At 36.0% G+C, this 69,192-nt stretch overlaps 9 protein-coding genes, 1 long non-coding RNA gene and 1 pseudogene across 18 annotated transcripts; 8 read left to right on the top strand and 3 right to left on the bottom strand.

Moving 5' to 3' along the window:
* Positions 1 to 3,216: 3,216 nt before the first annotated feature.
* On the top strand, positions 3,217 to 5,089 carry LOC110796648 (uncharacterized). The gene is made up of 3 exons (XM_022001727.2): positions 3,217 to 4,190; positions 4,474 to 4,560; positions 4,674 to 5,089. Exons 1-3 carry the CDS (start codon positions 3,399 to 3,401, stop codon positions 4,824 to 4,826), a joined length of 1,032 nt encoding a protein of 343 aa, XP_021857419.1. The 5' UTR covers positions 3,217 to 3,398; the 3' UTR covers positions 4,827 to 5,089.
* Positions 5,090 to 8,936: 3,847 nt separating this feature from the next.
* LOC110797022 (general transcription and DNA repair factor IIH helicase subunit XPB1) lies at positions 8,937 to 23,508 on the top strand. Its single transcript, XM_022002113.2, has 13 exons — positions 8,937 to 8,979; positions 9,066 to 9,269; positions 21,098 to 21,234; positions 21,329 to 21,404; positions 21,507 to 21,700; positions 21,785 to 21,948; positions 22,053 to 22,125; positions 22,279 to 22,392; positions 22,520 to 22,600; positions 22,702 to 22,761; positions 22,872 to 22,952; positions 23,061 to 23,131; positions 23,262 to 23,508. Exons 1-13 carry the CDS (start codon positions 8,952 to 8,954, stop codon positions 23,350 to 23,352), a joined length of 1,374 nt encoding a protein of 457 aa, XP_021857805.2. The 5' UTR covers positions 8,937 to 8,951; the 3' UTR covers positions 23,353 to 23,508.
* LOC130469341 (uncharacterized) lies at positions 10,260 to 14,098 on the top strand. Of its 2 annotated transcripts, XM_056838521.1 has the most exons (4): positions 10,260 to 10,827; positions 11,014 to 12,040; positions 12,160 to 13,172; positions 13,256 to 14,098. In XM_056838521.1, exons 1-4 carry the CDS (start codon positions 10,648 to 10,650, stop codon positions 13,859 to 13,861), a joined length of 2,826 nt encoding a protein of 941 aa, XP_056694499.1. In that variant the 5' UTR covers positions 10,260 to 10,647; the 3' UTR covers positions 13,862 to 14,098. The 2 variants fall into 2 exon arrangements, with proteins under 2 accessions (XP_056694499.1, XP_056694498.1); XM_056838520.1 differs by having other exon boundaries at positions 10,260 to 12,040.
* Positions 23,509 to 26,642: 3,134 nt separating the features above from the next.
* On the bottom strand, positions 26,643 to 27,732 carry LOC110797030 (auxin-responsive protein SAUR32-like). The gene has a single exon (XM_022002121.2). It carries the CDS (start codon positions 27,374 to 27,376, stop codon positions 26,984 to 26,986), a length of 393 nt encoding a protein of 130 aa, XP_021857813.1. The 5' UTR covers positions 27,377 to 27,732; the 3' UTR covers positions 26,643 to 26,983.
* Positions 27,733 to 27,901: 169 nt separating this feature from the next.
* Positions 27,902 to 30,856, top strand: LOC110797041 (uncharacterized). 3 transcript variants are annotated; one of them, XR_008929831.1, is made up of 3 exons: positions 27,902 to 28,836; positions 29,530 to 29,849; positions 29,982 to 30,856. XR_008929831.1 is itself a non-coding variant. In XM_056838522.1 (2 exons), the coding sequence occupies exons 1-2, from the start codon at positions 28,128 to 28,130 to the stop codon at positions 29,577 to 29,579; spliced, it is 759 nt and encodes a 252-aa protein (XP_056694500.1). In that variant the 5' UTR covers positions 27,902 to 28,127; the 3' UTR covers positions 29,580 to 30,856. The 3 variants fall into 3 exon arrangements, 2 of the variants coding, with proteins under 2 accessions (XP_056694500.1, XP_021857827.2); XM_056838522.1 differs by having other exon boundaries at positions 29,530 to 30,856; XM_022002135.2 differs by having other exon boundaries at positions 27,903 to 28,836; positions 29,681 to 30,856.
* Positions 30,857 to 31,637: 781 nt separating this feature from the next.
* LOC110797046 (protein CHROMATIN REMODELING 35-like) lies at positions 31,638 to 32,871 on the bottom strand (annotated as a pseudogene).
* Positions 32,872 to 34,849: 1,978 nt separating this feature from the next.
* LOC110797056 (RPM1 interacting protein 13-like) lies at positions 34,850 to 38,206 on the top strand. The gene is made up of 4 exons (XM_022002155.2): positions 34,850 to 35,542; positions 36,778 to 37,023; positions 37,466 to 37,552; positions 37,735 to 38,206. The coding sequence occupies exons 2-4, from the start codon at positions 36,778 to 36,780 to the stop codon at positions 37,963 to 37,965; spliced, it is 564 nt and encodes a 187-aa protein (XP_021857847.2). The 5' UTR covers positions 34,850 to 35,542; the 3' UTR covers positions 37,966 to 38,206.
* An 897-nt stretch (positions 38,207 to 39,103) lies between these two features.
* LOC110797065 (auxin-responsive protein SAUR32-like) lies at positions 39,104 to 40,050 on the bottom strand. Its single transcript, XM_022002163.2, has one exon. It carries the CDS (start codon positions 39,899 to 39,901, stop codon positions 39,509 to 39,511), a length of 393 nt encoding a protein of 130 aa, XP_021857855.1. The 5' UTR covers positions 39,902 to 40,050; the 3' UTR covers positions 39,104 to 39,508.
* A 6,001-nt stretch (positions 40,051 to 46,051) lies between these two features.
* LOC130470647 (uncharacterized) lies at positions 46,052 to 49,753 on the top strand. 6 transcript variants are annotated; one of them, XR_008931363.1, is made up of 8 exons: positions 46,052 to 46,129; positions 46,242 to 46,406; positions 47,241 to 47,335; positions 47,746 to 47,841; positions 48,032 to 48,098; positions 48,681 to 48,833; positions 48,931 to 49,154; positions 49,404 to 49,753. It is a non-coding gene; the product is annotated as an uncharacterized lncRNA (long non-coding RNA). The 6 variants fall into 6 exon arrangements; XR_008931358.1 differs by having other exon boundaries at positions 47,736 to 47,841; positions 48,681 to 49,154; XR_008931357.1 differs by having other exon boundaries at positions 48,681 to 49,154.
* Positions 49,754 to 51,024: 1,271 nt separating this feature from the next.
* LOC130470751 (RPM1 interacting protein 13-like) lies at positions 51,025 to 53,923 on the top strand. Its single transcript, XM_056841268.1, has 3 exons — positions 51,025 to 51,360; positions 51,522 to 51,608; positions 53,511 to 53,923. The coding sequence occupies exons 1-3, from the start codon at positions 51,118 to 51,120 to the stop codon at positions 53,673 to 53,675; spliced, it is 495 nt and encodes a 164-aa protein (XP_056697246.1). The 5' UTR covers positions 51,025 to 51,117; the 3' UTR covers positions 53,676 to 53,923.
* An 8,533-nt stretch (positions 53,924 to 62,456) lies between these two features.
* Positions 62,457 to 65,391, top strand: LOC130470648 (RPM1 interacting protein 13-like). The gene is made up of 3 exons (XM_056841154.1): positions 62,457 to 62,631; positions 62,729 to 62,815; positions 64,905 to 65,391. Exons 1-3 carry the CDS (start codon positions 62,488 to 62,490, stop codon positions 65,070 to 65,072), a joined length of 399 nt encoding a protein of 132 aa, XP_056697132.1. The 5' UTR covers positions 62,457 to 62,487; the 3' UTR covers positions 65,073 to 65,391.
* Positions 65,392 to 69,192: the final 3,801 nt, after the last annotated feature.

Below are 69,192 nucleotides of genomic sequence, written 5' to 3' on the forward strand. Positions count from 1 at the left end.
AGATATGTTATATCATAGAGTTCACATATAACATAACCTTATCATGAGTTCAGATTCTTTAGAGTTTTTATAAAACTCTACAAGGTACTAATGTGATATTTGTAGTAATTAATATACTTGTTGTTATGTGGTACACAAATTCTTATTTACAATGGGTGTACAATAAATATTGTATATATGTAAAAGTTATCTATTTTTAAGTGATAAATTTTTTCATTTTAGTAAAACTTATTTCTTCAAAATCACTAATAATGTATAAAATTAACAATTTAACCCTTTAAAATATTTATCTATCATTTTTTTTTACTAATATAAAAGTTAATCAAAACTAAGTTAAAGTTACAAAAAAAATAGTTAAAGTTATCTTGGTGTACAATAAATTTATTGTGCACCTTGTGCGCGCAAGACCTTTTGTATGTGGTATGTCCCATAAACTCAAGCTCAAAGACTTCGAATATAAGTCCAACAATTCACAAAAGCATGCATTACTATATCGATCAATTTCAGTAGTTATTCTAATAGAACTGGTCACCTAATAAATCGAATAAATATACTTCCAATGAAATTGTAATGTTTAGAATTTGAATAACATGAGTTTATGAATACGAATAAGATAACAATGAATACAAATTGAAGTAATTAAAAACATGTTAACGTATACGGTTAAGCTGCCACCAAAAGATTCACGAAGTGGACTAATTTCCTGACTAATTTCCTCCATGAGCCCTGATTGTCCAACACCAATTTGGAAATCTCGGTTATGAGATTATAACGAAATAATCCTTTCTTGGTCACCAAAAATATAACATCACAATCACACGGATGAAACTTAATCTTGCCGATCCAACAACGCCAAATTAAATTTGAATGGTGATCATCATTCAGAAACTTGAACAAATTCTTAACCAAGTGACTTGGACTTGTACTGTTGGAATATATAGGGGCCCAAGTGCCGGACTCATAATCTTTAAGCTCCCACAATTTCAGTTTGGTAAAACCATACTCACATGAGAACTCCGCCAACCTAAGTCTATCTTGACATACTCCTAGAGTACATGGATATCGTTTTCGGTCAACATTGCTGGCGGGAAGCTTGATTACGCGATAATGTGTCATGATGATGTCATCAGCTGGTAATTCGACTTTCAGGAGTTTTTTAGTAATTGGATTGCAAATAAGGTAAAAAGGTTGTTCTTTCCGCGAACTTAATTTACGACGATTAGAAATAAAAATCAATAGGTCAGAATAGGAACCGACCACACGGAAGTTGTAGTCGTGATGATAAGGGCAAAAATCTAAGCTGAATGGCAGATTTTGGGGTTGGAAAAATGGGTGCTCGGAAAATATAATGGAATCGCTTTCAAGGTAAAAACTCAACGGTGGACACCTTTGTTGGAAATCCTTGTGAGAAATACAAAAGAAAATGAGTGGGAAGTGGGAAAATGTGGGAATATGAAAAGTCCCACATGGGAAAAACATAAACCATATTCAATGTTTATATTTGGGGGTTTGAGGAAAACATTTGTTAAGAATGCTTGAGAGTGGCATGGGTGGTCACAACACGCGCGCTGGGCCGGGCTCGGGTGAGGGCCGTGGGCCGTGGGCCTTATTCACTTTGGAAACTGCTCCATTAATCACGTCATTAACCCCACTAGCCGTTTTAAATCTTGCAATTCACAAACCCTAGATGACGACTGGTATAAGTACTTCACTTCGTGGATTGAAATGAAATTACTGTAATACCCTCGTACATAACTTTTGCAAATTTCGAATAATTTTCGTTAGGTTTTTCTCGCATTGTATTTTGTACTCATGAAAGGGGTGGGCTTAATTGGCCGTATGCCCGTATCGCAATAAACTTCCAAGCTGTCTAAAGCCCATGTTTTTGAAACCGGAGGGAAAGAAGGAAATCATTATGTTTGACGAATGGAAATTAGTCATAGTAAATGTCGAAAAATATTAGAGTTCTGGGTGGTTAGATTCCAGTCCCTTCCCAATTATTGTTGGAGGGGATCGAACACGGGTTCTCCCTACCAAGTTCAGCCCAAATCACCACCGAACCAACAAACAATTGGTATGGTAGGAAATCAAATAAACTACTAAACTACTCCGTATTTATGATTACTATTTTAATTTATTTCCCCCAAAATTCCAAATTGTACTCTTCAATCAAGGATTAAAGTCTTAAATGTCAAAACCCTTAAAAGTATTGGGATTGGTTAGTTATTTTTATTTTTTAAAATAATGTTACGTTTATCAATATGATCGTTTAAATTCAACCATGCTCGTTTATAAAGGCTCGTTTTTACTTAAATGAGCCAAGCTCGAATAGGAAAAATGAAAGCTCGTTAAAGCTTGGCTCGAGCTTGGGTTTGAAAATTTCTTACCAAGTCTAACTCGAACAGCCAAATTCTCGGTTCGGCTCGACTCGTTGACATCCCTAGACAGATTTGAGTTTCGAGTTAATCAAGGGATCTTAAGAAAACCTTCTATAAGTATACCGGAGGGATTGATATTTTTTTATATAAATTTTAACAATGCAAATTAAACGATCGTGTGAGAGATTAAATACGGAGCAATTACTTTGGCACAAATTTTTGTTTATAGAATATTAGGGATACTTATATTATACTCCCTCCATATTTTAAAAAGAGATACACTTTAACCGACATATAGTTTTAGGATAGTGTGTTGAATTTATTAAAATAAGATGAGAGTGGGATTGTGGGTGAATTATTTATTATACTAAAATGATAATGTGAGTACGTGTAGGGACCACAAAAAACAGAAAAATTAATATAATTGAAAGTGGGGATCAAAACATGTCAAAAAAGAAAGTATATCTCTTTTAAAACTACAGCCGTTCAAAGAAATTGTAATTTTTTAAAAAAATACAGACTAAGTAATATAAAATGAAATATTTTAAAGGTAAAGATTAACATGAGATTACCCAAAATGAAAAACTTAAAGAATAAAAAGGGACGGAATGAGTAATTTCTAAAAATTATTATTATTTATTTTTTTATGTCAACCAAATCACACTTTAAATCTATGCACGTTTCTTTACTTTTTTTTCCGAAAAAGAAAAAGGTAACAAAATCTCACAAGTCAAATTTTGATACTTTGGTCAGCTCAACCTTAATACGGAGTAGGAAATGATTTTAGCCCACTTCAAAAATTGATTTTGACACTCCCGATTTAAGCACTCTGGTTGTTCAAATAAATAAATAATAAAAAAAAAAAGGGGCCCAAAACCAATTCTCACTGTTAAGGCGTTAAGTTAACCCATTTACCAAGTAGAAGTTGAGAAGTTGCCACACAACAAAGTACTCCGTATAGCAAAGCCCACCCTCATAATCTCCCCTCTTCCTTCATCCTAATTCACGCGTCAAAAAGCAATGGCGGGCAGTACAACAGTGAGCAAGACGAAAGCAACGCAGAAGCAAACTGGAACAATGAAGTGGCTCGATACACAGAGCATCGGTTACATACTCTCTGACAACCACCTTATTCCCGAAGTATATGTCACCCCTTTTTCTCTCTCCTCGAATTCTGTCAAAGAAGGAGATCGCGTAAAATTCAACATCAAAATCAACGTTTCCGACCTCCAACATTCTCCGGAAGCCATTGATATCTCCCCATTTGGGAAGAAGTGTAGTAGCTGCAAAAGATTCGGCCATTCTTCCTTGAAATGCCCAGTAAGTATGAATTCTAGGGTTAAGTGTTTTCGTTGCGGGTTAATTGGGCATTATGCTAAGAATTGTGACCAGAAATTTCAAGGTTGGTCCCTTAATCAGACCCACACAAGAAGTAGATCATACAGTAGGCGTTTCAATGGGTGGTCCTCTCTTTTCGATGGCGGTGATGAGTCCCGCATTGTCGGGGTGGGGATGGGGCCGGGTTTGAATTCAATGGTCTGTGTGAAGAAGAGGGGAGATGTGAAGAGGGTTGAGGAGGTTGAAGATTGTTTTATTTTGGAATTTGATGATGATGAAGATGATGATGATGTGAAGTGTATAATTTGTGTGAAGAAGGTTCAAGATGTGAAAAAGGTTGAGGAAGTTGAGGATTGCTTTATATTGGAATTTGATCCTACTGAATTAGATAACTTTTCTAATTTGTCTGTTTGTGAGAAATCTGAAGGTGTTGTTGCTGATGATGAAGTTTTAATTTTGGATGAAAAAGGAAAGGTATATTTGTGTTTCAATGTTAATTATGTTTTGTATTACTGAATATGAGTATGTTTTATTGCACCAAAAAAAAAGAGAGAATGTTTTATGTTTTGTATTACTGAATATGAGTATGTTTTGGCCGATTCTCTAGTGATTTTGTTACAAGGGTTGTTGATTACTTCGTATAATTAATCAAAAACTGATTTTTATGTCGATGTGTTGTTATTTTGGCACAATGGAATATTTTTCGTTGTAAAATGGTCGTGCTAATATTGATGGTGGATTTAATTATAATGGGCAGGTGGCTTGTAGGGATTATCCACACCCAAGACACCTCTGTGCCACCCATCCTTTTAAGAAGACTCCACACAACCTTCATTGCAAAATGGTAATTTTTTAATATCATGCTAGCTTAAGTATGGTACCTATTTGTTCAGTTTTCAGATTCTGATGAAGTGTTAATTGATAGCAAGTTGATAAATTGTTTTGGTTCAATTGCAGTGCTATTGCAATATTTGTGATATACCTGCGCCTTGCAAGAAATGGAATGAAAGCTCTAAATGTTCTGGCTTGAGTCATTGTGATGCTACTGAATCTGAATCTGTATTAGAGGATTTGGACAAAAGGCATATTCAGGAGGTCTTGGGTAGGTGAAATGAGGAAGATTAATCCTGGAAGGTAGTGGTATAATGAAAATTTTAAATCAGAATATGTTCATGTTGGATGATCAGATTTATTTGCTTAGTTCTAGTAAGTTCAGGGAATGATTAGTCAATTACTAGATATGTACTTTTTGCGGTGTTTGGGCGTTTAAGGGAAGTTCGGAAGTTTTGTATACTGGAAAGGATACGATGTTTGTGGACTCAGCGGTTTAGTTTGTTTGGCTATCTATGTTGAGTTTTCAAATGCATCAAATATATTATGTAGCTCAACTCTGCAAGATTTACTCTACTAATAATCACCCCAATTAGTATGAAGGAATTCCTGTCCCAGTTTCTTTTCATTTTGAAGAAAAGCTTGTTGTGTTCCACTATCTGAGGGAGCATGTAATTCATATGAATGGGGGAAAGCAACTTTACTTTTTAAAGAATGGGAGTTAGCTATTGTAACACGGGGTACTTGATTGCAGTAACTGTGTAAATCAGGGGATTCTGCTAGAAATTTCGCCTTACAAATTAAAGGGGTAATGGGGCTGTTTGCTGTTAGAGAACTGGTTGTTGTAGTGGTGAATATGCTAATTTCAAGGGATCTAATGGCATAGGTGGAATGTCTATTGTGGTACTGTGATGAGGATAGGTTTTACTTTGGATGTGTTTGTGCTGGTATTCAGAGAAACCACGGGAATGGTGCCAATTCAAAGGCGCTAGTATTGGGCTGCTTGGGCATGTGGCCACTATATGCTAATAGAATAAAAAGTTTAGTGAAGGAATAAATAGGCGTGCAATAGTTTTGGCAGACTGATGTTTCACCCTGGAATTGAACCCTCATCTGCAAAATTTGTAGTGCATTAATTTTTAAGATTGCCTCGTGACGGGCTGAGAATTTTCAGAGACAAAAAATAGACAGGTAATTTATCAATTGAATCCTTTTCTAGCACGAGGAATTCCTTTTCTTTTCTAATATTATGTTCTGTACGCCTGATTTTGACGGGTTCACTAGTGTTTTTGTTACAAGTGATTATTGGTAGTTGGTACTCCATATATATATATATATATATATATATATAGAGGTTTAGGCTCACGTGAGAAGGGGAGGTTACGTGAGAAGCGTGAGAAGTATTGTACGCCGTTGGATTAAGCGTGCATCAACAATTGCAAACCGGTAATTATAAGGTACTCCGTAATATTAAAGCAAACTGACGTGTGGTATTGAATTACACCTGACGCATGGTGTTGAATTACGTCAAATACTTTGAAACACTGAGATAATTAATGTGGTCATGTACTATCCACTACCCACCTAACCTCTCTTCACTCTCTCTCAGTCTCTCTCTCCTCTGCTCCTCCAAAACCAAACAATCATCTTCTAACTCAAATATAGTAGTCAATTGCCATTAATCCAAAATTAAGGTGAAAAGATAGATACAGTGAGTAATCATTAGAGATACATCAATATTGTATTACAGATACATCATTAGCGTATTAGAAATACATTAGTACATGATGTATTTCCAGTGTATTTTCATTGTACATGTGATACACATGTGATGTATCTCTAATTTTTATTTTCATGCCTGCGTATTTAAGTTGAGATGGAGGATGAAGAGTTGGAGGAGAGAGATCAGGGGTGAGACTTGGAAGTTGGAACAGATCAGAGAGAATTGCTTTGATAAAAAAAAATGGAGGGGAGAGAATTGCTTGGGTACAAATTAAAGTTGAGCGAAGATTAAGCGGAAAGCCACGTGCATTTGATTGTTCTCTTTCCCAGTTAACATAAACTTCGGCAAAATTACTATTTCGCCATTAATGACGCGGCTTAGATTAGAACCATCCGATTTAGTAGATCTAACGGTTGATAAGACTTCTCACGCTTCTCACCATAATATATATATATATATATATATATATATATATATTACATTATGGGTATTGTAATCCCACTAGGACTAGGAACTAGAATTACTAATCTATCTAATGAGTTACTTAAATCCCACGCAAACGCTAATACGGTTGTAGCCTGTAGGCTTAGGAGTTCGCTGTGTACGATAAATATATGGTAAGCTCTCATTAATCCGTATAAGCAAAACGCAATCGCAATCGCAATCGCCTACTCCTACAGTCCTACTCCTGCTGCCATTATACCGCCACCGCTGCTGCCATTGTACCGCCATCGCCGCTGCAACGCCAACGCCACCAGAAGTAAGTTTTTGTTCAATTGTTTTGTGCAATAGTTATGTAGAATTGAATAAACCCAGGGCCGGCCCTGGGGCAGGGCATAAGGGGCCGTCGCCCTAGGCCCCAGGGAAAAGGCCCAATATCACTTAAACTAATCAAAGTATGGTTCTATAAAATTTCATGCAAATTTGTTTATATTAGGCATTGTAGCCTAGTCGTTTGTATGTGTATGATTTTGATAAACTCACCTGAGTTCGACTCCTACTAGCCTTAATTTTGCTTGGTTTTTTTCTCTTCTTTTTTCTCTTTTTTTTTTTTTTCATTTTTGTTATTTCTCATTTGCTAACAATGAAATCATATTCTATTATCCAATTTGAGTCCAAATGAACACCATAAAGTAGAGCCATATACAATGTTTATAATCATAATATTTTTTTTTTCTTTTGTTAATCTAATCACACTCCTTGTTTTATTTTAGAGTTTAGAAAAAATAATTGATATTTAGCTTATTGTACTTCAAAAATTATTACCGACTTGCTAAATGGTTCGTTACTACATCATCGTCGTTTTCAATTTTAAGTTTCGTTATTTCTTTAATTATTCAAAACATTTCTTTCATCCATTTTGAGATTTGAAGAGGTCAAGTTGTTGTAAGATTTGTCTTATGTTTCCTTGAATGTTTGAAATATTTGAATATAATTCATGTTTAATGGCACAATTTCGAAAATATTCAAGCCTTCATATTTTGTAATAGAGGTAATATTTCTTGGCTAGTTTAATTAGAATAGAGTAGTATTAAGTTTTAAGAAGGTAAATGCCAATTATTTACATACATTTTTTCAATCATAAAGTACATCACATTTATGATAAAAAAAAATTGTCCACGTGCCGTTAAAAGGGCCTCAATTTTTTTTCGCCCATAGGCCACCAAAAAGCCAGGACCGGCCCTGAATAAACCCTAAGTATTGTTGAATATTAAAGGTACAATCAATTATCAATCAACATGCAATCTTCAAAGGCTTTAAACGCCGTCACAAATAGCACGGAAACCCAACAACACCATAGGAGAATCAAGAAGCTGAAATCATCAAATTGCGACTTCGACTTCCCTAAATCATACCTCGCCAACAACAACATTATAGTCTACTGTATGATTTGATTTGATTTGTTTATGTTATAAACCCAATTCCCAGTTCCCAATTCCCAATTACAAGTCTCGAATCCAATTTTTAATCAGATTTGGTTTAATTTTTATAGCTGAGCCTGAGTCTAAGACTGACTTCACCAATATGACACTCAAGCCTGATTATGATAACCGTCCGCTCTGGACTTGTCCGAACGGCAGAATTGTCCTGGAAACTTGCTCGAAATATTATGAACAAGCTAGTGACTTCTTGATCACGGTTGCTGAACCAGTTTGCAGGTACGATTCGACGACTCTTCCGATTAAATCTCCTGTATGTATGTGTAACTTATGTTTTTACTAATGTTTTGCAGGCAAGAATACATGCACGAATACAAATTAACCGTGCAGTCATTAAACACTGCTGTTTCTGTTGTTGGTATTGGGATAGAAAAGATCCTAAACATCCTCACTATCTTGTCAAAGAACATTCTTCCTAAAGAATTAATTGATAGGGTTAGTGTTTTCAACATTCACCTACACATTTTCTTTCATTGTTTGAAGTTGTTATAATTATAACTTACTATTTTCTTGTTTACGTACAACATACAGGTTGAAAATATGAAGCTGTCAGATCCAAAAATGTTGGAGGAATATGATTTTCTTAATGACACAGTGGGTGATTCTCTCATATATTTATAAGCATCATTATCTCATCTCATCAACTTTGTCTGTGGGTGTTTAACATCTAATGTTTTGCAGAGTTGTCCTGATATCAACATGCTGTTGAAGCCTAATGTAGAACTGCGACCATAACAGAAAATGAGTCTCTGTAGAATGTTTGGGAATGGTAAAATCTATACTTGTTATGCTTATGATGTACAGATGGATTATGATACAAGTATATGAATTGTTTTTGATAAGATTTATTTACAGGTAAAGCTAGATCTGGCATTATTGTGTTACCTTGTGGGGCTGGAAAGTCTCTTGTTGGTGTATCTGCAGCATGCCATATAAAGAAGAACTGCCTTTGTCTGGCCACAAATGCTGTGTCAGTGGATCAATGGGCATCTCAGTTCAAACTTTGGTCCACTATTAGAGACGATGACATATCTTGTTTCACTTCTGATAGCAAAGAGAGTGTTCCGGTATGATTTGGGAACGGTTGGAGATGTCTTGCTGGTTGAGTGCTACTGTTATCCTGTTGATATCCTGCGCAGATAACAAAGATGAACTAGCCTCGAGGGTGATTCGAGGATCCCCCTCCGATGCTAAAGTCAGATATGATGAGTGATAAGTATTTTGGTTTTAGTGGAAATGATTGTGTTTGCGTACCTTTTGTCATAAATGAAGCCCATATATATAGGCGCGGGTCGGGCGTACGGACAAATGGGTCCTACCCGATTGATAGCGACCCGTTGACCTCTTGGTTTGGTCACGTGCCTCCCCCCTACCGGCTTGTAAGAGATGCTGGTAGGGAATAATAACTGTTGATAAGGATTAATAATAACTGGTCACGTGCCTCCTTAACAGTTTGGCGATGCTACCAGCCAGCTGGTAGCATACCCGTACAACTAGCCCCCTCGGAGTGAGCATATCTGTCTTGACTGATGTGCTTGCTCTGAAAATAGTGCTCTCCCTACAACTAGCCCCTCAGACTGCGCGCTTTCCGCGAAATGCTGGTGTGTTTATGTGTTAAGTGCTGATTAGCTTTCTCGTAGTGAATACCACCTGTAATTTCGCTGAAACTAAGCAGATAGGGTGTCCTGCTCCCTCTTACCGATATGCTCCTTTGGGGATGCTTGGACGCTGACTAGTCCCTTTGAGATTTTGGATGCTGACTAGCCCCCTTGAGATTTTGGATGCTGACTAGCCCCCTTGAGGTTTTGGATGCTGACTAGCCCCCTTGAGATTTTGGATGCTGACTAGCCCCCTTGAGGTTTTGGATGCTGACTAGCCCCCTTGAGGTTTTGGATGCTGACTAGCCCCCTTGAGATTTTGGATGCTGACTAGCCCCCTTGAGGTTTTGGATGCTGACTAGCCCCCTTGAGGTTTTGGATGCTGACTAGCCCCCTTGAGATTTTGGATTTTTTTTTTTTTTTTTTTTTTAGGAAGTATTTTGAATTTGTACCGCTTAAATTTATTCCACGTGTGATGCATCTGCGTGCTATGCGACGCGTGTCGCTTTATCATTTTATTTCAATGGCTGAGATTTGCTCTGTCCCTTCAACTGCCTTTAACTGTCAAATCGCCCGTTTTCCTCGATTTTTGACTATTTAACTTTCTTTTCTTAAAACATCAAAACACTTTCGCTCTTTTCTTCAAACTTTTCTCTCTCTTTCTCAAATCTTCTCCTTTGTTCCTGCGAGTTATTTTTTCGGCGTTGTTTCTGTTGCTGACTGCGGTGCTTGCGGAAGTGTTGTACCTCGGTTCTGGGCTGCTAAATTTCCGTTGTGCGAGAAGGTATAGTCTTTTTTGTTTTTGTTTCTTCCTTCGTATAGGTTTATATTTGGGTGCAATGTCGAGTGAGCGAGATAGTGATAATGTGTTGAGTGGGGCTGGGTATGACGATGTTGACCCTGCGTCTACCTCTGAGGATGTCAATTTTGAGGATGATGATAAGCCGTCTGCCTCTGACTATTTTGAGCCGTCTTACGAGGATGCTGCAAAGGAATTACAGGCTCACATGCGCAAACAGGTACGAGCCGACATTCGTCATGATTTGAATTTAGTAGATAATTGCGAAACAATCCCGGCAGTGGATGCTCCCTCTATTGCCCTTGAGTACGAACTTCGATCATGGACGCAATTTATGGACCCTGCCGGTAAAGGATATGGTGACTATGGCACTAATTTTGGCAATGTTGTTGTGTCTCTCAACCAGGATGCCGTCAGGGGTGCCCATCTAGAGGACGTGGCTGGTGGGAGCCGTCAGATGGATGAAGGGGAGGTTAGCAGTCGTGCTAACGATGTTGCGGGATCCGATAACTCCGCCGGTAGCGTTGGGGGAGATGATGAGGATGCAGGGGATTCAATTTTGGAGTCTGATGATGATATTGGCCGGTTGTGGGATGATGGTGAAGACGTGACCTCTCTGTGTGAGCAGGTTTTGAGAGAAGGGGATCTGGATGTGGAACCAGATTCCGATACGGAGGAGATGAGCTACAGGGTTGAGAGTCCTCCTCCTGCTGGTAGTGCCGTTTACAAAGCTAAAATAATCAAATCTTTCCGTGATAGGGCTATCAAAGACGACCATCCGCGCTGGGCCAAAGAGTATTTGAAACTGCCCAAAGGGTACCGTCTCGTGATTCCTGCTGAGGGGAGTGTGATTTTGGATTGTCCTCCTGATCATATCGGCGTGTATGCCCATCATCTAGATTTCGGCCTCCGATTTCCTCTTCATCCTTTTATAGAGAAGGTATTCCGGGCTTGGAATGTATGTTTGGCGCAGGTAACGCCTCAGGTAGTGAGGAATGTTGTGGCTTTTACCTGGCTGCTATCTTTTAAACAATGGCCCCAAACCATTAATCTGTTTAGGCGGCTGATTTGGTTGAAAAAGTACAAGAAGAAGTCTGGATGGTGGTCTTTTTACACCAAGGCAAGCAAAATGACAGTCAACCCCAAGCTGTCTAGCTGTAAAGATTGGGAAAAGAAGTTCTACTGGTTGAGAGTGCCTTCTGATTTCCCCATTCGGACTCGCTTTCATCTCCCCCGTCCTCATATGAACCATTACCCCATTCGGGAGTTGGGTTTCAGGGAGAAAAGGGCCCACCAGTTTGTGTCCTGTTTGCATGTTGACACCGGTTTGCAGAAGTCTGTGACCGTTCCTAAGTACTGGTTGCCTCCTGCTAAGTATATTTTGGGAAATGGGCCGCTGTCTGCAGTTGGCTTGTGCCACACCCATACTCTTGGTATGGTCGTGGGGCTGATAGCTATATCCCCCTCTTATGTTGTTTAAGTATGCTTTTCTTGTTTTGTACGCATTGTTGTTTGTCTGTGTTTAAATCTTTTGTTTGTTTCTTCTTACCAGGTCTGCATACTCTCAACTTTGCTATTCTCGGTTTGGGCAAAGACGGTCGTCCTACTACCAACAACCCTCCCAATCCGAAAGGTGTGTTTTCTACTCTGTCGACCTACGCAACCCAAGCCAACAAAAAGCGTGGTTCGACTCGGGAGGAGGTTGCGAGTGAGTCTCCTGCTAAGAAGACAAAAAGATTAAGCTCCATACCAGCTCCCAAACCACTTTCCATCCGTGCGCCTACTGGAGTTGTTTTCAAAACGACTCATACTGCTCCTGACAACCCTGCTCCAAGACCTGTCTTCAAGACCGTCCATACTGCTCCTGACATGGCTGGAGGTTTTAAAAGTTTGGATTGCGGTCGTGGTGCTGCCCTTACTGGCAGGCGTCCTCGCGATCGTAACCAACCCTTCACTCGGGTGAATCGGTCTCGAGTGGACGGTACTACGCAGCCTGCCCCTGATAAGTCTCAGCAGAAGTCTCCTGAGAAAGGTTTTGAATCAGCTGCCGATGTGAACATCGCAGGCCAAGGGGGTGATGCTGTTGCGGATGTTGAGCCGATAGCCCAACCAGACTTGATGGTTGTGGATCTTATGACTCCAACCCGTCAGAACCAAGAGCAAGAGGTAAATGATACTGATGTTGCTGGTATGGGCCAGAAGACTCCTCCTCTCATGCCTCCTACTCTTCATACTTCTTCTGGGTATGTTCGCCCTAGCCAGAGTGCTGGTACCAGCTCTGGTCTGAACATGGGTGTCTTTGTCCGTCCTGGGGAGTGGATTGAGAAGACTCCGATTTGCCTATCCCCCAGGAAGATGAAGTACTTTGAGGTTCCTCCTGGTGAGCCTGATGAACCCTGGAACCCTAAAATCGATCTTCTTCGTGGTGAGTCGATACTCACCGACGACTGCAAAGGGGGTGGTTGTATGGGTTGGAGGGCTTTGAAGGATCTGGCTACTCCTCGCGACAATCCTGCTGCTGAGATTGACGCGCCGGCTGCCCAACATATGAATGATATGCTCAAGGTATGCAATCGGTGTTGTTTTTATGGTATGCTTTTTGTATATACATGCAATCGGTGTTGTTTTTGACGAATTGTCTTTTGTAGGCCTGCAACTCTGATGTGGAGCTTGTGAAGCTGTACCTCTGCTACCAGGAGCAGAATGAAGACCTTCAGAAAAGGCAGGCTGATCTGGAGAAGCAGGTGAGTGACGCCAAGCAAGATCTGGACCAAAAAACTTCTGAGCTGAAAAGGGTGAAGCAACGCAACGAAGAGTTGGAGAATGTTGCGAACAAGCTGGAGGCAGAGGAGGCCAAGAACAAAGAGCTGTCTGAGAAGTTGCTGGAGGCGGATGAGAAGGCCAAAGCTGCTTACAAAACCGGTGCTCGGGATGGTGCCTTGCGATTTTCTCGGTCCCAGACCTATAGTAAGCGTATCACGGATAGTCATAACGGTGGCTGGTTTGCTGCCCACCGTTGTGGCGTTCATGGTATTGGCCTTACCAAGGAGGACTGTGAGGATATTGAGTATGCTTTCCTGGTGGAGGAAAAGCACAAGGTACCAACCGGTTTGGAGTCACAGATCATTCCGGAGGAGATCATTCAGAATGCTGATCCCTTGACTCTCCCTCCCATTGAGCTGAAGGAAGAAGACTACCTGGATCCTGCCCTGCTGTCTTCCAGTACCAACCAGACGGATTATCAACAAGTTTGAAGGTGCGGGCATTCATCACCGGTATCATCCTGTGGTTCATCTGGCGTTGCTGCTTTTAAAGATTAGTTTATTTTTTTAGACGCACTTTTGGTATCAGCTGTTTGTGGCACTTTTTGCCCTGGGATATTTTATGTTTTGTTTTTGTAAACTTTACCTTGTGCCATTTTTTATCAGCTAACAAATGTCAGTTTTGGTGTTGGCTGTCGAATTTGCTTTATTCAGATGGTGTTGCTCTTATGCTTATGATATTGTGTTGTTTGTTTTATTTTTCTATTTTATGCTTGCCCTTATTTATGCAATTGTGCTGTTTGAATCTGGTACTTTACCCCGAGTCAGCAAGCTGATAGTAGCCTTGCTGACTTACTTTAAGGGTTTTGAATCATGATGTTTGACTATACATTACCCCGAGTCAGCAAGCTGATAGTAGCCTTGCTGACCTACTTTAAGGGTTTGATTCGTATCACCCCGAGTCAGCAAGCTGATAGTAGCCTTGCTGACCTACTTTAAGGGTTTGAATCACGATTTTTGATTATACATTACCCCGAGTCAGCAAGCTGATAGTAGCCTTGCTGACCTACTTTAAGGGTTTGATTCGTATCACCCCGAGTCAGCAAGCTGATAGTAGCCTTGCTGACCTACTTTAAGGGTTTGAATCACGATTTTTGATTATACATTACCCCGAGTCAGCAAGCTGATAGTAGCCTTGCTGACCTACTTTAAGGGTTTGATTCGTATCACCCCGAGTCAGCAAGCTGATAGTAGCCTTGCTGACCTACTTTAAGGGTTTGAATCACGATTTTTTGATTATACATTACCCCGAGTCAGCAAGCTGATAGTAGCCTTGCTGACCTACTTTAAGGGTTTGATTCGTATCACCCCGAGTCAGCAAGCTGATAGTAGCCTTGCTGACCTACTTTAAGGGTTTGATTCTTCTGCTTTGAATTCCTCGACTTTCTTTCATTTCATGGACCATAACAGGCCTGGCTCAATCGGCCTTTTTGGGTTAGTGACTACACATAAAACTTTCTAAGGACGCTGGCGTTCCATGAATTTTTTAGTGCTGTTCCACCCATATCCATCAGCCTAAAAGCTCCTGGTACGATTTCTTCCCATATCTGATAAGGCCCCTCCCAGTTTGGGGTTAACTTCCCTTGGACCTTTGCCTTGCCTGTAGCTGCAGTTCTGCGGAGCACCAGGTCTCCTACCTCAAGTTGTCTGTGTTTTACTCTTTTGTTGTAGGCATTGCTTATGCGCTGCTTGTAAGCCGCCGATCTGATTTCTGCTCTGAGTCTGATCTCTGGTAGAAGATCCAGCTCCTGCTTTAACAGTTTACCGTTCTTGTTTTCTTCATAATGCTGGATCCTGAATGTAGGTAACCCTACTTCTGCTGGTATCACTGCTTCTGATCCGAAACATAGACGGAATGGGCTCTCTCCCGTTGCTTCCTTAACGGTGGTTCTATTTCCCCAAAGTATCTCTGGAACAATATCGGCCCAACCAGCCTTATAGTCGTCTAGCTTCTTTCTCATTGCTGCCAGTATCTGTTTGTTGGCAGCTTCTGCCTGTCCATTGCTTTGGGGATGACAAACAGAAGAGTAGGCAAACTTGACTTTGTACGTACTCAAAAAACTTTGAACTGGTGAGCAATCAAACTGTACCCCATGGTCCATCACGATTGCCATTGGTAATCCGAACCTGGTGATTATACCTTTCCATATGAACTTTTTGACCTGATTTGCAGTTATCTTTGCCAGCGGCTCTGCTTCTATCCACTTGGTGAAATAATCGACTGCCACTATCAGATATTTTCTTCCACCGGATGCCGTTGTGAATGGTCCCAGAATGTCCATTCCCCACTGGGCGAACGGTATTGGATTTAGGATTGGCATGAGATCGTTTGCAGGACGATTAATGACTGCTGAAAAAACTTGACATTTTTCACATTTCTTGACGTACTTTTGTGCGTCTGTTAGCATTGTCGGCCAGTAGTATCCTTGCCTTTGGCATTTCAGTGCAAGGGTTTTTCCTCCCTGATGATTTCCACACACTCCTTCATGTACTTCTTCTATCAGTCGTGCCGATTCGTATGCTGATATGCATCGTAACAGAGGCAAGCTAAAACCCCGTTTGTAGAGTTGGCCTCTGATGATTACGAACCAGCATGAGTTTCTAATCAACCTTCTTGCTTCCGTTTTTTCTGCAGGCAGGGTTCCATCTCTCTTGTATGCCCACAAGGTGTCATACCATTCAGGTTGGCTCGTGATTACCATGACCTGATTTGCCAATACTTCAGTGCTCCTTCGGTGCATGACCTCCATCATTACTGATTTTACCAGAGCACTTGAGCTGGCCAGTTTTGACAGGGAGTCTGCCAACATGTTCTCTGATCGGGGTACTAATTTTATTTCGAAGCTTTCCAACTGTGCCGCTGACTGTTTAAGCTTTTCGGCGTATCGTTTCATGGATTCTTCCTTCGTTTCATATTCTCCTGAGAACTGGTTTGCTACCAGCTGTGAGTCGGTTGTAAGCCTGAGCCTACGAGCACCAGCTGCCGTGCAGATCTGTATGCCAGCGATTGCGGCCTCGTATTCTGCCTCGTTGTTTGATGCCTGGAAAGAGAACTTAATAGCATACTCGAACTGGTCTCCTTCCGGTGAGGTAACTATTACCCCCGCTCCTGACCCTGATTTGGTGACCGAGCCGTCTACTGCTACTTCCCATATTCCTTCCTTTATTTCCTCCTCCTGGTATGATGCTTCGACTATGAAGTCAGACAGTGCTTGGGCCTTTATAGCCATTCTGGGCCGATATTCCATGTGAAACTCTGATAGTTCAATCGCCCATTTTAGGAGTCTACCTGATGTGTCCATTTTTTGCATTGCTTTTTCCAGTGGGTAGTTTGTGAGGACTTGGATCCCGTGTGCATCAAAGTAAGGTCTCAACTTTCTGGCTGCAATCAACACTGCCAACCCCAATTTTTCTATCAAGGAGTACCTCGTTTCTGCTTCTTGCAGGATGTGGCTGACAAAGTACACCGGTATCTGTGTTTTATCTTTCTCTATGATCAGAACTGCTGCTACTGTGTGTTGAGAAGCAGATATGTACAGCTGCAGCGTGTCCCCTTCCTCTGGTCGAGCTATTGTGGGTAGGACTTGCAGGTGCCGTTTTACTGCCTCAAAGGCTGCTCTTTCTGTTTCTCCCCACTTGAATTTCTTGTTTTGTTTTAACACGTTGAAAAAGGGCAACGCCCTATCTGCTGATTTGCTAATGAACCGAGTCAATGCAGCCATTCTTCCTGTTAACTTTTGCACGTCTTTTATGCAACCGGGTTCTGGTAGATTCATAATTGCATCTACCTTATCTGGATTGGCATCGATTCCCCTTTCGCTTACTAGGAAACCCAGGAACTTTCCTGATCGGACCCCGAATACACATTTCTTGGGGTTTAACTTCATCCTGAACCTCCTCAGAGTTTCGAAAGTTTCTCTCAAGTCGTCGATGTGGTCACTGGCCAATCGGCTTTTAACTATTGAGTCATCCACATACACCTCTATGTTCCTCCCTTTCTGGGAAGCAAATACCCTATCCACCAACTTCTGGTAGGTTGCTCCTGCATTCTTCAACCCAAATGGCATAGCCTTATAGCTGTATACCCCTGAATCTGTGATGAAGGCGGCCTTCTTTCTATCGGCTTTACACAAGCTGACTTGGTGATACCCTGAGAAGGCATCCAGGAAACTCAAAAGAGCGTGGCCACTTGTTGAATCTACCAGCCTATCGATTCGTGGCAATGGATAGCAGTCCTTGGGGCACGCCCCATTCAGATTGGTAAAATCTACGCACATTCGCCAACTGCCATTTGACTTTTTTACCATGACTACGTTGGCCAACCATTCGGGGTAATCACAAACTTCTATGAACCCTGCTTCCAGCAGCTTTTCCACTTCTTCTTTTATTGCAGCATTTTTTTCACTGGAGAAATTTCTCTTCTTTTGCTTTACCGGCCTGACTGACTTGTCTACATTCAGACGATGCACTATGATGTCTGGGCTGATACCGGGCATTTCATCTGCCGAGAAGGCAAAGACATCTGCATTTTCTCGTAACAGGCCGATGAGATTGACCTGCTGATCTGCCTCCATATCGGCACCTATTCGTACCGTTCTTTCTGGAACTCCTTCTACTAATTCAATTTCCCGAGTTTCTCCATCTGCAGCTGGCCTTGGGATGCAAACCGGCCTTTCATCAAAATTTTCCATGCTCAAGTCCCCTCTCTTTCTTTTGGTTGGCATGTTTGCTTCTCGGGCAAGGTTGGTTTTCGGCACCATCCTTCCTGGTGCCTTTATCGCTGTCAGATAACACGATCTGGCAGTCTCCTGACTGCCATGTACCCTTTCTGTTCTTTCCAGATTTGAGAGATATATCATGGTCAAATGATGTGGACACCACCGCCTGTGCGTCATGAATGAATGGTCGACCAATTATTACGTTATACGCTGCTGGTACTTTTATCACCAAAAAGTCGACCATTAAGTCTCTGGCTGATGATCCTCTACCTACTTGAACCGGTAGACGGATACTGCCTTCTGGATAGACGCTGGCTCCAGAGAATCCGATAACGGGATAGCTCACCCTTGTTAACTCTCCGTGATCTATGTTCAGCTGGGTGAAAGCTTCCCAGAATATGATGTTCGCAGAGCTGCCTCCATCAATCAGGCATCTCTTGACGGGGAAGTTTGCTATCTCGAGTTCCAATACCAGCGGGTCATCATGGGGATATATAATGCCGCGACAATCGTCCGAGGTGAACGTGATGACCGGTAGGGGGATTGGTTCCGGCCATTTCCTTGCGCTATGGTAACTCACCAAATGCCTGTGCTCCTCTAGATTTCTTATTGCCCCGCTGACTGTACCTCCATGCACGGGCCCTCCAGAGATCACCCAAACCGTGGGTCTTTTTCCCCTGTCGGCCCCATCTTTGCCTGTTTCCGGTAATGACCGGATTTCTTGCCGGGATGGTGGTGCCTGTTCAATCCTACCAGTGGGCTGTGCATACCCTGGCTGAGTAGGTGTATATGGGGCATGACTATGTGAACTGCCCTGCCTGTTATTTCCTCCCTGGCCTTCCTGTCGGACCCTGTACTGGGATAGGTATCCCCTTCTTACCAGCTCTTCGATGTTATCCTTGAGCTCTTTGCAATGCTCCGTGTAATGACCATGATCATTATGAAAAGCACAAAAGTTCTTATTGTTACCTGGGGCATCCATCGGTAACGGTTTCCTCCACGCTGCCGATTTATTTACTGCGTAGATAGTGGCCCTGGCGGTGTTCAGGGGAGTGTACACCTGGTAAGCCCCTACCGGCTGTTGTCTGTTCGGATATCCTCCTCTCTGCTGATGGCCCTCCTTTCTACCGTTATCTTTCCGGTAATTGTGCTGCTGTATGGGAACATGATCCTTCTTGGCCGATTGTACTGCCTGATTTCCCCCCATGGGTGATATTAGCATCAGCTCATCACTCCTGATATACTCGTTTGCTTTTCTCAAGGCCTCCCCCAACGAGGTAAATGACTTTCTTCCCAGGTACCTTTTGAACTCGCATTCCTGCATCCCTCTCAACAGAGCCAAGACGGCTATTTCTTGCTGTAAATCTGGTATTGTGATGGATTCGTTGTTAAAACGAGTAAGGTATTCTCTCAGCGGCTCCTTCGGCCTTTGTGAGATTGACATCAGCTCTCCAGATGTTTTCTTTCGTTCAACCTTGCTAATGAACCGCCTCACAAAGTCCTCTTGGATCTGCCGAAAACTGAATATCGATCCGGCCGGCAACTTCTTATACCAATCGGCTGCCACCCCTGATAATGTGGTTTGGAACACTTTGCACCACATGGCATCTGAGTCAGAATACAGCATCATGTGTTGTTCGAAAGCGGTGGAGTGATTTTCGGGGTCTGTGGTTCCGTTGTATTTGCACGTCGGCATCTTTACTTTCTCCATAGGTTGCTCCAGTATACCCCTGCAGAGTGGGGAGTCTTTGGGGTGTATGGTTCGCCTCATCGGCTCCTGGTGAGGTAGATATCCTTCATATCTATTCCAACCTGGTTGTGGAGACTGTACGATGTACTCTTCGTGATACGGTGTCGATTCCCTACCAGCAGGAAACGACCCTTCTTGCTCTGACACCGACTCCCGGCGTCTAGTGGACCTTTCTCTGCGCCGAGAGCTATGCCTTTTTCTTCTACCCGGATTTTCACTCTGTACAAGTATTGGTTCAGGTTGTGCTGGCAGTACCACTTCATGCTCTAGGGTTTCGTAGAGATTTCTAACCGGCATCACACCCGGGCGGTTGCCGGTAACCACGATCTGATTTCCCTCCGTCCTCCTTGAGGACAGTTCAGCCATTGCTTTCATGACGGCCGACGCCGTCAGCAGCTGTTGTGGTGTGAACCTTTGGGACAATGCCGAGAGGTTGCTCTGAATCTGTGGGGGTGATGGGGAATCTTGTGCCCTTTCTTCCATGGACGTTTCGTCCTCTATGATCACGTCGTTCGGGTCTTCAAAACCCGGGGGGGCAATGCTTATCTGTGACTTGAGTGTTTTTGGGGGAGGATCTGTAAGTGGTGTGACTTGGCTGGTTGAGACAGGTAAGAGAGAAGGTTTGACTGCGGGTTGTGCCACTGATGTTGGTGTGATCACTGCTGATTGTGGGAGATTGTTGTTTTTTCTAGGTTTTTTGTTGTTGGTATCCATGGTGGCTGATTTACTTGACAAGGTTGGGAGATCCCCTCCTTCTAGCGCCAATTGTTCCGGTATGATTTGGGAACGGTTGGAGATGTCTTGCTGGTTGAGTGCTACTGTTATCCTGTTGATATCCTGCGCAGATAACAAAGATGAACTAGCCTCGAGGGTGATTCGAGGATCCCCCCTCCGATGCTAAAGTCAGATATGATGAGTGATAAGTATTTTGGTTTTAGTGGAAATGATTGTGTTTGCGTACCTTTTGTCATAAATGAAGCCCATATATATAGGCGCGGGTCGGGCGTACGGACAAATGGGTCCTACCCGATTGATAGCGACCCGTTGACCTCTTGGTTTGGTCACGTGCCTCCCCCCTACCGGCTTGTAAGAGATGCTGGTAGGGAATAATAACTGCTGATAAGGATTAATAATAACTGGTCACGTGCCTCCTTAACAGTTTGGCGATGCTACCAGCCAGCTGGTAGCATACCCGTACAGAGAGATTACCTGATAATGTTGGAGTAGTTGTAACAACATACAACATGCTTGCTTTTAGTGGTAAACGTTCTGAACAATCTGAGATGATCATGGAACAAATAAGAAATACAGAATGGGGATTAGTTCTCATGGATGAGGTAACTACCTAGTTGAACAAATAAGAAACTTTGCTTCAAGTTGAAGGATACCTTACAATGTCTGACTTCTCTTAATTTTCTGATTTTATGTTAGGTACACGTTGTTCCTGCTGACATGTTTCGGAAAGTCATCAGCATTACAAAATCGCATTGCAAACTCGGTCTTACTGGTATTCTTTTTGGTTACAATTTGAATAATGAAATGTATGTGTTGATTTGATATGTTGAGCATATAAGTTGATAAGTGATATATAATTGTTTATAATCAACAGCTACCCTTGTGAGAGAGGATGATCGAATCTCTGATCTAAACTTCCTTATTGGCCCCAAACTGTACGAAGCCAACTGGTTGGATTTGGTAAAGGCTGGCTACATTGCAAATGTACAGTGTGCTGAAGTTAGGTGTCCGATGACTAAGGAGTTTTTTGCCGAATATTTGAAGCAAAAAGTTTCCCAGAAAAAGCAGGTATATATTTGATTGACAGATTGTAGTTAGTTACCCTGTTTCAATAACTTTGAATTAAATTACTTTTTGGAATAACTTCTGCAGGCATTATATGTGATGAATCCCAACAAGTTCAAAGCATGTGAATTCTTAATTCGGTATCATGAGCGGGAGCGTGGTGACAAAATAATAGTTTTTGCTGATAGCCTTTTTGCTCTCGAGGAGTATGCAAAGAAGCTCGGGAAGCCTATGATTCATGGTGGTACCAGGTATTTGCAGATGCAGCTTAATAACTGTCTACTTTTGCGATCCTCCTACCTATATATACACTTATATATGTTTCTTCTTTTTTTTTATTTTGTTTATGTGGAAGCCATTTTGAGAGGACAAAAGTTATAGAGGACTTCAAGAATTCTAAGAATGGAAACACAATATTTCTATCTAAGGTAAGATGTCTAAAATCAAATTATCTAATCTGGCTCATATATATGTTAATATCTAATAAAAAATGTTGTGTACACTTTATGATATTTCTATGCATCTAATTTTGAAAACATTGCATTAGAAGCTAATTAATATTTTGTTTCTATGATGCACAGGTTGGTGATAACTCGATAGATATACCTGAAGCAAATGTGATCATTCAAATTTCATCCCATGGTGGTTCAAGGCGTCAGGAAGCTCAACGTCTTGGTCGTATTCTTAGGGCAAAGGTGAGAAAAAATTGTAATTATTAGAAATTTCAATACAGGTACATTGCTTGATTTACTAAGCAAATAAAAAACTTGCCATTATCTCTCAAGTTGTTTCCTTAATGAATAAATCTTGTTTAATTTATAGGGTCGTCTTGAAGATAGGCTGGCTGGGGGAAAAGAAGAGTATAATGCCTTCTTTTATTCACTTGTATCCACTGATACACAGGTAATGTCAACGTTTGATTCTTTTTGGAAGTTACTATTTCTTGGACATTGTTGTATTATATTTGTACTTAATTATTCCGCTTCATTTCTTTTAAAATGCAGGAGATGTATTACTCCACTAAAAGGCAGCAGTTTTTGATTGACCAAGGATACAGCTTTAAGGTAACATCCTCCTTTAGTCTTTTGACGAGTTAATTGAAAAGGATTTGTCATCCTATCTATCAATTTGCACATGTAATTAATTTGACGAGTTCATTTTTGTTTTTTTTAAGGTAATAGAAAGCTTGCAATTGCCTCTTGATTACGGAGCAGAAGTCAACGACCATGAACTTGAGATGGATCTCCTGAATAAGGTATTCTACTTTTAACAATAACAGATAGAATATCACTAGCTTGTATAAGTGCCTTATTTCAGGTTGGATTGTAATTATCGATCTACTTTTGATATATTTTGGTAACAGGTACTAAGGGCAAAGGATGAGATGTTTGAAGATGTTGATGTGGTATCACATGATGGTTTACAACAATACAGGTAAGAATATCTGGTTCTTGAACAAGTCCACTGAGGTTAATTAACAACATGCATTTGTTTTGAGAGTTACTGAACTCTCAAAATGCTGGCTTACCTTGACTTAATTATATGATCACCGTCTAATGTGCAGCACTGGACATAAGAAGAGGCATACGCATGTGAAGACCAACCCCAAAGATCCATCCAAACGGCATCATCTTTTCAAGAAGAGAAAGTTTTGAATACCCGGTCTTGCGCTGGAGCTCTGTTCTTCTTTTTTATGCTAATGCTAATGCTAATCTGTAGATTATACATATTTAGTGGGTATATATGTTTATAGACTTGTAACTCAAAACGTTGTAATAGCTTCTCAATGTTAAATGAAAATTGATTAGTGTTTTGAATTGCATTGCTTCATCATGCATAATTAAAGCTTACTGATAGGAAAATTTTAGGTGTAGTTGAAATCTCAACTGCATTTTTGATGTTGGATTTTGATATTTGGTCATCTCAAAATTTTAGTGTGGCGTATGAGTGCTACAACTGCAGACGAATTGGTCAAAACAATTACTCTAGGAGTAAGATTACTAAGCATTTTCGGTATAGGAGATACAGATGCACGAACCTGAACTTGAACCTGAGACCTATCGTATACAAACATGTCAGTTGGAACCCTCCAACAAAACATTTCTTCAAGTTAAATTTCGATGGTTCTGTGAAACGTTCTTCTGCTGCTGCTGGTGTTATCATTCGAGATGGGAAGGGTATTCCGCGTGCTGTTAAAGCTTTCCATTTAGGTAAAGGTAATAATAAGTCTACATTAGTGGCAGAAGCAACAGCACTTCGGAATGGAGTTTGTTTGGCTCGAGATCTTAGGATTAAGAGACTTATTATTGAAGGAGATAATCTAACTGTTATCAATGTGCTTAGAGGGTTTTGTAAGTGTCCAAGGGAAATCAAGCTTTTGTACCGTGACATTTGCTTAATGCTTGGTGAGTTTGAAGATTTTAAGATTTGTCATGTTTTTAGGGAGGGAAATAGAGCTGCGGATTGGGTTGCTAAAAAGGGTATGTATTATGTTTGACAAAGTTCAATTCTTTTTTCGGGTTCAATTGCAGCGCGCACTATTGCTATTATTTGATATACCTGTGAGGCTGTGACTGCAGATGTTGGTACAAAGTTTTGTGACTTGAGATTATATCGTTTTGGTGTATATGAAGGCTCAAGGGCAGTAATGTTGAGATTCAATCCCTGATCTTGGGTAACATCTCTACAACTTTATGAACTACAACTACGGCCTACTATAAGCTAGCTCGCTTACAAGAACATAAGACAATTACATTTGCAAAAGAAATTGTACTTTTCTATCAGGTGCACAAGGTCTGCTGTCATTTTTATTTACTTGAGCTTCAATTATTACAGTTGATATATGTTCTATCTGTCTGCAAGTTTTTTTAAAGTGTTTGCAGCTTGTCCAATAGTATTCAAGTTCTGTCATGGCATGCATCGATCTAACATTCAGTACACTAGAACGCGCTCCAAGAGCTCAAATCAGGAATTGAAGGTGTCATGTAGTAGGTACGGAGGCATAAGGTATTTAAACTAGCAAGGCAGTACCTTGGATTTTGACTCTTCTGATCGTACTCTTGTATTCGCTTTTTAGTCTTTCTAAATTTCATGTTTCTTAGATTTGAAGAATACAATGTCATCAAAGTAATCTTGTGTGTTGCAGTCGTGGAGGTTTAATTACTGGTAGTAGCTTTGCAAGGAAAGTTCAGATCAAGATGTGTGATGTGTACACACTTAATCAACCAGTACTAATACTTTTCCGTGCAAAAGTATTTCAGGTAATTGGTTCAAACAGCATTGCTGATTTGATGACCATGATCGATATGGCCTAAACACTGTGTACATATCATTAAATAAATTTTAAAAAAAATCAGCAACGGAGGTTTTTTTGCTGAATTCTGAATTACTAGTCAAATATATTTCCATTCTGTTTGTTGGTTTAGTTGACAATCTTTCACAATGTTCTTGGAACATTGCGTGGACAATGCCTAGTAGAGGTTGCAAACTTGCAATCCGTGCAGATCTCCAGAGGAATATTTAGGCTAGCTCATTGCTAGCTATATTCATCGGTTCTTCTGTAAAGTAATCAAATCGAAATAGGATGGTCTACGATTTACTTGCTTTAGTTTCTTATTATGAACCTGCTGTAGGCCTGTACTATAAGTTGTTCTTATGAGTTGTGAATTAAACTTTTTGATTAATTCTCGAGTCTATTATGTACTTAGTTATATGCCTACTTTAGTTTCAGATGAACCAAACACGTGCATGATCGTTCCTTATCGAGTATTCGCCATGACGGAATCTGGTTTCTTCAGTCTCCATTAGACCTGGTTATCGGGCGGGGCGGGTCAGGGTCGGTGCGGGTCAAAAGAGGGTCGGGTATTGAAAGGGTCATTTTTAGCGGGTCGATAATGGGCGGGTCAAAACGGGTCGCGGGTCAATAGCGGGTCATTAGTGGGCGGGTCAATAAACGAGCAATGAAAAATGAAAAACAAAAGAGCCATGTGCAAGTACAAGTAAATACGAAACTATACACGTAATTTTTTGTATCATTACTATTTTAATTTTCAAAATAATTGTAGTATAAGTTTGACCCTATAATGACCCTGTTCAATAAAGGCCCTGTCCAATAGGAGCCCTGCCCAATAAAAGCCCTATTAACTTGACCCTAACCCTATATCCATTGGACTACCCTGTCCAATAATATTATCATTTTATTGTATCTTTTTGCTTATTTAGCCTCAATTTGCTTGGAATTTCCATATGCATTTCACTTTAGTAAGTTTAGTTAAATTACAATCAGTTTGGGTCCATATTGGTACGGGCTACTCTTAGTGTGAGGACCAATGGCTATACTAGATTGGAAGTTGGAACCTTCACAAGTCAAATCGGCTCATTTACACTTGCCAAATTATTCATTTACACAATACATAGACTCGAACTTGGGTGCTATAAAAAAAACACATGTATCTTACTATTCTAGTTTTACTTATTCAAAAAAGTCCCACGCCAACTGAGCTATGCCTATATTTTGGTTTACTACTAATTGACGCTAAAAGTTAAATTACTAAAACACTCTCGAACATTTTGACTCTCATTCTTAGGGAAAGTTCAAGATTGAAACATAACCTAGAGAAACTGGCTTTTCCTTAGGAAAATTCCTTTAGTATCAGACTCGTAATTATAATTATAACCTAGAGAAACTGGCTTTTCCTTAGGAAAATTCCTTTAGTATCAGATTATAAGCATTCTTTTTCATGCTAGTCAATTTGTCATAATCACAGGAAAAGACACAAATTGTTACCAAATAAAGAACACAAGGATTTGAAAATAGGCCCAAAACAGTTTCGGTTAAGTAATAATCTAACAGGGCCAAATTACTCTTCTCATAAACTGCACTTAATTTCTACATACAACTCATTAATAGTATCATACAATATCATCAAGTACCAAACTTTCATCATTATCGACTACAATTAATCACTTGAATTTCTTTATTTTTCTGATAGAAAGTAAACTTGTGAAGTATATTATAAGGGCAAATACATAAGTGGAAACTTAGTAGCAGGCAAAAACCCCTCTTTGAGGGGAAAAAGCCCTACTCGCCCTTGGAGGTGTCTCCCGAAGGAGAGCTTTTTATAGCTCCGAAAGGAACTATACCTTCCAAGTCAAGAGTCAAGTTCCACTTTCACTTGAATTTTATCTTGCCCAAAGATAAAAATTCCCACAAAAAAAAAAACAAATCAAGAAACTAAAATTTACATCTTGATAATCACCACCGCCTTCAATAAACCGGAAAATCGATCAAGCCTTCAAGCACAAGAAATTGTTGCGACGATGGTGATGATGATGATGGTGAGGGTTCATCACACGGTGGTGCTCACGATCAATCACGTCTTGAACGTTACGGAATTGCTCCACGTGGCATGGAATAGTGATAAGACCCTCTTGATCAAATCCATATTCTTCCTCGGCTTCTTTAAGGAGTTTGATGAATAAAGGGTGATTAATGTACATAATTGGAATCACAAACCTTTCAAGTTTCTCTTCTCCTTCATGCCCTACTAGAACCGCCATGCATCCTTTTGGTACACCCTTCTTCTTGTTGTTGTCGCCGTGATGATGACGGTGGTGGCGGTGGAAAAGATCGGAGAGGTGGAGGTGGAAGTTCATGTGTTGTCTTTCACAACTACCCATTGTAACAAATTTCCAACCTAAAACAAAAGCAAAAAGATTTGGTGTTCTAGGTTTTTGTGTTTGGTTTTTCTAGATTTTTGTGTTTTAAGAAGATGGGAAAAGGCAAAGAGAGGAATTGATTAAAGAAGTTGGGATATTGATTTTTGGATGAGATGAAGGTTTTGAAGACTTACGTGGTGTGTATTTATAGTGGGGTGGATAGTTTTTGGCCTTTTAGGAGTAGGAAAAGGACTTTTTTTTTTTGTCGTATTAAAATATTTTTAAATACGTTTAAAATTATTTGAAAAGGTTTCTTGAATTGCACACCAAGTTTTTAATATTTTTAATTAAAATTAAGGTATAATAGAATTTTACTTGATAGTGGAAATCTGTCTTGTTTCTGGATAGTAAATTAAAAGAGTCCAATCCGTTCCTTTCTTGTCAAGAAAAGCGGGAAAACGTGTAAGTATTGCAGTTGTAAATTTGTAATATTGTATTTGTAGTGAAGGTAACTCGCCTTAATTAGGAGTAGTTATCAGTTGATTTAGGAAACTTTCCTTTTTCTATGTTATTTCAAAATCTACTTGGTTTTGGAAAATAAAAACGCCTAATTTGTCTAGATTATTCTCCAACAAGATCGATGTTAGTACCCTATAAATAAATAACCAGGTTGGTTGATTTGTTAGAACCAAAACTCAGAAATCCCTCGAAAAAGAAAAGAAAAGAAAAACTCAAGATTTTAATCTGAAACACTTGAAGTTTACGAATTACAATGGGTGAAAGGAAAGTACTGAACAAGTACTATCCGGCGGATTTCGATCCGGCCAAACTCCCTAGACGCAGGCAACCCCAAAATCATCAAATCAAAGTGCGGATGATGCTCCCGATGAGTATTAGATGCTGTTCGTGTGGAAATTACATGTATCAAGGGACTAAATTCAATTCCAGAAAGGAAGACGTTATTCGAGAGATTTATTTAGGAATGATCAAAGTTTTTAGGTTTTATATAAAGTGTACGAATTGTTCTTCGGAGATTACGATGAAGACCGACCCGAAAAATAGCGATTACTTGATCGAGTCCGGCGCCACGAGGAATTTTGAACCGAGTAATCCAGATAAAGAAATTGATGATTTTGAAGAGGATAAGATGAAATCTATTGAGATTCGTGCCCGTGAATTGAAACGGCAAGCTGAATCCGTGGCCAGTATTGAGGAACTCAGGTCTATGAAGTCCAGGCATGAGGTTGTGAATCTGGAAGCAGGAATATTAGATTTCTTGCATCATCAGGAAAAGAAGATGGATGATAAATTGATGTTTTCGCCTGCACGCCCGACTACGAAGCAGTATCCGATTGTGCCAATTGTGAAGAAACGAAAGGTGAATGAAGATGCAGTCGTCAGTTTTGTTGTCAAGAAGAGGAAACCAGTTCAAAAACCCAAAGAAGACATTGACACCGCGCGTAGTGGACTCGGTTTACTTTGTGAGTATGATTTTGAAGATGATCAATAGTGTGACAGTCTATGATGGTCTTCCTGTCATTGTAATTGTAATTTGTTGTTGTGAATGATGTTAATTTGCCAATTTATGTGCTTTTGGTTGTAGGAGTTTTCAGAATTCTTTGTTGTTCTTCATTTGTCCTGTTCTTCATGTTAATGATAATTGACTAATTGAGCGCACTGTTTTATATTCTTTTCATTATTGCATATACTTCTTATATAATTGTGAAAGTTAGCCCCTTAATTTGCCTAAGTAGCAGATTTCCGATATAAGTCATGTAACTATGATATGACACAAATCTATTTGTTGCTGGTTGTTTTATGTATATTTGCTTTAAATTGTGTTTCCTCTTGTTGTACATATGTTTACTGAGTCAGGGTTTCACATGAGTTTCAACTGGTGGGTCACTTGGTTGTGATTTCTGACCTTGTATCGGCTTCCAGTTCTTGCATTGAAATGAAATTTAATTCCCTACGCCCCATTCGAAAACATTGCATAGTGAAATCTGAGTATCCAAGTTACATGTGATGTGGTGTAAACTTTTGTAACAAGGAAAACTAATGAAAGTCCTGATCTGTGCCTGAGCATTGATATTAATTTATTTGTGTTTACCTGTTAATTGTTGAAACACTTGAAAGGCATGATGCTGTTTGGTTTTGTGTGTTTGTGTCTGCAGCTCTCTGCTTGAAACGATGTTGTTCTCCAGTTCTCCTTGTGTTATTCTGATGCTATACGCCATTGTTAAGATGTACTTTTCTATCTGGTGCACAAGGCTATCTGTCTGTAAGTTTTTGTAAGTGCTTACAGATTGTCCAATGGTATTCCAGTTCTTTCATGACCTTGCATCTTACTCCGTACATTCAGTACACTAGAAGGCGATCCAAGAAGTCAATTTTGGAAAGTAGTTGAAGGGAGTTATGGAGAATGTAGCTATTGCTATCTGAGAAAGTAAACTAGGTATTTCTGCAGAGGAAGATACCTCAGAGGAGGCATAAGGTATTTAAACTAGCAAGGCACTATTGACTCTTCTGATCGTACTCTTGGTTTCATTCTTTAGTCTTTCAAAATTTCATGTTTCTTAGATTTAAAAAATACAATGTCACCAAAATATACTTGTGTGTGTTGCAGTGGTTTAATTACTGGTAGTAGCTTCGCAAGGAGCTTACTCTTTGGAATGTTGTGTCATGTGTACACACATAATACTTTTTTTGCAAGAAATATTTCAGGAAAATGGTACAAACAACAGTCCATGATCGATATGATGACCACGATATGGCCTATTGGACTAAAGACTGCGCTAATCATTAAAGAAAAAAAATCAGGAAGGGAGGTTTTTTCTGAACTCTGGAGTAGTGGAGTGTAAGTTCTTCTTGTGATAAAAAAAGTTTGGTAGTAACTGACAGTTAATTTTATTTTCTTCCTTGCATAGTTGCATCTTAAAGTATATTTTCCCCCTGTTTGTTGGTATAGTTGATGATCTTTAATCTTCTTGGAACACATTTTGGGCAGCATGCCAAATCTGATGTAATAATTGGTTCATTATGGACAATGCTGAGTAGAGGTTGCAGTCTGTGCAGATCTCTGTCATGGTAATTGTATGTCCGTGATCATCAAGGAATATATAGGCTTATTGGATAATCAACCGATATTGTGTTAAAAGCAATCAAATTGGAATATGATGTACTGTGGTTTACTAGGAAGGATTGTCAAATCAGGCTCCTGAGTCTTGCCTGCTGTATAAGTTCTTATGAGTTGTGACGACTCAACTTTTTGGTGGATTATCGAGTCTGTTATGACTTGTATATACCTATGTTAGTTTCATATATATGAACCAAATAAGTGCATGATCCTTCCTTATCGAGTATTCACCATGACGAAATCCGGTTTCTTAAGCCTCCATGTAGCTCGGAAAGTTTGATCGAATCTGAACTCGAATTAACGTACAGGTCCAAAGCTTTTGTGTTTTTAACATTTTATTATCTTTTAATTTTTTGCTGATTAAGGGTCAATTTGAACTTGCAGACATGGTATACTTATTGAAATTAGGGGTGTTGGTTAATGGTATAATTGTTGTTAGAGGCCTTATTGGAGATTTAGCTGTAAGCACTGCATTGTTGACTATGTACTACAAAGTACAAACTAGGCAGCCAGCTTAAAGAATGCGAGTTTGATAGATCTCATCCGAGATCAAATGATATACGAAGTATATTCCATTTTGCAGTATTTAGAGCTCGATATTGAGGATTTCATAAAGTATTGAATATACATGTTGAAGTTTCTTCTAAAGGCACCATATCTTGTAATAGCCAGAAAAATATCAGGGAAATATTTGTAACCCATTGTGTATCTTTATCTAGATATCACATATTCTTCTTTTCTTGCTATTCCAAAATTTCATCATTTTCCTCAAAACTGTATAATTGTGCATAATCTATTAATCCTATACAAGAGTTACATGTAAAAGTTGCATCGGAAATTGTTAGGGTGCATCGGGGAGTAGTAAAACTTGAAAAAAAGACACAAAATGTAGATTCGCTCTTCCCCTTTGAACTGTTGCAACATCATTTTGGAGCAAAAACTTTCGAGCGAATAACCAACCATACAGGTTCTTCTAGCAAGTAAGATCACTACTTGAGATTACCTGCGAAAGGAAGGGAGGAAATTCATTGCCATTATTTGGTTGTTTTTTTCCTTTTCAAATACGAACTGTAAAACTAAAACACAAACCTTATGTACAAAGCTTTTACATCTTTCCTTACCTGTGGATTCTGAAGGAAAATATCACAATTTCACAACAGTCTTCCAAATCCTCCTTTTTTGTAAATTCACATTTTCGCAATAAGATTCATTTTATTGATCATTTGATCCAGTTTCTCACCACTTAAAATCCTACTTTCATGTGTACTATCATTATTGTTCCCTGAGAGCTTCTTCAGCTGCGGATGCAAATATATAGCACTCCCTGAACAACTACTTCTGAACTTTCTTTCCTTCAATTTCTTCATCTCATCAACTTGAGTCTTTTGCTTAGGACTAAGATTGAGCAAGACCGTAAAATCCACCAGTCCTGGTAAGTGGTAACTCATCAAAAGAATCCCCTTTATAATACGGAGTAGTGAAGAACATCGCTTTTATGATCCCAACTTTCCTTTGTTCATTATCATCGTTAGTCAGTGTACTCTCCACCAGGTCATAAAATGCAGAATCCCCTGTTCCTGTCAACTGTTTTCTGACCCCAGAAATCTTAAGTTTGCTCATAATACACCTAACTATTGCACGACTACGCTCTAACTTCATAAACTTTGGCTGAACAAGGTTAAGAATGTTGAAGACTTCTATGACATGATTCTGATAAAGCGTGCCAGAAAGTACAACTTAATTTCCGAGGTGTCTGAACTTGGGTTAGTGACTGCAGCATGTCAGTATTTTTATTCCTCGGCCGCTCGGCGTGTGGCCCTCATCCATATCAGAACTGTTGGAGCTCTCACTAATATCTCTTTACAAGCAGCCTTTTCTTTGCTAGTAACATATCCCGTGACAACGGAAGAGAACTGCTGATACCCTAAAAAGAGAATGCTCTTCTATTGTGCCCATTGCTTCAAAACATTCAGCTGCTGTGAACGATTGGCTGCCTTCACCGAGTAGAAATCATGCAAGGGAATATCATCGAGTTTCCACCTATGAAATTCTCACATTGATGTACTTAACAAAAGCACAGGAATACCTTGCAAGATTCCATTGCAAATTCCATCTCCTTCCATATGGTGGCAGCATCATCTTCATCATCTATCTCAGATTCATCTTGAGTTGCAGTATCTTCTTCAACCCCTATGTAGGTTCCTTTGTTGACTTCAGGAGAAACATGTTTGACTTCCTCCATGCTGGATGTTATGGTTGCCAACCTTGAAGGTTGCATTTGCTTCATCTTCTTCCCACGAATTATTGTCGCTCTCAAAACTCTAACACTTCTGTGAAATCTTGACTTTAAGACTTCAGATTCAATATTCTCACCGCCCATCCTGTTATGACTGGTTTAATACTTACTGTGAACCTAGCAATCTAGCATCATATGAGAATTATATGATATCTACACAAAGATTACTTCAAAGTACTCCGTATAAACAAAGGGAACAACACAACTAAAGAGTGGAACTGATAATCTGATATCTGAATTTCTATCAGCCAAATTCAGAAGTGCTTCGTAAAATATCTTTATCGGTACATTGGTCAGCGTCTCACATGCTCAAACCAACCTAATCAGTTCTCCTATGTCAACTACTCCAACCTCCTTTTGAATATCTTAGTTACAAATTCTTTTCTTTAGGTGTTCCCGCAAATCCTTCTCAACATAAGTATCTCTGCTACACCCGTGTATCTGGTGAGAGCTTTCTAATGCCCAACTCTCCGACCCTAGAAACAACGCCGATTTAATAGATGTCCTACTATGCATTTAAACCCACCAGACTTTATCTTGTGAGTCACATCTTGGTCCTTAACTATATTCCTCTTTATAACAGACACAAGGGACTATGTACGAAACACTCTTAGGGCATTCTTGGATTGAGGGTAATGCATTAATGGGGTAATAAAAGTCAAAAACTTAAAGAAAAAAAAGGTAATCGAAGGTGAAGGTGAAGGTGAAGGTGAAGGTGAAGGTGAAGGCGAAGATGAGGGAAGGTGGCAAAGAGAATAAGCTAGTGTTAGGATGAAGAAAAGAAAAGGGGGAACAATTACCCTCATTATGGGGGGAATAGTTACTCATCATCCCACTAGGGTGATTATTATCCTGAGTAATAAACTTTCACCTTCCTCCCTTCTCCTCACAACACCACCACTTCTCATCATAATACCACCACACCACCCTCCTTGAACCACCTCAATTCACCTTCATTTTTCTTTTATTACGGTGGTTTGACTTTTATTACCCCATAATCTATTACACCAATCCAAGGCTCCAAGCACGTCCTTAAAGCAACTCTTTACCAATTAATTTATCATTGATTAATTAGAATATTTTTTTTGGCATGGTTCCACCATCTTTTTAATTACTTCTTACCTTTCTTTATTTGGGCTGATAATTGATATCCCCACTAACTTCACTTCTATCACATATTCACATTAAATTTTCAATTAAAATAACAATAAATAACCCAATAACTTGGTCTTTCTTTTACACTGGATAAAGGACTGACGTGAAGTGATTGAAATGAACTTATTAGACCTAAACTGAAATTTTAAAGAAAAAGACCAAAAGAACGCAGCCTTAAACAAATTCCCTCCCCCGCACCATTTGGAATTTTTCCTTTACTGATGAATAATTTTGACCATTCATATATTTAATTTAATGGTGAAAGAACAATGACCATAATGTGTAAATAATGTAAAACCCAAATGCTGCAATAAGTAATTGTTTGAACCAACATGGATGAAGTAACAAGTTAACAACAACAAAAACAATTAGAAAAGGACAACAATTTTTGTTTTTGATAAACCCAATGCAGGTCGAACTAGTCCTTGTATTTCTAGCACCCATCTCCGTCCATTTGCTTGCTAATTGTAAAATCAGCGCGTCTCCTGTGAGACCAGTCACACCATCAACTTGATGGCGTGACGAGCGCGAAACCAATAGCGTACCTCCTCTAAAACTATAAAAAAAAAAGTAACAGATCAAAACTATAGAAGTAACATACCTAAACTAAAAAAGTACCTCCTCTAAAATTATATATAAAAAAAAAGTAACATGTCTAAACTATAGATGTAACATACCTAAACTAAAAATGTATTTCCCCTAAAACTATTCCGTATAAAAAAAAAGTAACATGTCTAAACTATAGAAGTAACACACCTAAACTAAAAAAGTACCTCATCTAAAATTATAAAAAAAGCAACATGTCTAAACTATAGAAGTAACATACCTAAACTAAAAATAATACTTCCTCTAAAATTATTTTTTAAAAAAGCAACATGTCTAAACTATAGAAGTAACATACCTAAACTAAGAAGGTATCTCCCCTAAAACTACTCCATATATAAAAAGTAACATGTATAAACTATAGAAGTAACATACCTAAACTAAAAAAAAGTACTTCGTCTAAAATTATAAAAAAAAGTAACATGTCTAAACTATAGAATTAACATACTTAAACTAAGAAGGTATCTCCCCTAAAACTACTCCGTATAAAAAAAGTAACATGTATAAACTATAGAAGTAACATACCTAAACTAAAAAAAGTATCTTCTCTAACATTATAAAAAAAAGTAACATGTCTAAACTACAGAAGTAACATACCTAAATTCGCAAGTGTGAACTTCTGTACCTTTGGGCTCTAATCCTCTACTCAACTGCTCAACATGCCGAACAGGGCCGGAGTACAGTAAATCAGCAGTAAAAGTTGGGCCTAATACTCCGGATCAGTTATTTGTAGACCCTAGCACTCTAATTTCTGCCAATAAAATACCTTCCTTGAGCCCATTTATAGTAGAAAGTAAAAACCGCCAATAAGAAATTAAATTGAAGATAGATTTTTGGAGAGGCGGGAATTAATATTTCTACACCTTGCAAATCGACGCCACTGAAACAGTAAACCGCTTCTTCTTCTCTTTTCCTAAAAAATTGGATTAAACGACGCCATTGAAACAGTAAAACTGACGGCACAGAAACAGTAAAACCGACGGCGACGTTAGTCTTGGTGAGTTTTATTCCTACTTCCCTTTCAATTCCACAGAAAAGTCTGTTTTAGGGTTTTAATTTATTTCTTGGTTTTTTAAGTTTTCCGTTTTGTTCTTGGTTTATTTTGTTCGAAATCTTGTTAATTTAAGACTATTGTTTTCAATATGCTTGATTGTTATTCGAATGAGTTTAATTTAGTCTTCGACAAAGTAGGAACCGTTTGAATTAGTGAAATTTGATGGGGTTTGCTGTTCTGGCACTTTGTAGTTGTGCTAATTCATCGAAATTGATTTCATAATTAGGGTGTAGTTATCATCAACAAAGAATTAATTAAACATCATCACAGAATTAGTATTAATGGTCAAAAGTTGTACATCGGTAAACTAGTCAAATTAATCTGAGTAACTTATGTAGACTATACTCTATTTCTGTTAAAGAGTAGCTTATACTTTCTTTGTGATGAATAAAAGGCTACTATAACATAAATGATTGATTTAATTGAAATGTAAGTAAGATCAAAAGAGAGTATTCAAGAGCCTACAAAATAGTAATTTATTTCCCCCGAGTTCTTATTTTCTTAATAGAAAGACTATTATAAGGGGATTGAACTTATTGAAACTGATTAAATCTGATTGTCCCGATAGTACTAGAGAGTAAATTTGAAAGAGTAAACTTATAAAAATCGGATTATAACTTATAGCAAGTGATTGAAATTTATTGACATCATATAGGACCTGGTTGGAACTTATTATCATTATAAGACCTGATTATAACTTATTTACACTCATTAGACTTGAAACTTATGTCTTAAGGTGTATAAAACGAACTCTAAGTGGGTTTTTGTAGGGGTTTTTTTTAGCATTCTTTACTTTTTCAAATTTGAGCAACATGTAAAAAAATTAAGTTTTCTTGAACTAAATAACTTTACAAGAGATATGTTAAAGGATTTTGTAAATGTTTCCATAATTTAAGTGCAAGTGTTATTCCCCGAACTTCCCTATATTATTATACAATCGTTAATAACACGATTTTAGGCATTTAAGGAGTATGATTTATATTTGTTTACAAAACTTAGGTCGTTGGAATTCAAGGTTAATTATGTTAATCTTTCTTTTTTAAATCACTTGGTATTATTATTGTATTTAATTTGTTACATTACTGAATTTTGACCATCTTCCCTACCAATATAATGCTGCTTATGGTCAGTAACATTTTCATAAAGCTAAACTTTTGTTGTTTTGCTATTCTGTTTAGATGTTCTATTATGGGATGGAGGGATTAGAGATGGATGCTGATGTAAAACCTCCGAAAAAAGAGTTTATTCCCAAGACATCGATATTTTCTTTGAAAGACAAAACACGTTTAAGAGAGATTGAACAAGTTGAAGATTGTTTTATCTTAGAGTTTGATCCTTATGAATCTGTTACTCCCTTTTCAACACTTTCGAATCTACTATATGACCCTGATGCTGATCTTGCCATTATAAGTGAAAAGGCCGAGGTACTTCAATCTTAATGTACATATTGCGTTCATATAAAACTAGACCTGATCAAGACGAGCCTGGCCTGCCCGAAATTTTTGTGGGGATTGGCAGAATTTTCCGGGCCCGGCCCGCCCGAATTTTTATTTTCTTGAGCGGGTTTGGGAAACACAAAAAAACACTTTTTAGTTATAAATTTAGCCCAGCCCGAAAATGGCCCGAAAGCCCGGTATTTTAGACCTGAAAATAACGAGTTTGGCCACAAAATATTGGCTCGGCCCGACATAGCGGACTGGTTTTATGCACAAACCCGGCCCGGCCCGCCGTTTGATCAGGTCTATATAAAACCTCTTCATTTCATTTTGTCAATATATCTTATTGACATTTCTCATTCCATATTACATGCATATTCGGCCATAACTTTTTATCCACAGTTAATATATATAATTGTGTAATGTGTAGGTTGCGTGTAGGGATTATCCACATGCAAGGCATCTTTGTGCTATTTACTCTTTTCACCACACTAGTCGCTACGTTCATTGCAACAAGGTAATATCTTCTATTCCCTTCATACATTTGGACACCTATTTTTGTTGCTAGGTTACTAAGTAGGGCTCCGTTCTATTCGATTTACTTTGTCTGAACTTATATTAACTTAATTTATCATATCTTATCTGAACTTGTTTTGTCTGAAATGAGTCATAATAAGGCTTCGTTCTATTTGATTGCAGTGTTATTGCTATGTTTGTGACGCGCCAGCACCTTGTGTGCAATGGATGGATCAATCAACTTACTTCATGCATTGTGAAGCAACTCCTGATGTTCAAATATGGAGAGACTTGAGGAACTCGGTTAAGAGAAGAATATATGCTAGTTTTGATGAATGTTTTTCGCAAGTTGATCAGCTATGTTATGAGGCTAACCACAATATCCACACTAGTCTCCAAACTCAAGGCATCTGAACTTGTTGATCCTACGACTTTTGCTTATGATTATTTATAGGCTCTTTTTAAGAGTGCTTAATTAGAGTCGAATCCTTAGTTTAACATGCTTATACTATAGTGTTTGATGTCATAAGATTTTCTGCGTATTTAGTGTATAGATTAGACATGCATCAAAGAGTACTGTTGCTTTGTAAATTTGTTTCTTTTTTGCCATTTTTGCGCGCTATTTAGAAAAATACCACATTTATAAAAAAATACTTCATCCGTCCCTTTTTATTCTTTATTTGGTATCATGTACGCGATTAAACGATTAACTAATCTGGATTGAGATTCCTTCTATTTTTTTATTTGCACAATACAAACTATGATTTAAAAAAAAAGTGAGAGATATAAAGAAATAGTTCAGACGTAAAGATAAAAATCGGACATCAAAGCAAAATACGTACAACATAAAAAAAGGGAAGGAGGGAGGGAGTAATTTTCTCACTAAAATATTGGTGCAAGTATAACCTCTTGAGTATTGATCGTCATTTTTCGGTAAAAGATGAATTGAAACAAATTTTGTTGTTGTGCATGGGGAAAGATCAAGATTGAAACATAAAATAGAGAAAGGACAATGATTGAGCGACCCTAAGGGTTGGTAACCCTTTCAATATTGAAATTTGATTGGTTAAAATGCATTGAAACTTTACATACAACACTCTCTCTCCAATTAATTATACATATATATTATTTTATGTTATATGTATCTTAGGGGTTGCGAACCCTTAGGGTCAACCAAACATTTTCCCTAGAGAAATTGGTTTTTTCTTAAGGAAATTTCGTTTAGTATCAGACTCGTAGTGATAAGTTACAGAATGTAATTAAGCATTCCTTTTCTTGTTCGTTGTGCTAGTCAATTTGGGTTAATCACGGGAAAACACTCTAATTATTACCAAATAAATAACACAAGGATTTAACGTATTTCACTAACAATGGGTTAGTCAGAGGAAAACTTTATGATCTTAAGGAACATAGATTAAAGAGTATGACCTAAATAGATTATATACGGAGTACTACTCTTTAAACGGCTGCAAAAAATCCCAGAAAAAAAGCAACAAAACATAAAACAGTTTCGGTTAATATATAATCTAACAGGGACAAATTATGCTTCTCATAAACTGCACTTAGTTACTACTTACCAACACATTAATAGTATCATACAATATCATCAATTAACAAACTTTCATCATTGTCGACTACAATTAATCACTTGAATTTCTTTATTTTTTTGATAGAAAGTAAACTTGTATATTATAAGGGCAAATACATAAGTGGAAACTTAGTAGCAGGCAAAAACCCCTCTTCGAGGGGAAAAAGCCCTACTCGCCCTTGGAGGTGTCTCCCGAAGGAGAGCTTTTTATAGCTCCGAAAGGAACTATACCTTCCAAGTCAAGAGTCAAGTTTCACTTTCACTTGAATTTCATCTCGCCCAAAGATAAAAATTTCCACAAAAAAGAAAAACAAATCAAGAAACTAAAATTTACATCTTGATAAAGCCTCCAATAAGCCGAAAAGTCGATCAAGCCTTTAAGCACAAGAAGTTGTTGCGACGATGGTGATGATGATGATGGTGAGGGTTCATCATACGGTGGTGCTCACGATCAATCACATCTTGAACGTTACGGAATTGCTCCACGTGGCATGGAATAGTGATAAGACCCTCTTGATCAAATCCATATTCTTCCTCGGCTTCTTTAAGGAGTTTGATGAATAAAGGGTGATTAATGTACATAATTGGAATCACAAACCTTTCAAGTTTCTCTTCTCCTTCATGCCCTACTTGAACCGCCATGCATCCTTTTGGTACACCCTTCTTCTTGTTGTTGTCGCCGTGATGATGACGGTGGTGGCGGTGGAAAAGATCGGAGAGTTGGAGGTGGAAGTTCATGTGTTGTCTTTCACTGCTACCCATATTGACGAATTTCCAACCTAAAACAAAAGCAAAAAGATTTGGTGTTCAAGGTTTTTGTGTTTGGTTTTTCTAGATTTTTGTGTTTTAAGAAGATGGGAAAAGGCAAAAAGAGAGGAATTGGGATATTGCTCGATCAAATAATCACATATATTGATTTTTGGATGAGATGAAGGTTTTGAAGACTTACGTGGTGTGTATTTATAGTGGAGAGGATAGGTTTTGGCCTTTTAGGAGTAGGAAAAGGAATTTATTTTAATTTTTGGTCGTATTAAAATATTTTTAAATACTTTTTAAATTGTTTGAAAGAGCTTTCTTGAATTGCATACCAAGTTTTTAATATTTTTAATTAAAATTAAGGTATAATAGAATTTTACTTCGCAGTGGAAATCTGTCTTATTTCTAGATAGTAAATTCTAAGAGAAAGACCTCTCCTTAAGGGGAAAAGGAAATTTCGGAGTAAAAGAGAGAGAGTAGTGAGGAAAAAGAAAATAAAGTAATAAAAATTAATTCTATGTTTTATTGGAGGGAATAAATTGTGTGGATCTGATCCATGTAAAAAGTTAAAATATATGATCTAAAAGTCAACGATAGTTTTATAAATTACGTAATTAGCTATCAAGATATTGTAGCTAATATTATGTGGTTGTTAAAGTAATACGTACGTGAACGAGCAACAACACCTTATCTTGTAGGGTGATAAAAGTGTCTAGGAGTATTGCCTTTAGGGACGACTGGCCTTTTTATGTAAATGCATTGCTCGTGAACAAGTAATTTCATAAGAAATCACCAAATGACAACCTATTTTTTTAACAACGTTAACGCGAAATCAAATGAAATGATTAAAGATAATAGCATACAAGGCAAATAAATATCATTGATTGATATATAAGAAAAACCGGACAACATTAAATCATGAAGAAATGTACCTCCGTGGTTGAATACTTGAAAACTACATTGACGTTAAGTGCTTGAAGTTCTTCAATATAAGGAGAAAACTACGAACTATCGCTACGCTACCACTAGGCTACTAAGCCTAGGGCTAAACTAAGCGCAAAAGCTAAAGCTAAGGAAAGCTACGAAAATATGATTTGTTTGTGTGTTGAATACTATTGATTGACCCTCATTCTTTGGTAAAAAATCGAACAAGATTGAAACATAGATAGAGAAAAAATCTTATTGTAAACTTAAACATCGTATTTATGTTACTACTATTAGGTATTGTATTTCAACTTTTGTGAATAATTACTCTTTTATCCCTTTTTATTCTTTACGATTTCCGTTTTGGGTGTCTCATTTTAATCTTTATGTTTGAAATATTTTCTTTTATATTGTAGCATAAATAAAGTTAAAAAAAATTCAATAAACGTATTTTGCATTGTTTAAATAAAAAAAGAAAGAGGAATATTTATCAATATTAATTACTAACTCTCCCTCAAAAAAAAAAAAAACTAACTCCATCCCTTTTTATTTTTTACGTTTTCTGTTTCTAGTGTCACATTTTAATATTTACATTTAGAATATTTCCTTTTATATGCTACTCTCTCCGTCCCTTTTTATTCTTTACGTATTTGTTGGTTGTCCTATTTTAATCTTTAGAGCATGATCATTCCAAGTCTTAAAACTTGAATTGGTGCTGACATTTCATAACTCATCAGTCTTAAGATCAGACACATAAATTGTAGCATTGAAGTATATAAGTCTTAACAAAGTCTTAAATTGAATCTTGAAAAACTAAGACTCAACTAATTAAGACTTGGTTTGTGAGTTAAATTACATAATAAAATACGGAGTAATATTGTACATAAATATACAACTCTTAAATAAATTTGATGGGTGAATAAATAAATTTGATTGAATCTTAAGAAAGCTTAACAATAATTTAATTATTAAATATTAATGAAATACTAACATGACAATTGAATAAAATCTTAAGACAAGACCCCCTTGATCTTGCTCTTACATTTGAATATTTCATTTCTATATTGTACGGAGTAATATATGTCTCTAATATTCTGTAAAAAAATCATGTAAAGTGATTATTTTAATCAATTAAGTTTATTGAGTATTAAATTAATCTCTCACATTTTCTCAATAGGGCATTAAATATCTCTTATTTTCCCAATGTTAGATTATTGTTAAAAGTAAAATCATTTTTATTTTTCTTAATTTGCATTGTTTAAATAAATAAATAAAGAATATTTACTCATATTAATTATTTGTTAAATCACGTGCATGATATTAAATGTAAAAAATAAAAAGGGAGAGATGAAATATTAGATCAGAATCTTCTTGCACTTCTTCATTTTCCCAAAAAATGGAAAATAATGGACGGATGAAGAATGCAGCAGCAGCTTCAACGACATCTCAAGAGCCTCACATGAAATCAGTAGTTTCCCTAAAGAACAAAAAAAATGTTTTCCCTTTTGATATTTTTCACGATATTTTTCTCTTTGTGTATTTGTATGTTTTGCAATTATTTATAAATTTATAATTATATTTTTATAGGAAAATACACAATTTAATATTGGGAAGGGATTAAAAAAAATTGTTGTATTCAACTCAACCTTTTAATTTAAAAAATTACTTTCCCATGTAATTCACAAATTTCTATTAAAATTTAGGACAAGCATGCATTTAAAAAAATATTATAATGGTCTTTAGGAAGAAAACATAAATTTAAAAAGGAATGAATTGAAATGGTAATATCATTTTGAGATCTATAAAAAGAAATTGAAAAACATTATGGAAAGCAAGGAGTAGTATCTTAATTGTTTTTGTGTGTGTGTGTCAATTGTACACCTTGTAATTTTTTTTTTATTATTAAAAAAATACCACATTCGGCCAATTGTCCGTTTAAAAAGTCAACATTCTAAAAGTTTAATCCGATTGTTAGTCAATCTCATGTCCACTGTATAAAGATAACAAAACTCTTATCAGCAAGTAGTATACAATAAATATCTCTATTATATAAGCCAACAGCTGAGGTTATTTTGGTAAATTAACTTTTCGTGTCCCCAATCAAAAATACTAAAATACCCCAATATCTTCCCAATTACCTATTACTGCTATTGCAGGCTGTGCGTAAATCTCTCTCTCCAAAAGAAAGAAAAAAACGCCTCTCGAACCTCCAATTCCTTCAATGGCTTTCCTCAGACGTTCAACAAAACGTAATGGTGAGTATTTTACAATTCCAAACGCAATTTACCCTTCCATTCTTAATTTAATTTTCAATTTGATTTCAATTTTCTGATTGATTTGTTCAAATAAAAGGGGATTCAGATGATGGATTCATTTGATTTCAATTTCTGATTGATTTATTCAAATAAAAGGGGGATTCAGAGAGAGATCATTTGATTTCAATTTTCTAATTGATTATAAAAATTTCTGATTGATTTTATTCAAATAAAAGGGGGATTCAGATGATAGATCATTTGATTTCAATTTTCTAATTGATTATAAAAATTTCTTATTGATTTATTCAAATAAATCGCAAATTGGATGGTACAGGCGTGTGCACGTAGCTCTAGGTGCACCGGGATCAAAACGACCAACATTAAACATAAAACGCGCGTTTTTATTAAATTCCCAGAAAAAAGAACAATGTCCTTGAACAAAAGAACAATTCCCCTAAACAAAAGAACATTAAAGGCTCTGTTCTTTTCAGCTATGTTTATCGCGTTTTTATTTGATTCGTTGTTATTTTTGCGATATATATTCTTCTGGGTTTTATATTTTGAATTCAAACTATGAAGAGGAGAGAGAAAGTGTGAACTAGGTTTTCTTTAATGGGTTTTAGAGAGAGAAAGTAATGAAAATCCCCAAAAATTCGTTGATTTTTCTGCTTCAACATCAAATTAAATTGATTTTTCTTCTTCAAACCTGAATTCTGCAGCTGGTAATCTGATTTTGGGAGGTAATTTTTCAATTTTGTAATAATAAATGGTATGTTTTGATGATTTTGATTTTGTAATAATTGTGTTTTTGATGATTTTGACTATGTTGATGATTTTGATTGTGTAATAATCGTGTTTTGATGAATTTGATGATTTTAATGAATCAAATTATGTAATAACATGCTGATTTTGTTGAAATCGTTGATTTTGAAGATTTTGATTACGTAATTACGATTTTTTCTCAGAAAAGAACATTTTTACCTATTAAAGGAACATATGTTCGTATTAAAAGAACAGTTTCATTATGCTCGTATTAAAAGAACAGTTTCATTATAGTAGAAAAATAGACCATTTGCGTTTCATAATTTGTTCTTTTATTTTACTGTGTTCTTCTTTTTTATTATTTTCAATTTTATTTGCGTTTCATAACTTGTTCTTTTTATTTTATTGTGTTATTTTTCTTGTTACTTTTTATTTATCCTTTGTTTCTTTGATTGCGTTCTTTTTCTTGTTTTTATACATGTTAACCTATTATTTTTTTTTCAGATATTAAGAATAATGTGCTTGATAATTCATAACAGAATGATGAAAATGATGATTCCGAATCATATGTTATTGTGGGACAAAGTACTTGACTTGTTCCTTTTAGTCTCTATATTTGTTCTTTTAGTCTTTTCATTTGTTCTTTTTATAATACTCTGTTAAAATAACAAAATAAAAACACGTGCACAGTTCTCACTATGCACTCTTTAACAATTTTTCCTTTCTCCTTCTTTGTTCTTCAATTATTTGATTCTACTTCCTATTTGTTCATTTTCTATTTTTCAGCAACTATATATATAATAATTGTACTTATGAGTCATAACCATTAGTCATTTTATAAATACATTTTAGAGAGAGAAAGAGAAGATGATTTATATTCTCTCAACATAAGAGAGATTTTTTGAAAGAGAAAGAGTTAGATGGTGAGTGATAGAGTAAAAAAAACATTTTCTCCTTATTCTCTCTCTAAAATTCATTCTGAATGTTTCTTGTTTGTTGAAAATGAGTGAATTAAGAAAAAACACTAGTTCAATTTGGTTAGTTTTCGAAGCAAGAGAATCTCTGGAGAGCGTGATATTTTCCGAGGATTGAGATCAGTTTTTTAAGATTTATTAAAAGATATTGATGTTCCTGATACATGTTGATCAAGTGATTAAGGTACGTTTCCTTGTTCTTTCCTCTAATGTTCTTTTTCAAGTTGTTATGTTCTTTTCACAACTTTACTTTTACTGTGTCATCAACATAGTTTGTTCTTTTAAATCAACATAGTTTGTTCTTTTATATCAACGTACATAGATTGTTAAAAAAGAACATATAATGGTTTGAAAAGAACAAATAACACTTAAAAAAAAACATAGTCCGATTTGTGGTAAAAGAACAAAAAATACTTTTTAAAAAAATATAGATTTAGTTTTAAGTGCATCAAAAAATCTTCGTTTCGTCTTTTTAATTAGAACATAAAATCGTTTGAATAGAACAAATAACACTTAATAAAAGAACATAGTTCTGATGCGTGGGATAAGAACAAAAATACATTTAAATAAAAATATAGATCTAGTTTTAAGTGCATCAAAATATCGTCGTTTTCGTCTTTTTAATTAGAACACTAAGTGGTTTGAAAAGAACAAATACAACTAATAAAAGAACATAGATTTGTTGTTCTTTTCGTCCCTTTCATTCTGTTCTTTTGTTTGATAAGGAAAAAGAAAATGTTGTTCTTTTCCATGTGTTTTGTTCTTTTTTCTTCTGTTTTGTAAAAAAGTTGTCGTTCTTTTTTTAATTATTTTGTGTTCTTTTTAACTTATTTATGTTTTTTAATATTTAATAACATTATCGATAATATTTTTTTTTTTTTTTTCTGTTGTATTTTTCACACGATGTTCTTTTTGAAAAATAATTGTTCTTTTTATAGTTTATCAGGAGAGAGAATATGTTATTTTTATTTTTGTATATTTTCTTTAGTTTTTTAGCATTAGTGTTCTTTTCAGGTTTTAGTTAATGTTCTTTTCGTTTACTTTATTATGTTCTTTCTGTTTAGTTTGTTATGTTCTTTTTCGTTTTCTTTTAATGTTTTTGCGTTTTGGTGCAGGTGCACGTAGATCTACGTGCAGGCCCCTGCACCATCCGCGCATTGCAAATAAATGGGGGATTCATTTGATTTCAATTTTCTGATTGATTTATCATCCTCGGGGCAAATGGATTCCGGTGCTACCCCGGAGAATTCGTCGATTTCGATGGCTGATGATGAGGTACGTTGACATGGGTCGTCATAGGTGAAGAACATCAGCTGATGGTAATAAACCTTTTAACTTTTGTTTTCCTTTCATGAATTTTATAATTTAGTTTTTTTGTTTTTTTTATCCTTGGACAATTGATAATGAATTGGTTTGTTTTGGTGAAATCAGGAGAGGAGAAGTTGAGAATGAATGAATGTCAACTGCACTAGGGAGTCAAGCAATGAGGGAGCCAAGAGTTGCAGTTCAAACAACACGTGATATTGATATCATAGATGATGGGTATAGATGGAGAAAATATGGTCAGAAAGTGGTTAAAGGAAATCCTAATCCAAGGTAATTAAATTCAATCTCTAAATAGAGAATTGGTTGCCACTTTCAGTAAGTTGTTAGTCCTGTAGGAAACGGAATATACCTTTGAATTTACTTTTTGAAAAGCATTTATTCCTTTGCTAAATTGTAAGTAAAGTTTAGCCATTATTTTGTAATCTTGCTTAGCTGACATTGAATATGGTTATAAATTGATCCCTTTTAAAAGTTTAGATCTCAGTATTCTTCTGTTTTACATGTTTTTTTCCTGCAAATTCTTTTCAGTCTGGTAAATTCGGAATATGTCGATGTTGCATATCAGAGCATAACTTGCTGCATAATATTACGTACCTTATAACAATTCCAATCTCAAGGAAACAATGATTTAGGAATTGGTTTTGTTATCAAAATCTTACTGATTTATTACTACTCTTTTTTACTACCATTTTTCTATTTTGTCATATTTTTATTCTATTCGTAAATGCATTTTTTAGTTAGTAATGCCAGGATCCCAAGTTCTTTCCTGGGGTGTGTTAGAACTTCTACCAACTAACCAAGTTGGATATTGATGATAATTTAAAACGTAGTACTCCATAATGGATTTGGTGATTTTGGTCTTCATATAGCTTCTTTTTTTCCCTTTTAAAACAACAACTATTTGTACTGCTTTCACCAAATTTCAGGAAAAGGTAGCTTTCAACCTTTGTGTATTTATTTTGGTAGTTTACTAGAAACAAGATTTACGTGGTCATCTGTACTGAGTAATTAAGTTGGCACTATGGTATTACCACTTTCTGCAAAGAAATTCCAAGGGCATACAGTTGTAGCTTTATCCTGAATTTGTGATATTTTGATTGGCAGGAAGGGCGCCCACTCCGCCCAGGTTTGAAACAAGCTGTTGATTATATTAAAGAGAAGCTGGAGTTGCTGAAGAATCGAGCCAACTCGAACTTTAGGTTGGTTCTGCATCTTTTTTTTTTTTGATTGGGCTGTAATGTACAGTAATTGCTGAAGAATTGAGTTATGACAAATATTTGGTATTGACCTTTTGAAATCATATACACACTCATGACTTTCTATAAGACCATATCAATATACTCCTCAACACCACCAGCATTGAGAGCTCATATGAGTGTGTATATGATAATAGTTTTAAATATAAGTGTGTGTATGATTTTATTAAGCATGATTTTAGAGCTCTCAATTCTACATGAACGGGCCAATTCTCCTATGAGTGTGTATAATTTCAATACTTAATACTTATTAATACTTAAAATCAATACACACACTGGATACACACACTGGATCCCCTAAAATCAATACTGACTCGGCGTTCCTCGCCATTTAATTGACGAGATTGACTCAGATATTCATGGCGAGTTGACTCTGGCTCAATACCGAACTCGAGCTTCCTCCGTCATTTCTGGAATATTAGGGGTTTTTTATTTCAATCAAATTCGAGGTTTATCTTCATCATGCGGTCTGATTCAATCATCAATGCATCGATTCCCAATTTTTCTAAGGATTTCGGCAAGAAATAATTAATTTAATTATTTATCTCTTCAATTTGAATTTTATTTCTCAGTTTTGTTTTCGATGGCATGTAATGTGTTTGATTTTGGTCTGACAATGGAGTTTTTTTTATTTAACAGGCGAATAGGTCGGCGAAATTGAAGCAGTGTAAGCTTGATGCTCGCCGTGAACAATGGCTTTTGCAAGGTACTGCATTCATTTTTTAATTTTTTGATTTTGTACAATTTTGTACAATTCTGTATTTTTCTTTTATATGTTAGTTATCAGTTAGTGTTTAATGTTTATCTTATGGGGTTTTGAAGGAAGAGATTGTTTGCAAAGAGGGTTCTGAAAAATCATTTGAGTATATTTTGGAATCACATTGGCCTGATTTGGATCTTTTCACATTCAAATTTGTCGTCCATGAATTTTTTATCATAAAATCATTGTTATTAGCATTATGTTTCTTAGTTTAAACCATTGAAACAAAACTCGCCCGTTCCGTTATAGAACGCCCGAGTTGTAACGGATTTCAGACCCACCGTTCCGAGAAACCCCGTTCTATAACGGTTTAATAGAATTCACACAAAACTCGGGCATTTCCGTTACATAACGGTGGAACGCCGTTATGAACCGTTTTTTAGCGTTATGAATCGTTCTTGGGCGTTAGTTTTCAGATGAACAATTCTGATTATGGGAGAATAACATACCCGAATTTTTAGTGAGTTTATGTAGTTAATGCCGTGATCTTCGATGTTGTAGATGGTTTTTATAATCTCTCATATGTAGATTAATGAAGGAAAGATCTGAAATTTTGAAAGAAAGGAGGAAGATGAAGGTGAAAATTAAAGAAAAACGGTCATAGTCTGCATTTGTCTCTTACATGTGGTTTTTGTATTGACAGGCCCTCTTTTACACTCATGGATGATGATTTAGAAGAAGGTATGGTAAATAACACCCACTGGAATATCATACTTACCTTTCTTTTCTGTTTGGGAGACTGAATCTGCCTTGAGGTGTGTTCTTGAATGAATTCTAGATAAAGCTGATGAGGATGATTTTGCAAGATCATATTTGGGCATACAATCTTTGATCACATTCGTAAAAAGGCCAAAGATTTCCCTGCTGTGAAAAATTCCAGTGTCATTCACTCTCCTACGTCAGAAATGTCAAACACTTCAGAAAGATAACATTTGGGCCATCCTAACATCAATGAAGATGCCACTGTTAATCAAGACACTATTGATGTTTTAGAGTCCACAGGTGTGAATAACATAATAGATACAAATTTAATTTTGCATCTAATGTTTAAGATTACCGTTAGTTTTCATTTTTTGGTTTAATGAGTTTGATAGTCATACTGAAATGCCAGTTGACCATGTGAGGCTGTGATCAGATCACTGTCTACTCTCTGCTGCATTGTTGATTACATGTTTAGGCACTCAGCCTATTGAAAAACCAAATAGTGCATACACTAAGCAGTTTTTGATAGCAGCTTTCGATGTATGGCAGGTTTTCGTGGGGAGTTTTATTGCAGTTGGTTAGAGAGAAGTAAAGATTGGGAATCCTTCAAGTTTCACCATTTTTGTGACTGCCTTTTCCGCCATTTTTGAATTCTTATATTCTTTCTCCTCTGGTGGAGGACTTGCGGCTGAATCATCCTTCAAGTTTCACGGCAAAACAAGAGATAGGGTAATGAAAGAAAAAGGTGAAACACTTGGGTAGAGTTTTGTATTCAGGCTATTGGTTTTTTTTTTGTAAGCTTCTTTGTTTGGGCCCAATATTTAAGCCCAATGTTTTCCTTTAATGGGTTTACGTTGGCATCATTATGTTAAGTTTCTATCACTGCATAATTACTTTTATTCAGCTACATGATTTATTCTTAGGTGATATAGATATTCATGGGTAGTGTAATTTAATGTAATTCGGTTTTTATCTCTCTTCTGAGACATCTAGAATTAACAGCAACATGTTGTGTAATTTAATATAATTCTATTTTTATTTTGAAATGTTACTACTTTGCGAGCTTTTTTTTTATCTGATATTTATATTTAATGGTAGTAATACAATTTTAAGTTTTTATATGATCCGCACGCATCGCGTGCATATAAGACTAGTTGTATAATAGAGTAAAAGTTAACTCAAAATACTTAAAGTTGCTATTATATATGTGAAAGTTATGTATTTTTTAGTGATAAATATTTTTCAGTGATAAATATTTTTCAGTTAATAAAAATTATTTCTTCAAAATCAATAATAATGTACTATGTACCTCCGTTTCAAAATGATCTTTACACTTTTTCGTATTAGTCTGTTTCATAAAGTTATTTACAATGTGCTTTATTCTATTTTTGGACATGTAAATTTACTATCTTACCCTCTTACTCCACAACATTTACAACTTTTCACTCATTTTCTTTTATTTTATTCATTTTTTTTTTCTTACACCCACTCATCTTTACCACATCTACATACTCTCTCTCCCGGGATACACGCACTATTTTGACTTTTTGCACTATTTACATAATTTACTTTGGCCCTATTTTTATATATGAAAACAAATGTTAATATATATTATATTCTCGCCTTCATCTTAGTATTTGATGCACAAATGAATTTAATTGATTAAAATAATTACTTCGACATAATGTTTGATATATAGTAGAATATTATACGCATTTTTATTTCAAACCTAAATATTAAAATAGGATATCTATAAGTCTATAACATTATATGTTACACGCAATTTAGAAGGTGGACCATGGTGCACATAGAGCATGGTGCACCTTAAGAACATTAGTATATAATTAAAAGAACATCTGGTTAAGTAAAAAGAACATCGACATATATTTTTTTATATTTTTAATAAATTGTGATTTTTTATCACAAAAAAGTAAAACATTATATTGCATGTTCTTTTGTCATAGTGTCATGTTCTTTTGTTTATGCACAAGTGTTCTCTTGGCGCACATGGTGCACCATGCTCTATGTGCACCATGGTCCATAGTCCACGGATTGGGATTATGTAAAAAAAAAAAAAAAACAAAACAAAAAAACAAAAAATATTTTATGGTACAATTGTTAGATTGCACATTGCATATAGTGCATTTATGAAAATGTTGGGAAACTCATATTCAGCCTATTTAATTATTACTCCGTATATATTATATATAAAGTGATCTTCAATCTTCATAATTTTCTTGCGCCTCTTTATTTTCCCCAAAAAATGGAAAATGAGGGACGGATGAATAATGCAGCAGCTGCATCAACAACATCTCAAAATGAAGAACAAGAGCCTCCAATAAGATCAGTAGTTTCTTTGAAAAACAGAAAACGCATAAGAGAATTCGAAAAGGTTGAAGAATGTTTCATCTTAGATTTTGATCTTCATGAATCATCCTCGAAGCCGCCTCCTCCTTCCCAATTTGATGATGATGTTAATTTCAAAGTTATCGCTGTACATGGAAAGGTACATACTACTCCATAACTTAATCAAGTTAATTAGCATCGTTGTGTATCGAATTGACGGTCATTAGAAACTAATAACCTTTTTATAACAAGGTTACAAGGGTAAAGTTGCATATATCTTATTAGAAACCAATAAGATCGTACATTATTAACAATTTGCAGGTGGCTTTAAGAGATTTTCCACATTCAAGGCATCAATGCGCGAAATACCCATTCTCAAAGACACCCCATGAGACACATTGCAAACTGGTACGGAGTACATCCTATTTTGTTTTTAGTATTCCGTATTATATGTATACAGTTACTCCCTCTATCTCTTAATACTCGCACCGGTTTGACTGGTACGGAGTTTAAGACACTTGAATTGATTTATTAATTTAATGGGTGTTAGTTGATAGTGGGATATTTTTTTAATATAGTTAGTGGGAAATGAGTAAAGGGTGGGGAGTGGTGAGTGGTGGGTGGGGGTGTGGATTTTTAAATTATTTTTTGTAGGGATGAGGGGTGTAGGTGGGTTAGTAGGTAAGTGTGAGAAATAATATAATATTGGTAAAAAGTTTCATTTATAGAAGCGGTGCAAGTATTAAGGGACGACCCAAAAAGGAAAGCGGTGTGAGTATTAAGTGACGGAGGGAGTATTTTTTATAACATCCCAAATCGAGTGAATAAGGTTATAAGCGTCACTAGTTAAGACAACTAATATGCGTCTCAAACTCTCAATTCTACATGTCACTCTTTTAAGAGTATCACAGGGTGTCACATAGTACTTGACATATCAAATTATTTTTACTATCAACGCTTTACTTTTACTATAAAAACATTTAAATAGATTAGTCCATAAACGCAGAAAGAAATAATTTTTTTTTTTTTTTGTTATAGTTATACTACATAGTAAAATACATATTTTCCTTTATCTTGTAAATTAAAAAATAGAAATTATAAAGTAATAATATATTTTTTATGTACTCCGTAACTTAAAAAAGAATTAGGACACTAGTAATTTGTTATCATCACTCTAAAAGTATGGTACTCTCAAATTGAGTACTTAAGTGTGGAGTACTCTTTTTTCTATTTTTAAATTGAGTACTTGTGGCTTATAGAATTAGGAATACCAGCTATACCCCCTTAATCCCCAAAGATTAATTATATGTACTACTCCTTCCGTCCCGAAATACTCGACCCGGTTTGACCAGTATAGAGTTTAAGGGACTTGAATTGACTTATTTAATTTAATAGGTAAAGTTTGATTGTGGGGTATTATTTTAATGTAGATAGTGGGAAATGTGTAAAGGGGTGGGGTTGGGGGTGAGTAGGGGTTGAATTTTTAATTATTTTTTATATGGAGTAGGGGGTAAGTGGGTTAATAGGGGTGGAGTGAGAAATAATATAATATTGTTAGAATATTTCCATTTTTAGAAACAGGTCAAGTATTAAGGGACGGCCCGATAAGGAAAACAGGTCAAGTATTCCGGGACGGAGGGAGTACACTTTTTTTTTGGGTGCGTATGAGTTATATGGGCGGGGATGAGAATAGATCATAGGATCACCTGAAACTGGGATTAAAGTTCTAACCAATTGAGTTATCCCTCACTCTCCTACGCACTACTTAATAGTTAATTATTTTATATTTAGGAATATTCTTGCGTGGACCTGGTCCACAATAATATTAGTGTGGATCCAAAATCAATAATTTTCACTAGAACCTTTTTACACTCATAGTGACATTTATTGTTTGTATAGTAACTATAATAAATTAAACACCAATATTTTTAGACATAGTAACTATTTTTTGAAGCATAGTAACCCTATGTTTTTAAAAGCGAATTATGACTTAAAATCACATTATTCAAGCACAACATGTATCAACAACACTAATTAGATATTTTTTTTCCCATAATAATCCTAATAAAATGCCAAAATAAATTAGGTACAAGTTGTTAACTCTATTTTAAGACATGGTCCACAATAAATTTAGTGTGGATCAAGTCCATTTAAGAATTATACTTATATTTTACATGACTAAGAGAGTAGGAGTATATGATTAATAATTGTTGTCCTTGTGACTCATTTGCACCCAAAATATATTGCATACTATTATTACGTACGTAGTATATGGACTAATGGTTGTTAATTATACTTTTGTTTTTGTAGTGTCACTGTTACGTTTGTGATATAGCTGCTCCTTGTGATGAATGGTCGGACCACTGCCATGCGGTCCATATACCATTTAGTGAATGGTGGTATCATCGGAGGCGAATGAGAGGACGACGAGACTCCAGCACGGACTCAGACTCCGACTCCAATTATTTCGCATAAATGTTACTTAAATCTTGAAATTTAGTTGTTTTTTAATTTCATGCATGAGTCGTTTTTGGAGAAGGACTTGAAGATATGTATTGAAAACCTATGAGCTAGCTACTTAAATCTTGTTTTTCATTCTCGTAGTGTATTTTGATTTACATTTTAGTCCATTTTGGTTTGAGAAGACGACATCGATTTTGTTAGGTTCAGGTCTTCCGTCTATGGTTGTTCATTCCGTGTATAATTTTAAATATTATAGAGTAACTCCGTTTTAAAATGATCTTTACACTTTCTGTTTTAGTTCATTTTATATTGTTTATTAAATTCTCTATTCTATTTTTGGACATGAAAATTTAATGTCTTACCCTACAATATTTACAGCTTTCCACTTATTTTCTCTTACTTATTCATTTTTTTTGTTATACCAACTCACCTTTTTAATCGATCATTTATCTTACTTTATCCATATTTTTTGTATATTCATGCACTTATCTTTTTTACATACTTTTTCTATTGTGTCTGTATATTTGTGTAAATAGTAACCATAACTATATTTTTATAACGGAGGTAATATAACGAAATTAAATTTTCAAATTACTTATATTTCACTATTGTAGTTAAATTCTATACAAATTTAGTTGTTAAAGTAAATAAAAAAAATGAGCCATTTAAACTCGTCAATCACCATAGTACCTGTAAAAGAATTTGAAAAGGGTTTAAACTCGGCCGAGGGTAGTGGTTGTTGATCGAATAAGAGGAGTTGTGACTGGTTGAGGGATGGAGTTCAGGTACTTGTGTGCTAGGTTAATGGCTTTAGAGACAATTAAATATGGCAAGTCATGAGTCTTTTCCTCGAATATAAATGGAAACATTTTTGACCCAAAGTTACAATTTTACATTTAAGATGGAGTAAATAATGTGACTAAAGTGGTTGTGGTCTCACTCAAGTACCACTTTCTTAAATACCGTGTAGAAAAGTATGTTACAACAATAAAGAATCGGAGGAAGTATTAAGCAAAAGGTCAAATACTGCCTTCAAAAAAATGTCAAAGATTACTTTATTTTTGCTTCAAATTGCAAGATATTATCTTATTGTTTTATTTTTTGGTTGTTAAATAGTACCTTGAGTTTAAAAATAAAAGTAATTAAAAACAACGCATTTTACGAAATTTTCTTCCAAAAAATCCAACATGTTAAACTTGAACACTAGACCTCTTGAATTAAAAGTTATAATTCTTACCATCTTAGCTAGTCACAATAATGTTATATCTTTCTATAAGTAATAAAATATAACCTTTTTAAAATGAATAATAATGAATTCATGAACATAACGAAAAAACAAAAGGGATTAATTACTTAACTTATACATGTACAATTCTTCTCTTCTCAACTTAAGCTTAAAAAACAAAAACAAAACTTAGGGTAATGGCGTGTAAATATGAGTGCAATTATGAGTACAGAAGATGGAAACTTTGACAAGGGTATAATCAACTAATCGTGAAGAAGAGAATTCGACTTTGTTTTGATTTTCGGATATGGGAATGAAGTTTGTTGACCAGCACTAATCTTGCACAGAAATCCGATAATAGCACCAACTACGCACATATTTTTTTTTAAAGTAAATCCTACTAATAGTAAAACCCGGAGCAACGCCCGGGCCACAATTAAACTACTTAATATATTAAAAGACGTTTCGAAAAAAGTTTATGTGCCACGTAAAACTCTCATGTTTACGTCACATCATCCACACACCATGCATGTTATGTAATGTTATTGACAACCAAAAATCTTGCTCAATCTATACTAATATATTAAAAGGCGTTGTGAAAAAAGTCGATGTGCCACGTAGTACTCTTCTCTTTGCGCCACATCATTCACTCTTCAAGTGGTATGTTATGTTATGGACAACCAAAAATCATTACAATGAGATTCGAACTCTAAACCTCAAATGTGGATGACTATACTCATTACCATCTTAACCAACCAACAATTGTGTTTTATCTCTTGACATTAATTTATAAATAAATGTTAACCTGAAGTCTAAAATAACTAACTTTTTATGTGACTTTTTATTTTCTATGGATTATTTTTGAAAAAAGTTAACAATCAAAGAATTAGGACAAATAAAGAAACATGATGTCATAAAGTCTCATAAGCAGCAACTATGTCTTGCATGGCTGCATATATCTAACTTGGTGTTTATTAATTTGAAACACATAGTTCAACTAGAAAATTAATTACACTAATTGTAAGATGATCTATATGAAAAATTAGATGGTATGATAAATGACGTAATGTGCCTGTGTAGTTGACAAAATTAATGGATCCTTTTCACTTTATGGTATACATGTCTATTGTCAAATATTGAGCTCAAGAAAAATCTAAAAATTTAACTATTCTATGTATAAACCGGGGCATCGCCCTGACCACACACTAGTTAATATATTAAAAGACGTTGCGAAAAAAGTTTATGTGCCATGTAGAACTCTCATGTTTACGTCACATCATCCACACACCATGCATGTTATGTAATGTTATTGACAACAAAAAATCAATACGATAGGGTTCGAACACAAGACCTCGAGTTTGGAAAATAAATCACATTACTCTCTTAACCAACCATTAATTTTTGTTTATCCATGTATGTTAACTTATAAATACATGTTAACATGAAGTATAAATCAACTAAATTTTTATGTTACCTTTTATTTCTTATTGACTTGGAATAAAAATACTACGTAAGAATTAATTCATTAGGAAAACCACGAATTAAACATGATATCATAAGTCTCATAAGCGTTTACTATAGAAATGTTCGGCATATATCTAGTTTGGTGTTTAATAATTTGAAGCACTTAGTTCTATTAGAAAATAAATTAAATGAATTGTAAGATGATCTAACTGAAAAATTATTTGACATGATAAATGACATAGTGTACATGTGTAGTTGATGAACTTAATAAATCTTTTCACTTTTATGGACTACATTTATTTTGATCAAATATTAAGTTGAAGAATAATCTTGAATTTTTTAATTATTCAAAGCAGCAACAGGGCATCGCCCGGACAACACACTTCACTTTCATTTGCCGTTTTCATTGCTCTCATGGTCTCTCCCACCACCTTGTAGTAAATTATCCAACCACAACCGCACCATATTACAGAAAATTGAGGAATTAATCTCACATGTTGATCCAAATATAATAATGTAAATTAAAATGAAAGGCATTTTCTCAAATGTAACACCAATTTTTTAATGAATTTGATCCACACTAAATTTATTATACACCATGCGTAAAAAAAAGGTCAATAACTTATTCCCAATTTAATTTGGCTAGTTTATTAGGATTATAATGAAAAGGAACAAAAAATATTCAAATTGGTGTCCTTGATACGTGCTGCGCTTGAATAATGTGATTTTAAGTCACAATCTATCTATATCTATATATATTATTAAATTTCCAAAACAATCCATGACATCTCTCCACATGTCACGATGACTTGGCAAGTGGCATGACATCGTAGCGCCACATCATACGCATACATGATTGTGTAATGTATCCTCACAAAAAAAATTGTTGCTACCCATCCTTGAACCAATAACTTCTTATATGTTAATGCTAATTTTTATCCATCACTCCAACGATACAACTTGTGACTCTTTTTTTTTTAATTAAAATTGATTCATAAATAAAAAGTCATACGACATCTACAAAAGAAATCTGAATCTATCAAATACATAGCAAATCGAATCAAATAAAACTCGTTTTCTGCAAAACTACGATCATCGCGCATCGAACATCTTGTATACCTCTAACACATCGTTGTTTGATACTGTTAGGTTATGATACATATGACATTACATAGATCATGCGGAAACAACCATTAACCCAGGAAACATATTATTTACACATAATCATTTAGCATAGTTTAGATGCATACTCTTTGTTGCGTGCCTTCCCTAGCTGCGCCCGAACCGAACAAGAACAAGTCTTTTAGGACTCCAAGTGTCGTCCCTCCGTAGAAAGTCCACAGCACGTCCGGATCCGCCTTAAGATTGACCAACTAGAATCGCCCTTAAGGTACTCAGAAAATTCGGCACTTTTGGGGCAAGATGGGTGTTTGAATTTTCTCTCAAAAAACTCACTTTTGAATACTTTGAAACTTGTGTATAAATTATGACCCCTAGGCCTTTATTTATAGAGTTATGGAAAAGGAATCGTAATCCTAGTAGGATGCGAATTAATTGGAATTAGAATTCTACATGAATTCTACTTAATCAATTTATCCAATAGGAATAGACATTTAATCATACACTGACTCTTGCAGATTCAGGAATCTCGCATGAGCTCAAACTCACACACACACGGCAGCCACAAGGGCTGCCCACGCATGCGAGCAGCAGCCCACGCAGCGCGGCCCACGCATGCGTGGCCTTGTGCGCGCTGGGCTGTGGCGTGCGTGCTTGCTGGGCGATGGCCTGGCTTCGTGCTGGGCCTTCGTCCGGCAGGCCTCGTCCGATGCTAATTCGTACGATACGCTTCCGATTAAAATTCCATTTCCGGAATCTATTTCCGATACGAACAATATTCAATATTTCCGATTCCGGAATTAATTTCCGTTTCGAACAAATATTTTAATATTTCCGTTTCCGGAATTATTTTCCGATTCCGGTAATATTTCCGATTCTGACAATATTTCCGTTTCCGGCAATATTTCCGATTCTGGTAATATTTCCATTTCCAACAATATTTTCCGATACGTACCATGTTTCCGTTTCCGGCAACATCTACGACTTGGATAATATTCATATTTCCGATACGATCCATATTTCCGTTTCCGGCAATATCATCGTTTCCGGAGTATTCATTTCTTGCCTGTGACGATCTTAGCTCCCACTGAAACCAAGATCCGTCGGTTCCGAATATTCATAGATGGAGTATTTAATGCCATTAAATACTTGATCCGTTTACGTACTATTTGTGTGACCCTACGGGTTCAGTCAAGAGTAAGCTGTGGATTAATATCATTAATTCCACTTGAACTGAAGCGGCCTCTAGCTAGGCATTCAGCTCACTTGATCTCACTGAATTATTAACTTGTTAATTAATACTGAACCGCATTTATTAGACTTAACATAGAATGCATACTTGGACCAAGGGCATTATTTCCTTCAGATACAACCTTCAACGAGGGGATCTTTTGTAATTTTGATATTGAATTAAATCAGACTAGTTCTGGCAGATTAAGAGGATATTGCTCAAAGCACACCGTCAGTATGTAACGAGTCTAACGCACGATCCAACAACTAGTAATCTTAAGATTAAGACTAATCAAACATTAATTACACATTTTGATGAGTAATTGCCAAATTAGCAACATTACTAAATTAATTACCAACTGACACACTAATCGTGCCCAATTACTCGTTGCGCAAGCCATCACGAATACAGCCAGAACAATGACATGCCCCTTATGTTATTTGGGTTGTAATCCACTAACCTTTTCCGAACAAACACTTAACTCAAGACGGGCGGGCTATTAATGATGGCCCAAGTCAATACAAAGCGAGGCAATTGTAATAGCAAAACGCCTTAATTTTGACTTAGGGTAGTTATTTTCTTGACGAGATATTGGTATTATTTCATTAAAGTAAATTAGTAAAGAATATTATACTAATATGGTTTAATTTTACTTAAAGTATATTATTATATTACCTAAATTACAATTTCGTATCATAAACTTTAAGTAAAATACGGAGTGCTTGGTACTATATATATACTATATACTAATATAGTTAACTAATATAGTTTAATTAGTAAAGAATATTATATACTAATATAGGTAACTAATAAAGTATATATTAACTAATTTATACGGAGTTCTTGGTACTATATACTAATATACTCACAGCAAATATTACAAAAACAATATTCTTGCTTCGATTACAATTATTTATATACTAAAATTCTCATTTTAATCAACATTTCTTATTATGTTGAAAATACGTGGTAAATTTGATTCCTGAAAATCCTGTAATTATGTACGATATTCTTGTTATTTTTGGAACAGGTTGATATGTATAGTTGAATACACTTTTATAAGATGTATATATATATTGGCCAGCCGAGTCAATATTATTCAAGCTTTTCTCAATTACTTTGTTCTCTCTAAAAGAACCTTTTGTTTTATAATGGAACGCTATAATGCTAATGGCTCTAATGCGAATGACAAAAGGGTTGTAGTTACAAGGGTGGTTTATGGGAAATGCCAACATTGTCCAACGTGTCAACGCTTTCACTATCAAGGGTCATCACCTTTTTGTGGTAATTGCGGTTGTAATCGGAGCAATCATCAACAAACAATCCAGTCCGAGTATGCTAGTAATACTTCAGCAACATGGTGATCTTAAACGCTACGATTTAAGCTTTTTTTTAGAGATATAATGAAATTAATTGAAGTATTATACTTCATATTCTACTTGAAATGTCTTTTGTTTCTTTAATAAATGGAGTATTTTAATGATTTAAATTTTCTTTTAAATTTTGAATGTTCATATATCCCATATGGAGTATTCAATTTAATTAATTAATAAAGAAACCTTTTATATGCTTCAATTTAATTAATTAGGTACAATTGTACATGTCTCTATTCTTTACTTTGGTTACGGAGTATTCCTTTCCCCTTTTCATGTTTGCACCATTGCTATTTTTTAGTCAAACTTTAAAATTTATGACTATAAATTCACATTAAACTAAAAAAAATAATATAGTACATCCGATCAATAAGGGGAAAAAAATCCGATTCTGAGTACACCTAACTATGAATATAGTCGGGACAATATAAAAGTTCTCATATACGTTCGCATGTCATTTTTCATTCAAATGAAATGTAAGACATGTACTATGCATAGTATCGAGTTTCAAGCATCCAACTTGTCAACTCTTTTTTTAAAAAGGAAAAATACATTGAAATTAGCGTAGCCTCCTATCATTAATGTATTCTAATTTATCTAAGATAATAAAGCGTAGAACATAATCACTTATAATACGTATTAGGGGTGTTCAATTTTCGGATGTTGGCACTAATTACAGTAACTGAAAATCCAAAGTTTTAAGAGAAGAGAAAGGATTCATACCTTTGATGTTGTGGATTACTACGTACATTCGTTCTATAATGATCTTCACAGATATTATTTACATAAATTTTAAGACAAATAAAAGAGACAGTGTAAAAAAGTGAGAAAATATAATAAATATGGATAAAGTAATAAAAATGTGTGAAAAATTAGTTGTGTGTTAGAAAAAAATGAATAAAGTAAAAGAAATTGAGTGAAAAATAGTAAATGTTGGGGTGATAACAGGGGCAAGGCTCTAAAATTTCAAGTTTGAAAATAGAATAAAACATAATGTAAAAAACGTTATAAAGCAAACTAAAACAAAATGTGTAAAGATAATTTAAAAACGGAGGTAGTAAGTAGTAGCAACTAACATCCTAGAACAACAAAGATTTGGGGAGGAAAATTGTATTGTCGGAATTCAGATGTTTCGATGAGTAGTACTCCGTATTATACTCCGTAGAAGAGAAATGGAGCTCGTGATATTTTGGCTCAAGTCTATTACTCCGTACGGACACACAATTTTTTTAAGGGAAATCGAAATCAATTCTCGAAATGTTAACTTTTTGCCGAAAAATTGACCAAATGTGCTATTTTTAATTCTTTTAATTTAATTCAAGGCACTGTTCCCCGTTTCTATTTGTTTTTTTACGTTTGATATCATATACGCTATTTAACGATTAATTAATGTGGATTCAAATTCCTTTTGTTTTTTATTTGAACAATGCAAATTACGTTTATTTATAATGTTTTCACTGTTATTCAATATATGACCTTGGTAAAATGTGAAAGATTTAATGCCCCAATGAAAAATTGTGAGAGATTAATGCCCCAATAAAGTTAATTGGTTAAAATATTCGAGACACAATTTTTTGACAAAATATTAACGCATTTACATGATACGGAGTAATATAAAAGGAAAGGTTCTCAATGTAAGGAATACAATGGGATATCCTGAACAGAATACGTAAAGAACAAAAAAGGGACGGAAGAAGTATCTAATTAATAAAAAAAAACTAGCTTATGAGCCCGTTCAATGAACGGTAATTATATAGTGGTTGTTAAGCGGTCTTTTAAAGTGCTACTTTTGTTGTGGGATTATGATTTCAGTGAATTTAAAGTTGAAAAAAATATACAAATTAGAGGGTGGCTTAATATCGAGTATTAATGAGGGAGATGTGGTGGGAAAAATTACATGAATTAAATGGTGAATTGATTTTGAATGAGGAAGATGAATTGGGGTGTTAAAGCTGTAAAATGATTTGGAAAACAAACAACAAAAGTAAAAATTGAAAAAAAATAACAAATTAATGGAGAAAAGAGGGATGACACATGTCATCTAATAAACCATGGTCTTCCTTTTTAAATACTAGGTATTGATATTCAATAAGGTAATACTACTTCCGTATCGCAATACTTACATCTTTTCTCATATAGCCACTATTTATCGACCAAATTTAACAATTTTTTTTCACCATTATATGAGAAAAATATAATCCAATGAAATCTTGTTACTTAGAAACTAGGGCGAAAACGAGATATTTTTTGACAAATTTAAAATAAAGAAAAATAAGTTACTCGCAATTATGACAAGACTTTGGCTACGAGACAAGAGTAGATGATTTCATTTCATCCTCTAGTTTGTTCTTCATTTTTTCAGCTAGACTCAAACTTGTACTATTATCATGTCACGAAACTATCAGGAGACCCATGTTCGTAATGAAGAAGAATATGGACATGAAGATGATTGAAAAACTTCATGACTGTTTTATTTTGGACTTCAATCCTTATGAACAAAAATCCTGTTCTTTCAAGAAATATGATGGTGTTTACATCACAGCTGAAAAGGGGCAGGTAATTTTGATTAATACCAAGAATTACTTCAATTTGATTTTAGTTAAAGAATCACAGCTGAAAAGCTGCTGCTGTTGATTGTGGTCTTAATCTGCAGGTGGCTCTTAAAGACTACCCACATCCAAGGCATCTCTGTACTCGTTACCCATTTCACAAAACGCCTCACAGTAAATTCTGTAGTCGGGTAAATTTATTTTTGCTTTGGGTGAATGAATTTGTGTTGACTGTTGTTAAACCCTAGATCTGTTAGTTCATTGTAGAAATTGAGAGATAATCATGACCTTATAGATATGGGACTTACTCTTCCGATTTCCAATTCGTTTTGGGTTAATTTCGGGTTTGTAAATGGTCCAACTTTCATCTTCTCTTTGTAGCTGATTTGTTGATTTAGGATTTTATGTGTTTTTGGTAGTTTATAATGTAGTGTATTAGTATGAATAATTCATAGTACATGATAAAATCTACGATTGACGAGTGTGGTAATTAGCTATGCTTGTTTCCTCTTTCGCCAACAAAAGGTAGTAATTTGCTGTTGAAACTTGATTTAATTTCTAAGGATTGGGATTTGTTTTGGTTCAACTTGAGATCGTTGTTGTGGATTTGTGCAAAATGTTTTATATTTAAGTTTGATTTGATAGAATTGATGGGTTTTTCTGGGTCAACTAATGACTATGAATCTATACATCAAGAATTCAAGATAAAGAACTCTGTTTGTAATCAGATTTGAAAATTCGGAAATGATAAAGGTCGCAACATGCTACCTTTAAGCCGTGTCACAGTGGTGACATGGCACGCCTATGTGTCATAAATGTATTTGGAAACTAAAATATTTAGATTATATGACCTATTATACATGTCATAAAAAAAGTAGGAATATCTTAATATTCTAATTTACAAATTGAATAATATAATTTTTTATTTCAGAAAAATAATTCTAATTTGTATAGAAAATTAGAAAAAATACTTTTAATTATTTATATGAATAATATGATATAGGAAATAAAAATAAAAAAAATACATTTACTAATTTATACTTAGATTAGTAAATCATTACAGGCAATAGGTCATATAATCTTAACCTATGCGACTGTTGACAGAAGTTCATTTCAATGAGGGACAACCTATGCGATTACATGCAATCATTACAGGCTACCAAGGTTAACCGTACATTAGAAAGTTACATGTTATAAAATTGTTGTACATTTCATAATGCAAGGAAGCCTGTAATGATTGTACATTTCATAAGGTTAACCAATTAATAAATGTAATGATCGTTCCATACATACAGGTTACCAAGGTTAACCATACATTAGAAAATAAAAAAAATTAGGAAAATGATTTGTCTTTATTGGTTTACTGGGTTCTTCTTCTTCTCTAGATGGGATGATGATAATGGTGCGTGACTAAATTGATGTATTTTTAAATTAAATTGATGTATTTTTTTAAATGCACAAAAATATATTATTAAATTATAATTTTTATTTTTTTAATGTGTAATTTATGAGATGAAAGGAAATATATATTTACTATGAATATAATAAATATTTGTTTCCTTCTTTGTATTGATTGCCTTATTTATATAATTTCATAGTAAAAATATTGAATTGATAGTAAAAATAAATTGATGACGTGTAGCTTACATGGTGCTTATTTGTACCAATGAAATGCCGACACGTAAGATTGCGACAACAAAATGTTGTCGCAACTTGCGACCTATATTGAAAATTTTTACATGGTCCAACATAACTGTCACTTTTGAGTTTAAACCGTTGTTCTCTTGAAAGTGAAGAATTCTTAGATTTTTACATACATGGTTTTGATTGTCCCAATCCAATGACAAAACTTGATACTTTCATTGATCAAGTGTATTGGCAGTTACGGTGAAGTGATGAATATGATTGTTTCCAAGTTCGAAATACAGAAAACTGAGAGACGAGTAGACTTGTTGATGTATCATTGGTAAAGAGTGGACTGATTTTGTTTTATCTTGCCCTGATAAATGCTAACCTGGGGTATTATCACTCCCAAAGCATGCTTGCTAGATTGGGATAATAGATTAGCGGTTGCAAAAAGTCTTGACATGAGCTTAACTCATCCCCCGGGGGGTTGACACTGGGTCTCGCTGTGATTGGTCTACACATGTCTAGTTTTCTTGCCTGCTCCTTTTTGTTGTTCTTGCTCAAAGCTTTTATACACAACACAAATTCTCCTCTTATAAGGCAATTAAGTTCAGTGTTGAATTCATTATGGGGTATGTGATGGTTTAATTGCAGTGCTACTGCTATGTGTGTGATGTAGCTGCCCCATGCAAACACTGGTCAACTCATTGTGATGCTACAGATCTTTATCCGTATTGGAGTATTTTGCGCAAGTTTCAGAGGATTATCGAAGAAGGCTTCAATACTAACCTTTCACTTGCCCTCCGCAATTCTAATAGATGAAACTTTTTGAAACAGTCTGAATTGAATCTGATGGCTACAGTAAATCTAGTAAGGTACTGCTGACTTTCTAAGACACCCTGCCTGTTTTTGATGACTTCTTAATATATGTATGTAATTGCAAATTATGCAATGATGATATCCCGATTACTTAAATTGGAGTATAAGATATCCAGTCCTTTTGTAAGTTTTGTTACTCTAAGTTATCCAGTCAAGAACACTCTGTAGGTGCAAAATGGTTCTGTTTTGGGATTTGACCAGCATAAACGTACTATTGTTAGTTTTCTGTTTCAAGCAATGTGAAGCTATTCTGATTCTGGAATTTGGAGAGATCATTGTTCTATTTGCTATTGTTAGCTTCTCGTCTACTCCATACGGAGTACTTCTTATATTATCTTCTGGAGAGGTTGTCCAACCCCGACTCTATCAATTTCTATTTATCAAATGAATTTATTACTGTGAAACTCCATATATTTTGCCAAGATTTTTTCAGGTATCCGTCATTTCCATTGACTAGTGTGGATATTGTGCTTTATAATCATAAATTGAGCATAGGAAGAAGTTTATGTACTTTTTCTTTGATCGGGGAGTGTTTATTTTGGTGTAAAATGTTTTCTTGGAAATGAATTTCCCATTTTCAATCTTTTCCGTGGTTTGTTTCGAGGAAGAGTGATTTTTTTTTTTCCAATGATGGAAAGTGGGAGGAAAATATTTTCCGATTGAAAAGTCTATTGTACATAAAATATCCTAAGAGATTCGATCTCTATCACACCCCCGCAGTCATAGCGGGAGGAGGTCGTACGCTAAGAATGTCCCTGAAATAAAAAAAATAACTGGCGCAGAAGGTCTTTCGTGAAGATGTTTGCAAACTGATATAGGGTAAGGAACATTAAGCATGATATTTCAGTAGGAACACACACAAGAGGGGGGGTGAATTGTAGTTGGAACTTTGGACAAGTTTCTTGCGGAATTTAGAAATAACAAAGGAACAGAGAAATAAAGAAGCAAAAGTAACAATTTGAGAAAAACTTCTTGACACTAATCAAGAAGAGAAACCTTTTATATTAAAGTAATGTCTCGATTGCAATAACTCACTAACACGAGTTCCTCTCTAACTCGTGTTCCTCTCAGTAATTCTATCCTTACTGCTTCAAAATACAATTCAATTTTGAGAACTCTAAATATTAATAAGCTTAAGTATGTATAAAGAACCTTAGGAACTTGGATTAAACTAGGACACAAACTTGTTTAGGAAATCTTTTTAAAACGTTTTAGGATAGATTGCAAAAACTCTTAGAATGTTTGTGTATTTTACCAGAAAAGCGTTTGGCCTTTTATAGAGTTTATCCCTAGGGTTTGTTCCCTTCAAAAACTCAACTTTGGTTTCCACGTCCCTTGACTTGAGGAACAAGGGAAGACCACTTCCCACTCAACTTCCTCAATCACTGAACGTGGTTTAGACCAAATCAACCACTTAAGTTTTACACAAAATCAGCTTGTAGTTTTATCAAAATATAAGGAGAAGTTTTAGGAATATTAAAACTGCTTTTATTTAGGAAATAAGATTTTTAGGAAAAATCTGATTTTTATTGAACGCAAAGAATTATTTATTTAAGTAAATAATTTCCTTAAAACTTTGTTGCCAGACATTTGATAAATACATAAAGTAAATCCTAAGTTCCTCGAGTTCTTTATATACCATTCGCGAAATTAATACTTTACATAAAATTCTAAGTACACTAAACTACTTAGACTTTTATGTCTTCCCTTTTTCTGAAACTTGCAACTCAGAAGCTTCAGACGTTCCACCTCTGGAACAGTGGTGAGTTCCTCTTGTATGCTAGAGGAACTCAAGAGTAGGAACTTCATCCTCTTTTGCATATTTGGAAACCACTTTGATTGTTGAAGTTGTTGCTCGTATTTTATTGACCTTTGGTGCTCTAGCTTTTACTGCTTCCAACTCAGGAACTTCAGTAGCTATTCCTAGTTCCTATCCTCACAAGAACTCACTTACTTACCTATCAATATTAATTAGCAACAGCAATCAGGGAGTTTGCAATATGTGTGTCATCAACCAAAACCTAGGAACAACAATATTCCCCATTTTTGGTGATGACAACACATGCAAACTTTTTACAACCAGAGAGTAATCAATATTAGGAACAGATGCATATTCCAATCATGTAACTTACAAAGAAAGAAAAAAACTTACAGGGAGGAGTACACAAGATGGTGAGTCAGGAACTAGGTTTGATTCACCTTGGAAGTTTGCAACTGACTTCCCCCTATTGACATTAACAAAAAGTATAGCACGAAATATAGAAATTCCAAACTCATTGCATCACGATCAACGTTTGGCAAGTTAAGTTAACCTCAAAGTATTGGACCTACTCACACCACAAGGAAGAGACAAACACAATATTCAACAAACCAGTAATAAAAGATACTAATTCAAGCAAGTCTATTTGAAAATGGAACAAGTACCCGAGTTTAAATTATACAGACCAAAAGAAAAAAATTGTCCCATGGCAAAAAAAAGATAAGATTAAGCAGAGTAGGTTTTAGGCTTGGGATGGGGAACCAGAAGCAGTTGTTACTTCGATCACAGTTTCCTCGAAGGTTTCCAAGTTGTTAATCTTGGAGAGGATGGTGGCTCGAGTTGCATTGGCTTGGTCAGAGTAATGTTGGAGATTGGTTTGTAGGGACTTGACAGCTTCAACCAAGGCACCCATGTGAGCTTGCAACTGACTGATCCTGTGGTCTGTTCCTTCTTGCAGTTCCACCAGGAGAGAGACTGTAGCCTTGAGTTCCTTGATCAGGTCATCCTTGGCATTCCAGGCACCACCATAGTCCGAGACAGGTTCCTTTGCTGAAGGAACATGTCAAGCTTTTGACCTTCTGGAGGATTTAGGTGCCATGTTCCTTGACAGAACTTCTTCAGTCAGTTCCTCCTGTTTGATGGGAAGTGCATCCTCTTCTATAGGCATTTCCTTTACCTCTTCTTCCTCCGTAATTTCCATGAACACTTGACCTCTCTTCTTGTTCTCCTGCATAGCCACCCTCATGCTTTTTCTTTTCCCTTGGGAACCCATACTCTTTTTCTTCCCTTTAGGAACTCGAGAGAGACTCACTTTTAAAGGAGTGAGTTCCGCATCCTCTTCCTCATCTAATTCAACATCTTTCTCTCTTCCTCATCCTTTCTCTCTTCCTTGCCTGCTTTAATCACCTTTCCCTGGACAACCTTAAGGTTTAGCATATTTAATATTTTTAATTGGAGGATTTGGGTTGATTTTAGCGGAAGGACATCATATTTGCTTAGATCAACTGAGAAACTTTTGAAGATTTCAGTGAGGAGAGAAGAGTATGGAATTTTGTATTTGGGAATGCAAGTGGAGAGGTGTTTGATAATAATGGCAGGAAAGTTTATTGAGATTTTTCTTTCAAGGCAATACATGAGGCATGCATCAAATAGGCTTGCTATGTTCCGCTTTTGGGTGCGAGGTACTACTCCCCTCCAAACAATATTAAACAACAATTTTTGGAGTGGGGAAAAATAATTTTGTGTGGTGGAGGTGGAACTTGAACTATCTCCCCCAATTGAACCTATGATATCATCCTCATTGACATTATCAATTGTAACTGTTATTTGACCCTTTAACCACGTATCAAATCCCCTATTGGGAGTACCAAACAGCTGTTCCAAATACGCAGCATCAAATTCAATACGAGTTCCATCCACTTTACTAGAACACACATTCTCAACACAAGTAAAGTTTTTGCAAAATTCTTTCATGGCTTCGGGAATTAGGGATGATTTAGCATAATTACTCAACATGCTTACCCATTTTTGGTGCTCGAGGATCTCCATCAATTCATTGAATTTCGAAGCTTCACACCATGTTGAATTGATTGCAAACCCTTCAACCAGATTGTTATCCTTCGCAGAGAGTCTCTTCCCTTCCCCCTGAGATCGAGAACTCCCTTTTGGTTCCTATGTTTCCTCGAGCTGGTCACCAGAATCTTCTACCAGGCGCTTCTTGGTTTTTCGTCTTGAGGATCTAGGGTTTGAGATTGGGGTGTTCATCTCAACATCGATGTCGATTGGTTCCCCTTGGGTGATTGC

The sequence above is a fragment of the Spinacia oleracea genome, chromosome 3 (genome assembly GCF_020520425.1).
Source record: "Spinacia oleracea cultivar Varoflay chromosome 3, BTI_SOV_V1, whole genome shotgun sequence".
In the NCBI taxonomy this organism is placed as follows: domain Eukaryota; kingdom Viridiplantae; phylum Streptophyta; class Magnoliopsida; order Caryophyllales; family Amaranthaceae; genus Spinacia; species Spinacia oleracea.

Excerpts from the sequence above, each read along its gene's own strand:
- LOC110796648 (XM_022001727.2), top strand. The coding sequence starts at position 3,399 with ATGGCGGGCAGTACAACAGTGAGCAAGACGAAAGCAACGCAGAAGCAA. Across the intron at positions 4,191-4,473 it reads TTTTGGATGAAAAAGGAAAG|GTGGCTTGTAGGGATTATCC; the intron begins GTATATTTGTGT and ends TATAATGGGCAG. Across the intron at positions 4,561-4,673 it reads ACAACCTTCATTGCAAAATG|TGCTATTGCAATATTTGTGA; the intron begins GTAATTTTTTAA and ends GTTCAATTGCAG.
- LOC110797022 (XM_022002113.2), top strand. The coding sequence starts at position 8,952 with ATGAGTCTCTGTAGAATGTTTGGGAATG. Across the intron at positions 21,405-21,506 it reads TTGCAAACTCGGTCTTACTG|CTACCCTTGTGAGAGAGGAT; the intron begins GTATTCTTTTTG and ends TATAATCAACAG. Across the intron at positions 22,393-22,519 it reads GTCGTATTCTTAGGGCAAAG|GGTCGTCTTGAAGATAGGCT; the intron begins GTGAGAAAAAAT and ends TTTAATTTATAG.
- LOC130469341 (XM_056838520.1), top strand. The coding sequence starts at position 10,648 with ATGTCGAGTGAGCGAGATAGTGATAATGTGTTGAGTGGGGCTGGGTAT. Across the intron at positions 12,041-12,159 it reads GTGCCACACCCATACTCTTG|GTCTGCATACTCTCAACTTT; the intron begins GTATGGTCGTGG and ends TCTTCTTACCAG. Across the intron at positions 13,173-13,255 it reads ATATGAATGATATGCTCAAG|GCCTGCAACTCTGATGTGGA; the intron begins GTATGCAATCGG and ends TGTCTTTTGTAG.
- LOC110797030 (XM_022002121.2), bottom strand. The coding sequence starts at position 27,376 with ATGGGTAGTTGTGAAAGACAACACATGAACTTCCACCTCCACCTCTCC.
- LOC110797041 (XM_056838522.1), top strand. The coding sequence starts at position 28,128 with ATGGGTGAAAGGAAAGTACTGAACAAGTACTATCCGGCGGATTTCGAT. Across the intron at positions 28,837-29,529 it reads TAGTGGACTCGGTTTACTTT|CTCTCTGCTTGAAACGATGT; the intron begins GTGAGTATGATT and ends TTGTGTCTGCAG.
- LOC110797056 (XM_022002155.2), top strand. The coding sequence starts at position 36,778 with ATGTTCTATTATGGGATGGAGGGATTAGAGATGGATGCTGATGTAAAA. Across the intron at positions 37,024-37,465 it reads TTATAAGTGAAAAGGCCGAG|GTTGCGTGTAGGGATTATCC; the intron begins GTACTTCAATCT and ends TGTAATGTGTAG. Across the intron at positions 37,553-37,734 it reads GCTACGTTCATTGCAACAAG|TGTTATTGCTATGTTTGTGA; the intron begins GTAATATCTTCT and ends ATTTGATTGCAG.
- LOC110797065 (XM_022002163.2), bottom strand. The coding sequence starts at position 39,901 with ATGGGTAGCAGTGAAAGACAACACATGAACTTCCACCTCCAACTCTCC.
- LOC130470751 (XM_056841268.1), top strand. The coding sequence starts at position 51,118 with ATGGAAAATGAGGGACGGATGAATAATGCAGCAGCTGCATCAACAACA. Across the intron at positions 51,361-51,521 it reads TTATCGCTGTACATGGAAAG|GTGGCTTTAAGAGATTTTCC; the intron begins GTACATACTACT and ends AACAATTTGCAG. Across the intron at positions 51,609-53,510 it reads ATGAGACACATTGCAAACTG|TGTCACTGTTACGTTTGTGA; the intron begins GTACGGAGTACA and ends TTGTTTTTGTAG.
- LOC130470648 (XM_056841154.1), top strand. The coding sequence starts at position 62,488 with ATGTTCGTAATGAAGAAGAATATGGACATGAAGATGATTGAAAAACTT. Across the intron at positions 62,632-62,728 it reads TCACAGCTGAAAAGGGGCAG|GTGGCTCTTAAAGACTACCC; the intron begins GTAATTTTGATT and ends CTTAATCTGCAG. Across the intron at positions 62,816-64,904 it reads ACAGTAAATTCTGTAGTCGG|TGCTACTGCTATGTGTGTGA; the intron begins GTAAATTTATTT and ends GTTTAATTGCAG.